Consider the following 72,089-nt stretch of genomic DNA (forward strand, 5'->3'; position numbering starts at 1 on the left):
CATCTGTATGAAGATAAATGAGAAAACAAAAACATTTCTGATCAAAATATTTCATTTTTCATATAAAGATAATTATATCAGATATATAAATGTTCATATTGATAATCCTAATTTCATAAAAACTGCAAAAAGTGAATGGAAATGGGTTGGATTAATCAAAAGTATAACAACAGCACTCATGTGACAAAGCCTTCTACGTGCTGTCAAGAATGAGTTTCTAACGCGCTCAAAATGCGATTCTGCAAGTCTCAGGCTTCTTGGACGGAGAGAAAGCGGTTTTTCGAACCAAGCGTATTTGCACAAACAGCATGCATTTCCCTTATGAGAATTTTACATGTTTATGGTGAGTTTTGATATAACAAAACATTTTCTGAGCAAAATATGACATTTTTCCTGTAAATATAATATTTATTTCAAATATATTACTTTTCATATTCATAATCATAATTTCATAAAAAACTGCAAAAAGTGAATGGAAATGGGTTAGAAAGTTAAAAATATTTAAAAGTATAACAACAGCACCTATGTGGCAAAGCTTCCTACGTGTTGTCAAGAATGAGTTTCTAACGCTCTCAAAACGCGATTCTGCAAGTCTCAGGCTTCTTGAACGAACAGAAAGGGGTTTATCGAACCAAGCGTATTTGCACAAATAGCATGCATTTCCCTATGAGACTTTTACATCTGTATGAAGAAAAATGATAAAACAAAAACATTTCTGATCAAAATATTTCATTTTTCATATAAAGATAATTATATCAGATATATAAATGTTCATATTGATAATCCTAATTTCATAAAAACTGCAAAAAGTGAATGGAAATGGGTTGGATTAATCAAAAGTATAACAACAGCACTCATGTGACAAAGCCTTCTACGTGCTGTCAAGAATGAGTTTCTAACGCGCTCAAAATGCGATTCTGCAAGTCTCAGGCTTCTTGAACGAACAGAAAGGGGTTTATCGAACCAAGCGTATTTGCACAAATAGCATGCATTTCCCTATGAGACTTTTACATCTGTATGAAGATAAATGATAAAACAAAACATTTTCTGATCAAAATATTTCATTTTTCCTGTAAATATAATAATTGTTTCAATTATATACATTTTCATATTCACAATCATAATTTAATAAAAACTGCAAAAAGTGAATGGAAATGGGTTGGAAAGTTATAAATATTCAAAAGAATAACAACAGCACATATTTGGCAAAGCTTCCTACGTGCTGTCAAGAATAAGTTTCAAACGCTCTCAAAATGCGATTCTGCAAGTCTCAGGCTTCTTGGACGAAGAGAAAGCGGTTTTTCGAACCAAGCGTATTTGCACAAACAGCATGCATTTCCCCCATGATCATTTTACATGTTTATGGTGAGTTATGATATAACAAAACATTTTCTACTTAAAATATGACATTTTTCCTCTTAATATAATAATTATTTCAAATATATTACTTTTTATATTCATAATTATAATTTCATAAAAACTGCAAAAAGTGAATGGAAATGGGTTGAAAAGTTATAAATATTCAAAAGAATAACAACAGCACATATTTGGCAAAGCTTCCTACGTGCTGTCAAGAATAAGTTTTAAACGCTCTCAAAATGCGATTCTGACAGTCTCAGGCTTCTTGGACGAAGAGAAAGCGGTTTTTCGAAGCAAGCGTATTTGCACAAATAGCATGCATTTCCCCATGAGAAGTTTACATGTTTATGTTGAGTTATGATATAACAAAACATTTTCTGATCAAAATATTATATTTTTCCAGTAAATATAATAATTATTTAAAATATAATAATTTTCCTATTCACAAAAATAATTTCATAAAAACTACAAAAGTGAATGGAAATGGGTTGGATTAATCAAAAGTATAACAACAGCACTCATGTGGCAAAGCCTTCTACGTGCTGTCAAGAATGAGTTTCCAACGCGCTCAAAATACGATTCTGCAAGTCTCAGGCTTCTAGTACGAAGAGAAAGCGGTTTTTCGATCCAAGCGTATTTGCACAAATAGCATGCATTTCCCAATGAGAATTTTACATGTTTATGAAGAAAAATGATATAACAAAACATGTTCGACTCAAAATATGACATTTTTCCTGTAAATATAATAATTGTTTCAATTATATACATTTTCATATTCACAATCAAAATTTCATAAAAAACTGCAAAAAGTGAATGGAAATGGGTTTGGAAAGTTATAAATAATCAAAAGCATAACAACAGCACTCAATGTGGCAAAGCTTCCTACTTGCTGTCAAGAATGAGTTTCTAACGCTCTCAAAACGCGATTCTGCAAGTCTCAGGCTTCTTGGACGAACAGAAAGCGGTTTTTCAAACCAAGCGTATTTGCACAAACAGCATGCATTTCCCCATGAGAAGTTTACATGTTTATGAAGAACAATAAAAAAACAAAATCTTTTTATGATCAAAATATAACATTTTTCCTGTAAATATAATTGTTTAAATTATTTACATTTTCATATTCACAATCATAATTTCATATAAACTGCAAAAAGTGAATGGAAATGGGTTGAAAAGTTATAAATATTTAAAAGAATAACAACAGCACATATTTGGCAAAGCCTTCTACGTGTTGTCAAGAATGAGCTTCTAACGCTCTCAAAATGCGATTCTGCAAGTCTCAGGGTTCTTGAACGAACAGAAAGTGGTTTATCGAACCAAGCGTATTTGCACAAATAGCATGCATTTCCCTATGAGACTTTTACATCTGTATGAAGATAAATGATAAAACAAAACATTTTCTGATCAAAATATTTCATTTTTCATATAAAGATAATTATTTCAGATATATAAATGTTCATATTGAAAATCCTAATTTCATAAAAACTGCAAAAAGTGAATGGAAATGGGTTGGATTAATCAAAAGTATAACAACAGCACTCATGTTAATCAAAAGTATAACAACAGCACTCTACGATGTGTAGGTGGTCTGTAGGAAGTCTATGGGTTGTAGGTGATCTGTAGGAGGTGTAGGTGGTCTGTAGGAGGTGTAGGGGTTGTAGGGGAGGTGTAGGTGATCTGTAGGTGGTGTAGGGGTTGTAGGTGATCTGTAGGATTCTGAGCAGCAGGACAAGCAGGAGCAGCAGGAGCAGCAGGACAAAGCCTTCTACGTTCTGTCAAGATTGAGTTTCTAACGCGCTCAAAATGCGATTCTGCAAGTCTCAGGCTTCTTGGACGAAAAGAAAGCGGTTTTTCGAACCAAGCGTATTTGCACAAATAGCATGCATTTCCCCATGAGAATTTTACATGTTTATGGTGAGTTATTATATAACAAAACATTTTCTACTCAAAATATGACATTTTTCCTCTAAATATAATAATTATTTCAAATATATTACTTTTCATATTCATAATTATAATTTCATAAAAAACTGCAAAAAGTAAATGGAAATGGGTTGGAAAGTTATAAATAATCAAAAGTATAACAACAGCACTCAATGTGGCAAAGCTTCCTACGTGCTGTCAAGAATGAGTTTCTAACGCTCTCAAAATGCGATTCTGCAAGTCTCAGGCTTCTTGGACGAACAGAAAGCGGTTTATCGAACCAAGCGTATTTGCACAAACAGCATGCATTTCCCCATGAGACTTTTACATCTGTATGAAGATAAATGAGAAAACAAAAACATTTCTGATCAAAAAATTTCATTTTTCATATAAAGATAATTATATCAGATATATAAATGTTCATATTGATAATCCTAATTTCATAAAAACTGCAAAAAGTGAATGGAAATGGGTTGGATTAATCAAAAGTATAACAACAGCACTCATGTGACAAAGCCTTCTACGTGCTGTCAAGAATGAGTTTCTAACGCGCTCAAAATGCGATTCTGCAAGTCTCAGGCTTCTTGGACGGAGAGAAAGCGGTTTTTCGAACCAAGCGTATTTGCACAAACAGCATGCATTTCCCTTATGAGAATTTTACATGTTTATGGTGAGTTTTGATATAACAAAACATTTTCTGAGCAAAATATGACATTTTTCCTGTAAATATAATATTTATTTCAAATATATTACTTTTCATATTCATAATCATAATTTCATAAAAAACTGCAAAAAGTGAATGGAAATGGGTTAGAAAGTTAAAAATATTTAAAAGTATAACAACAGCACCTATGTGGCAAAGCTTCCTACGTGTTGTCAAGAATGAGTTTCTAACGCTCTCAAAACGCGATTCTGCAAGTCTCAGGCTTCTTGAACGAACAGAAAGGGGTTTATCGAACCAAGCGTATTTGCACAAATAGCATGCATTTCCCTATGAGACTTTTACATCTGTATGAAGAAAAATTTATAAAACAAAAACATTTCTGATCAAAATATTTCATTTTTCATATAAAGATAATTATATCAGATATATAAATGTTCATATTGATAATCCTAATTTCATAAAAACTGCAAAAAGTGAATGGAAATGGGTTGGATTAATCAAAAGTATAACAACAGCACTCATGTGACAAAGCCTTCTACGTGCTGTCAAGAATGAGTTTCTAACGCGCTCAAAAAGCGATTCTGCAAGTCTCAGGCTTCTTGAACGAACAGAAAGGGGTTTATCGAACCAAGCGTATTTGCACAAATAGCATGCATTTCCCTATGAGACTTTTACATCTGTATGAAGATAAATGATAAAACAAAACATTTTCTGATCAAAATATTTCATTTTTCATATAAAGATAATTATTTCAGATATATAAATGTTCATATTGATAATCCTAATTTTATAAAAACTGCAAAAAGTGAATGGAAATGGGTTGGATTAATCAAAAGTATAACAACAGCACTCATGTTAATCAAAAGTATAACAACAGCACTCTACGTTGTGTAGGTGGTCTGTAGGAAGTCTAGGGGTTGTAGGTGATCTGTAGGAGGTGAAGGTGGTCTGTAGGAGGTGTAGGGGTTGTAGGGGAAGTGTAGGTGGTCTGTAGGTGGTGTAGTGGTTGTAGGTGATCTGTAGGATTCTGAGCAGCAGGACAAGCAGGAGCAGCAGGAGCAGCAGGACAAAGCCTTCTACCTTCTGTCAAGATTGAGTTTCTAACGCGCTCAAAATGCGATTCTGCAAGTCTCAGGCTTCTTGGACGAAGAGAAAGCGGTTTTTCGAACCAAGCGTAATTTGCACAAACAGCATGCATTTCCCCCTTGAGAATTTTACATGTTTATGGTGAGTTTTGATATAACAAAACATTTTCTGATCAAAATATGACATTTTTCCTGTAAATATAATATTTATTTCAAATATATTACTTTTCATTTTCATAATCATAATTTCATAAAAAACTGCAAAAAGTGAATGGAAATGGGTTAGAAAGTTAAAAATATTTAAAAGTATAACAACAGCACTTATTTGGCAAAGCTTCCTACGTGTTGTCAAGAATGAGCTTCTAACGCTCTCAAAACGCGATTCTGCAAGTCTCAGGCTTCTTGAACGAACAGAAAGGGGTTTATCGAACCAAGCGTATTTGCACAAATAGCATGCATTTCCCTATGAGACTTTTACATCTGTATGAAGATAAATGATAAAACAAAACATTTTCTGATCAAAATATTTCATTTTTCATATAAAGATAATTATTTCAGATATATAAATGTTCATATTAAAAATCCTAATTTCATAAAAACTGCAAAAAGTGAATGGAAATGGGTTGGATTAATCAAAAGTATAACAACAGCACTCATGTTAATCAAAAGTATAACAACAGCACTCATGTGACAAAGCCTTCTACGTGCTGTCAAGAATGAGTTTCTAACGCGCTCAAAATGCGATTCTGCAAGTCTCAGGCTTCTTGGACGGAGAAAAAGCGGTTTTTCGAACCAAGCATATTTGCACAAACAGCATGCATTTCCCCCATGAGAATTTTACATGTTTATGGTGAGTTATGATATAACAAAACATTTTCTGATCAAAATATGACATTTTTCCTGTAAATATAATAATTATTTCAAATCTATTACTTTTCATATTCATAATCATAATTTCATAAAAAACTGCAAAAAGTGAATGGAAATGGGTTAGAAAGTTAAAAATATTTAAAAGTATAACAACAGCACTTATTTGGCAAAGCTTCCTACGTGTTGTCAAGAATGAGCTTCTAACGCTCTCAAAAAGCGATTCTGCAATTCTCAGGCTTCTTAAACGAACAGAAAGGGGTTTATCGAACCAAGCGTATTTGCACAAATATCATGCATTTCCCAATGAGACTTTTACATCTGTATGAAGAAAAATGATAAAACAAAAACATTTCTGATCAAAATATTTCATTTTTCATATAAAGATAATTATATCAGATATATAAATGTTCATATTGATAAACCTAATTTCATAAAAACTTCAAAAAGTGAATGGAAATGGGTTGGATTAATCAAAAGTATAACAACAGCACTCATGTTAATCAAAAGTATAACAGCACTCATGTGACAAAGCCTTCTACGTGCTGTCAAGAATGAGTTTCTAACGCGCTCAGGCTCAGGCTTCTTGAACGAACAGAAAGGGGTTTATCGAACCAAGCGTATTTGCACAAATAGCATGCATTTCCCCATGAGACTTTTACATCTGTATGAAGATAAATGATAAAACAAAACATTTTCTGATCAAAATATTTCATTTTTCATATAAAGATAATTATTTCAGATATATAAATGATCATATTGAAAATCCTAATTTCATAAAAACTGCAAAAAGTGAATGGAAATGGGTTGGATTAATCAAAAGTATAACAACAGCACTCATGTTAATCAAAAGTATAACAACAGCACTCATGTGACAAAGCCTTCTACGTGCTGTCAAGAATGAGTTTCTAACGCGCTCAAAATGCGATTCTGCAAGTCTCAGGCTTCTTGGACGAACAGAAAGCGGTTTTTCGAACCAAGCATATTTGCACAAACAGCATGCATTTCCCCCATGAGAATTTTACATGTTTATGGTGAGTTATGATATAACAAAACATTTTCTGATCAAATTATGACATTTTTCCTGTAAATATAATAATTATTTCAAATCTATTACTTTTCATATTCATAATCATAATTTCATAAAAAACTGCAAAAAGTGAATGGAAATGGGTTGAAAAGTTATAAATATTCAAAAGCATAACAACAGCACTCAATGTGGCAAAGCTTCCTACGTGCTGTCAAGAATAAGTTTTAAACGCTCTCAAAATGCGATTCTGACAGTCTCAGGCTTCTTGGACGAACAGAAAGGGGTTTTTCAAACCAAGCGTATTTGCACAAACAGCATGCATTTCCCCATGAGAAGTTTACATGTTTATGAAGAACAATAAAAAAACAAAATCTTTTTATGATCAAAATATAACATTTTTCCTGTAAATATAATTGTTTAAATTATTTACATTTTCATATTCACAATCATAATTTCATATAAACTGCAAAAAGTGAATGGAAATGGGTTGAAAAGTTATAAATATTTAAAAGAATAACAACAGCACATATTTGGCAAAGCCTTCTACGTGTTGTCAAGAATGAGCTTCTAACGCTCTCAAAATGCGATTCTGCAAGTCTCAGGGTTCTTGAACGAACAGAAAGGGGTTTATCGAACCAAGCGTATTTGCACAAATAGCATGCATTTCCCTATGAGACTTTTACATCTGTATGAAGATAAATGATAAAACAAAACATTTTCTGATCAAAATATTTCATTTTTCATATAAAGATAATTATTTCAGATATATAAATGTTCATATTGAAAATCCTAATTACATAAAAACTGCAAAAAGTGAATGGAAATGGGTTGGATTAATCAAAAGTATAACAACAGCACACATGTTAATCAAAAGTATAACAACATCACTCTACGTTGTGTAGGTGGTCTGTAGGAAGTCTAGGGGTTGTAGGTGATCTGTAGGAGGTGTAGGTGGTCTGTAGGAGGTGTAGGGGTTGTAGGGGAGGTGTAGGTGATCTGTAGGTGGTGTAGGGGTTGTAGGTGATCTGTAGGATTCTGAGCAGCAGGACAAGCAGGAGCAGCAGGAGCAGCAGGACAAAGCCTTCTACGTTCTGTCAAGATTGAGTTTCTAACGCGCTCAAAATGCGATTCTGCAAGTCTCAGGCTTCTTAGACGAAAAGAAAGCGGTTTTTCGAACCAAGCGTATTTGCACAAATAGCATGCATTTCCCCATGAGAATTTTACATGTTTATGGTGAGTTATTATATAACAAAACATTTTCTACTCAAAATATGACATTTTTCCTCTAAATATAATAATTATTTCAAATATATTACTTTTCATAATTATAATTTCATAAAAAACTGCAAAAAGTAAATGGAAATGGGTTGGAAAGTTATAAATAATCAAAAGTATAACAACAGCACTCAATGTGGCAAAGCTTCCTACGTGCTGTCAAGAATGAGTTTCTAACGCTCTCAAAACGCGATTCTGCAAGTCTCAGGCTTCTTGGACGAACAGAAAGCGGTTTATCGAACCAAGCGTATTTGCACAAACAGCATGCATTTCCCCATGAGAAGTTTACATGTTTATGAAGAACAATAAAAAAACAAAATCTTTTTATGATCAAAATATAACATTTTTCCAGTAAATATAATTGTTTAAATTATTTACATTTTCATATTTACAATCATAATTTCATAAAAACTGCAAAAAGTGAATGGAAATGGGTTGAAAAGTTATAAATATTTAAAAGAATAACAAAAGCACATATTTGGCAAAGCTTCCTACGTGCTGTCAAGAATGAGTTTCTAACGCTCCCAAAACGCGATTCTGCAAGTCTCAGGGTTCTTGAACGAACAGAAAGGGGTTTATCGAACCAAGCGTATTTGCACAAATAGCATGCATTTCCCCATGAGACTTTTACATCTGTATGAAGATAAATGAGAAAACAAAAACATTTCTGATCAAAATATTTCATTTTTCATATAAAGATAATTATATCAGATATATAAATGTTCATATTGATAATCATAATTTCATAAAAACTGCAAAAAGTGAATGGAAATGGGTTGGATTAATCAAAAGTATAACAACAGCACTCATGTGACAAAGCCTTCTACGTGCTGTCAAGAATGAGTTTCTAACGCGCTCAAAATGCGATTCTGCAAGTCTCAGGCTTCTTTGACGAAGAGAAAGCGGTTTTTCGAACCAAGCGTATTTGCACAAACAGCATGCATTTCCCTTATGAGAATTTTACATGTTTATGGTGAGTTTTGATATAACAAAACATTTTCTGAGCAAAATATGACATTTTTCCTGTAAATATAATATTTATTTCAAATATATTACTTTTCATTTTCATAATCTGGTGGTCTGTAGGAAGTCTAGTGGTTGTAGGTGATCTGTAGGAGGTGAAGGTGGTCTGTAGGAGGTGTAGGGGTTGTAGGGGAGGTGTAGGTGGTCTGTAGGTGGTGTAGGGGTTGTAGGTGATCTGTAGGATTCTGAGCAGCAGGACAAGCAGGAGCAGCAGGAGCAGCAGGACAAAGCCTTCTACCTTCTGTCAAGAATGAGTTTCTAACGCTCTCAAAACGCGATTCTGCAAGTCTCAGGCTTCTTGAACGAACAGAAAGGGGTTTATCGAACCAAGCGTATTTGCACAAATAGCATGCATTTCCCTATGAGACTTTTACATCTGTATGAAGATAAATGATAAAACAAAACATTTTCTGATCAAAATATTTCATTTTTCATATAAAGATAATTATTTCAGATATATAAATGTTCATATTGAAAATCCTAATTTTATAAAAACTGCAAAAAGTGAATGGAAATGAGTTGGATTAATCAAAAGTATAACAACAGCACTCATGTTAATCAAAAGTATAACAACAGCACTCATGTGACAAAGCCTTCTACGTGCTGTCAAGAATGAGTTTCTAACGCGCTCAAAATGCGATTCTGCAAGTCTCAGGCTTCTTGGACGAACAGAAAGCGGTTTTTCGAACCAAGCATATTTGCACAAACAGCATGCATTTCCCCCATGAGAATTTTACATGTTTTTGGTGAGTTATGATATAACAAAACATTTTCTGATCAAAATATGACATTTTTCCTGTAAATATAATAATTATTTCAAATCTATTACTTTTCATATTCATAATCATAATTTCATAAAAAACTGCAAAAAGTGAATGGAAATGGGTTGAAAAGTTATAAATATTCAAAAGCATAACAACAGCACTCAATGTGGCAAAGCTTCCTACGTGCTGTCAAGAATAAGTTTTAAACGCTCTCAAAATGCGATTCTGACAGTCTCAGGCTTCTTGGACGAACAGAAAGGGGTTTTTCAAACCAAGCGTATTTGCACAAACAGCATGCATTTCCCCATGAGAAGTTTACATGTTTATGAAGAACAATAAAAAAACAAAATCTTTTTATGATCAAAATATAACATTTTTCCTGTAAATATAATTGTTTAAATTATTTACATTTTCATATTCACAATCATAATTTCATATAAACTGCAAAAAGTGAATGGAAATGGGTTGAAAAGTTATAAATATTTAAAAGAATAACAACAGCACATATTTGGCAAAGCCTTCTACGTGTTGTCAAGAATGAGCTTCTAACGCTCTCAAAATGCGATTCTGCAAGTCTCAGGGTTCTTGAACGAACAGAAAGGGGTTTATCGAACCAAGCGTATTTGCACAAATAGCATGCATTTCCCTATGAGACTTTTACATCTGTATGAAGATAAATGATAAAACAAAACATTTTCTGATCAAAATATTTCATTTTTCATATAAAGATAATTATTTCAGATATATAAATGTTCATATTGAAAATCCTAATTACATAAAAACTGCAAAAAGTGAATGGAAATGGGTTGGATTAATCAAAAGTATAACAACAGCACTCATGTTAATCAAAAGTATAACAACAGCACTCTACGTTGTGTAGGTGGTCTGTAGGAAGTCTAGGGGTTGTAGGTGATCTGTAGGAGGTGTAGGTGGTCTGTAGGAGGTGTAGGGGTTGTAGGGGAGGTGTAGGTGATCTGTAGGTGGTGTAGGGGTTGTAGGTGATCTGTAGGATTCTGAGCAGCAGGACAAGCAGGAGCAGCAGGAGCAGCAGGACAAAGCCTTCTACGTTCTGTCAAGATTGAGTTTCTAACGCGCTCAAAATGCGATTCTGCAAGTCTCAGGCTTCTTGGACGAAAAGAAAGCGGTTTTTCGAACCAAGCGTATTTGCACAAATAGCATGCATTTCCCCATGAGAATTTTACATGTTTATGGTGAGTTATTATATAACAAAACATTTTCTACTCAAAATATGACATTTTTCCTCTAAATATAATAATTATTTCAAATATATTACTTTTCATATTCATAATTATAATTTCATAAAAAACTGCAAAAAGTAAATGGAAATGGGTTGGAAAGTTATAAATAATCAAAAGTATAACAACAGCACTCAATGTGGCAAAGCTTCCTACGTGCTGTCAAGAATGAGTTTCTAACGCTCTCAAAATGCGATTCTGCAAGTCTCAGGCTTCTTGGACGAACAGAAAGCGGTTTATCGAACCAAGCATATTTGCACAAACAGCATGCATTTCCCCATGAGAAGTTTACATGTTTATGAAGAACAATAAAAAAACAAAATCTTTTTATGATCAAAATATAACATTTTTCCAGTAAATATAATTGTTTAAATTATTTACATTTTCATATTTACAATCATAATTTCATAAAAACTGCAAAAAGTGAATGGAAATGGGTTGAAAAGTTATAAATATTTAAAAGAATAACAAAAGCACATATTTGGCAAAGCTTCCTACGTGCTGTCAAGAATGAGTTTCTAACGCTCCCAAAACGCGATTCTGCAAGTCTCAGGGTTCTTGAACGAACAGAAAGGGGTTTATCGAACCAAGCGTATTTGCACAAATAGCATGCATTTCCCCATGAGACTTTTACATCTGTATGAAGATAAATGAGAAAACAAAAACATTTCTGATCAAAATATTTCATTTTTCATATAAAGATAATTATATCAGATATATAAATGTTCATATTGATAATCATAATTTCATAAAAACTGCAAAAAGTGAATGGAAATGGGTTGGATTAATCAAAAGTATAACAACAGCACTCATGTGACAAAGCCTTCTACGTGCTGTCAAGAATGAGTTTCTAACGCGCTCAAAATGCGATTCTGCAAGTCTCAGGCTTCTTGGACGTAGAGAAAGCGGTTTTTCGAACCAAGCGTATTTGCACAAACAGCATGCATTTCCCTTATGAGAATTTTACATGTTTATGGTGAGTTTTGATATAACAAAACATTTTCTGAGCAAAATATGACATTTTTCCTGTAAATATAATATTTATTTCAAATATATTACTTTTCATTTTCATAATCTGGTGGTCTGTAGGAAGTCTAGTGGTTGTAGGTGATCTGTAGGAGGTGAAGGTGGTCTGTAGGAGGTGTAGGGGTTGTAGGGGAGGTGTAGGTGGTCTGTAGGTGGTGTAGGGGTTGTAGGTGATCTGTAGGATTCTGAGCAGCAGGACAAGCAGGAGCAGCAGGAGCAGCAGGACAAAGCCTTCTACCTTCTGTCAAGAATGAGTTTCTAACGCTCTCAAAACGCGATTCTGCAAGTCTCAGGCTTCTTGAACGAACAGAAAGGGGTTTATCGAACCAAGCGTATTTGCACAAATAGCATGCATTTCCCTATGAGACTTTTACATCTGTATGAAGATAAATGATAAAACAAAACATTTTCTGATCAAAATATTTCATTTTTCATATAAAGATAATTATTTCAGATATATAAATGTTCATATTGAAAATCCTAATTTTATAAAAACTGCAAAAAGTGAATGGAAATGAGTTGGATTAATCAAAAGTATAACAACAGCACTCATGTTAATCAAAAGTATAACAACAGCACTCTACGTTGTGTAGGTGGTCTGTAGGAAGTCTAGGGGTTGTAGGTGATCTGTAGGAGGTGAAGGTGGTCTGTAGGAGGTGTAGGGGTTGTAGGGGAAGTGTAGGTGGTCTGTAGGTGGTGTAGTGGTTGTAGGTGATCTGTAGGATTCTGAGCAGCAGGACAAGCAGGAGCAGCAGGACAAAGCCTTCTACCTTCTGTCAAGATTGAGTTTCTAACGCGCTCAAAATGCGATTCTGCAAGTCTCAGGCTTCTTGGACGAAGAGAAAGCGGTTTTTCGAACCAAGCGTAATTTGCACAAACAGCATGCATTTCCCCCTTGAGAATTTTACATGTTTATGGTGAGTTTTGATATAACAAAACATTTTCTGATCAAAATATGACATTTTTCCTGTAAATATAATATTTATTTCAAATATATTACTTTTCATTTTCATAATCATAATTTCATAAAAAACTGCAAAAAGTGAATGGAAATGGGTTAGAAAGTTAAAAATATTTAAAAGTATAACAACAGCACTTATTTGGCAAAGCTTCCTACGTGTTGTCAAGAATGAGCTTCTAACGCTCTCAAAACGCGATTCTGCAAGTCTCAGGCTTCTTGAACGAACAGAAAGGGGTTTATCGAACCAAGCGTATTTGCACAAATAGCATGCATTTCCCTATGAGACTTTTACATCTGTATGAAGATAAATGATAAAACAAAACATTTTCTGATCAAAATATTTCATTTTTCATATAAAGATAATTATTTCAGATATATAAATGTTCATATTGAAAATCCTAATTTCATAAAAACTGCAAAAAGTGAATGGAAATGGGTTGGATTAATCAAAAGTATAACAACAGCACTCATGTTAATCAAAAGTATAACAACAGCACTCATGTGACAAAGCCTTCTACGTTCTGTCAAGATTGAGTTTCTAACGCGCTCAAAATGCGATTCTGCAAGTCTCAGGCTTCTTGGACGAAAAGAAAGCGGTTTTTCGAACCAAGCGTATTTGCACAAATAGCATGCATTTCCCCATGAGAATTTTACATGTTTATGGTGAGTTATTATATAACAAAACATTTTCTACTCAAAATATGACATTTTTCCTCTAAATATAATAATTATTTCAAATATATTACTTTTCATATTCATAATTATAATTTCATAAAAAACTGCAAAAAGTAAATGGAAATGGGTTGGAAAGTTATAAATAATCAAAAGTATAACAACAGCACTCAATGTGGCAAAGCTTCCTACGTGCTGTCAAGAATGAGTTTCTAACGCTCTCAAAATGCGATTCTGCAAGTCTCAGGCTTCTTGGACGAACAGAAAGCGGTTTATCGAACCAAGCGTATTTGCACAAACAGCATGCATTTCCCCATGAGAAGTTTACATGTTTATGAAGAACAATAAAAAAACAAAATCTTTTTATGATCAAAATATAACATTTTTCCAGTAAATATAATTGTTTAAATTATTTACATTTTCATATTTACAATCATAATTTCATAAAAACTGCAAAACGTGAATGGAAATGGGTTGAAAAGTTATAAATATTTAAAAGAATAACAAAAGCACATATTTGGCAAAGCTTCCTACGTGCTGTCAAGAATGAGTTTCTAACGCTCCCAAAACGCGATTCTGCAAGTCTCAGGGTTCTTGAACGAACAGAAAGGGGTTTATCGAACCAAGCGTATTTGCACAAATAGCATGCATTTCCCCATGAGACTTTTACATCTGTATGAAGATAAATGAGAAAACAAAAACATTTCTGATCAAAATATTTCATTTTTCATATAAAGATAATTATATCAGATATATAAATGTTCATATTGATAATCATAATTTCATAAAAACTGCAAAAAGTGAATGGAAATGGGTTGGATTAATCAAAAGTATAACAACAGCACTCATGTGACAAAGCCTTCTACGTGCTGTCAAGAATGAGTTTCTAACGCGCTCAAAATGCGATTCTGCAAGTCTCAGGCTTCTTGGACGTAGAGAAAGCGGTTTTTCGAACCAAGCGTATTTGCACAAACAGCATGCATTTCCCTTATGAGAATTTTACATGTTTATGGTGAGTTTTGATATAACAAAACATTTTCTGAGCAAAATATGACATTTTTCCTGTAAATATAATATTTATTTCAAATATATTACTTTTCATTTTCATAATCTGGTGGTCTGTAGGAAGTCTAGTGGTTGTAGGTGATCTGTAGGAGGTGAAGGTGGTCTGTAGGAGGTGTAGGGGTTGTAGGGGAGGTGTAGGTGGTCTGTAGGTGGTGTAGGGGTTGTAGGTGATCTGTAGGATTCTGAGCAGCAGGACAAGCAGGAGCAGCAGGAGCAGCAGGACAAAGCCTTCTACCTTCTGTCAAGAATGAGTTTCTAACGCTCTCAAAACGCGATTCTGCAAGTCTCAGGCTTCTTGAACGAACAGAAAGGGGTTTATCGAACCAAGCGTATTTGCACAAATAGCATGCATTTCCCTATGAGACTTTTACATCTGTATGAAGATAAATGATAAAACAAAACATTTTCTGATCAAAATATTTCATTTTTCATATAAAGATAATTATTTCAGATATATAAATGTTCATATTGAAAATCCTAATTTTATAAAAACTGCAAAAAGTGAATGGAAATGAGTTGGATTAATCAAAAGTATAACAACAGCACTCATGTTAATCAAAAGTATAACAACAGCACTCATGTGACAAAGCCTTCTACGTGCTGTCAAGAATGAGTTTCTAACGCGCTCAAAATGCGATTCTGCAAGTCTCAGGCTTCTTGGACGAACAGAAAGCGGTTTTTCGAACCAAGCATATTTGCACAAACAGCATGCATTTCCCCCATGAGAATTTTACATGTTTATGGTGAGTTATGATATAACAAAACATTTTCTGATCAAAATATGACATTTTTCCTGTAAATATAATAATTATTTCAAATCTATTACTTTTCATATTCATAATCATAATTTCATAAAAAACTGCAAAAAGTGAATGGAAATGGGTTGAAAAGTTATAAATATTCAAAAGCATAACAACAGCACTCAATGTGGCAAAGCTTCCTACGTGCTGTCAAGAATAAGTTTTAAACGCTCTCAAAATGCGATTCTGACAGTCTCAGGCTTCTTGGACGAACAGAAAGGGGTTTTTCAAACCAAGCGTATTTGCACAAACAGCATGCATTTCCCCATGAGAAGTTTACATGTTTATGAAGAACAATAAAAAAACAAAATCTTTTTATGATCAAAATATAACATTTTTCCTGTAAATATAATTGTTTAAATTATTTACATTTTCATATTCACAATCATAATTTCATATAAACTGCAAAAAGTGAATGGAAATGGGTTGAAAAGTTATAAATATTTAAAAGAATAACAACAGCACATATTTGGCAAAGCCTTCTACGTGTTGTCAAGAATGAGCTTCTAACGCTCTCAAAATGCGATTCTGCAAGTCTCAGGGTTCTTGAACGAACAGAAAGGGGTTTATCGAACCAAGCGTATTTGCACAAATAGCATGCATTTCCCTATGAGACTTTTACATCTGTATGAAGATAAATGATAAAACAAAACATTTTCTGATCAAAATATTTCATTTTTCATATAAAGATAATTATTTCAGATATATAAATGTTCATATTGAAAATCCTAATTACATAAAAACTGCAAAAAGTGAATGGAAATGGGTTGGATTAATCAAAAGTATAACAACAGCACTCATGTTAATCAAAAGTATAACAACAGCACTCTACGTTGTGTAGGTGGTCTGTAGGAAGTCTAGGGGTTGTAGGTGATCTGTAGGAGGTGTAGGTGGTCTGTAGGAGGTGTAGGGGTTGTAGGGGAGGTGTAGGTGATCTGTAGGTGGTGTAGGGGTTGTAGGTGATCTGTAGGATTCTGAGCAGCAGGACAAGCAGGAGCAGCAGGAGCAGCAGGACAAAGCCTTCTACGTTCTGTCAAGATTGAGTTTCTAACGCGCTCAAAATGCGATTCTGCAAGTCTCAGGCTTCTTGGACGAAAAGAAAGCGGTTTTTCGAACCAAGCGTATTTGCACAAATAGCATGCATTTCCCCATGAGAATTTTACATGTTTATGGTGAGTTATTATATAACAAAACATTTTCTACTCAAAATATGACATTTTTCCTCTAAATATAATAATTATTTCAAATATATTACTTTTCATATTCATAATTATAATTTCATAAAAAACTGCAAAAAGTAAATGGAAATGGGTTGGAAAGTTATAAATAATCAAAAGTATAACAACAGCACTCAATGTGGCAAAGCTTCCTACGTGCTGTCAAGAATGAGTTTCTAACGCTCTCAAAATGCGATTCTGCAAGTCTCAGGCTTCTTGGACGAACAGAAAGCGGTTTATCGAACCAAGCGTATTTGCACAAACAGCATGCATTTCCCCATGAGAAGTTTACATGTTTATGAAGAACAATAAAAAAACAAAATCTTTTTATGATCAAAATATAACATTTTTCCAGTAAATATAATTGTTTAAATTATTTACATTTTCATATTTACAATCATAATTTCATAAAAACTGCAAAACGTGAATGGAAATGGGTTGAAAAGTTATAAATATTTAAAAGAATAACAAAAGCACATATTTGGCAAAGCTTCCTACGTGCTGTCAAGAATGAGTTTCTAACGCTCCCAAAACGCGATTCTGCAAGTCTCAGGGTTCTTGAACGAACAGAAAGGGGTTTATCGAACCAAGCGTATTTGCACAAATAGCATGCATTTCCCCATGAGACTTTTACATCTGTATGAAGATAAATGAGAAAACAAAAACATTTCTGATCAAAATATTTCATTTTTCATATAAAGATAATTATATCAGATATATAAATGTTCATATTGATAATCATAATTTAATAAAAACTGCAAAAAGTGAATGGAAATGGGTTGGAAAGTTATAAATATTCAAAAGAATAACAACAGCACATATTTGGCAAAGCTTCCTACGTGCTGTCAAGAATAAGTTTCAAACGCTCTCAAAATGCGATTCTGACAGTCTCAGGCTTCTTGGACGAAGAGAAAGGGGTTTTTCGAAGCAAGCGTATTTGCACAAATAGCATGCATTTCCCCATGAGAAGTTTACATGTTTATGTTGAGTTATGATATAACAAAACATTTTCTGATCAAAATATTATATTTTTCCAGTAAATATAATAATTATTTAAAATATAATAATTTTCATATTCACAATAATAATTTCATAAAAACTACAAAAGTGAATGGAAATGGGTTGGATTAATCAAAAGTATAACAACAGCACTCATGTGACAAAGCCTTCTACGTGCTGTCAAGATTGAGTTTCTAACGCGCTCAAAATGCGATTCTGCAAGTCTCAGGCTTCTTGGACGGAGAGAAAGCGGTTTTTCGAACCAAGCGTATTTGCACAAACAGCATGCATTCCCCTTATGAGAATTTTACATGTTTATGGTGAGTTTTGATATAACAAAACATTTTCTGAGCAAAATATGACATTTTTCCTGTAAATATAATATTTATTTCAAATATATTACTTTTCATATTCATAATCATAATTTCATAAAAAAACTGCAAAAAGTAAATGGAAATGGGTTAGAAAGTTAAAAATATTTAAAAGTATAACAACAGCACTCATGTGGCAAAGCTTCCTACGTGTTGTCAAGAATGAGTTTCTAACGCTCTCAAAACGCGATTCTGCAAGTCTCAGGCTTCTTGAACGAACAGAAAGGGGTTTATCGAACCAAGCGTAATTGCACAAATAGCATGCATTTCCCTATGAAACTTTTACATCTGTATGAAGAAAAATGATAAAACAAAAACATTTCCGATCAAAATATTTCATTTTTCATATAAAGATAATTATATCAGATATATAAATGTTCATATTGATAATCCTAATTTCATAAAAACTGCAAAAAGTGAATGGAAATGGGTTGGATTAATCAAAAGTATAACAACAGCACTCATGTGACAAAGCCTTCTACGTGCTGTCAAGAATGAGTTTCTAACGCGCTCAAAATGCGATTCTGCAAGTCTCAGGCTTCTTGAACGAACAGAAAGGGGTTTATCGAACCAAGCATATTTGCACAAATAGCATGCATTTCCCTATGAGACTTTTACATCTGTATGAAGATAAATGATAAAACAAAACATTTTCTGATCAAAATATTTCATTTTTCATATAAAGATAATTATTTCAGATATATAAATGTTCATATTGAAAATCCTAATTTCATAAAAACTGCAAAAAGTGAATGGAAATGGGTTGGATTAATCAAAAGTATAACAACAGCACTCATGTTAATCAAAAGTATAACAACAGCACTCATGTGACAAAGCCTTCTACGTGCTGTCAAGAATGAGTTTCTAACGCGCTCAAAATGCGATTCTGCAAGTCTCAGGCTTCTTGGACGGAGAGAAAGCGGTTTTTCGAACCAAGCATATTTGCACAAATAGCATGCATTTCCCCATAAGAATTTTACATGTTTATGAAGAAAAATGATAAAACAAAACATGTTCTGATCAAAATATGACATTTTTCCTGTAAATATAATAATTGTTTCAATTATATACATTTTCATATTCACAATCATAATTTCATAAAAACTGCAATAAGTGAATGGAAATGGGTTGGAAAGTTATAAATATTCAAAAGAATAACAACAGCACATATTTGGCAAAGCTTCCTACCTGCTGTCAAGAATAAGTTTCTAACGCGCTCAAAATGCGATTCTGCAAGTCTCAGGCTTCTTGGACGAAGAGAAAGCGGTTTTTCGAACCAAGCGTATTTGCACAAACAGCATGCATTTCCCCATGAGAAGTTTACATGTTTATGAAGAACAATAAAAAAAACAAAATCTTTTTATGATCAAAATATAACATTTTTCCAGTAAATATAATTGTTTAAATTATTTACATTTTCATATTTACAATCATAATTTCATATAAACTGCAAAAAAGTGAATGGAAATGGGTTGGAAAGTTATAAATATTTAAAAGAATAACAACAGCACTTATGTGCCAAAGCTTCCTACGTGTTGTCAAGAATGAGTTTCTAACGCTCCCAAAACGCGATTCTGCAAGTCTCAGGCTTCTTGAACGAACAGAAAGCGGTTTTTCGAACCAAGCGTATTTGCACAAATAGCATGCATTTCCCCATGAGAATTTTACATGTTTATGGTGAGTTTTGATATAACAAAACATTTTCTGATCAAAATATAACATTTTTCATATAAAGATAATTATATCCGATATATAAATGTTCATATTGAAAATCCTAATTTCATAAAAACTTCAAAAAGTGAATGAAAATGGGTTGGAAAGTCATAATTAATAAAAAAAAATAACATTGACGATTACTTTATGCTGAGACAAAAATAAATTACATTTTATTAATTACATTAATAAATTACATGTTTTGTATTCATTAGCCAATACATTTTTCAGATTACATTATTATATAAATTATATTTTGATGAAAATATGACTTGTTCAGGTGATAAAAGGGGATAATATTGTGAAATATTAATGTTCATATTTATAAGCATGATTTAATAAAAAAAAACGTTAAATAGTGCAATATCGACATGAAATATGAAAAACTAACATGAAATGTTATGACAAATCAAGTTGTTATATGACACACAATAATTAAAAAATTACTTTTTTTTTGCAATATGTATTTTTTTATGACAATATAACATTTCCTATTCATAATAATAATTTCATAAAAAATACGTTAACCTATGTTAGAATTATTTTATATTTTTAAGTTAGATATCAATCACGAGAATAATACTTGTGATCCCGAACATTCAGTTCTTGTCTTTATTTTCTATTTTTGCATTCCTAGACTGTTGCCTTTTGGTATGTGCTGTTCTGCACATACACCCTAGACAGTTCTTCTTTTGCGCCGTTCCTCTATTCGCACCCACACTGACCTCGCTGTCACCTTTTATCTGTGATATATATTCGTGTGTTACAATAAAGCTTTGGAACTTCTCTCTGAAAGCTGACTCGTGTGTTTCACTGAGACTTACCCAAGAACTTGCAGGAGAGCAGAGATCGAGAGGAAAGGCTGAATTCAGGGAATCTGTCCAGGCGACAGAGGAAAGAGATAGCTCCTTACAACCTAATAATAATAATTCATAATCTCATAACATAAGTGAGAAAATATAAATCATGTGATCTTGGAAAACCTTTAAAAAAGTGCTATAAGTAAATGAAAAACAAAATAGTGACCATACAAATCAAGTTTTGACATTTTCATTAAAAATATGATTGTTATTGTAGAAATATGATTTTTCATATTCATAAGCATCTTTTAATGAAAAACCTTTAAAAGTGCAATATGTAAGCGAAAAACATGATAAAAAAAAAAAATAATTACCATTATTTATTAAAAATCTTTCTTTCGGCTTCTACCATTAGGGGTCGCCACAGCGGATCATCCGTGTTTGTGATCCGCATGTTCGATTTGGCACGTTTTTACGCTGGATGCTCTTCCTAACGCAAACGTAATGGCTGGGTACCTTTATTTATAAAAAAATATTAAATTAATTGGTAAATTATTAATTCTCCTATTTATAAGAATTATTTAATGAAAAACTGTTAAAAAGTGCAAAATTCAATAAAAAAACGTAAACAAATATAAATGGTCATATAAGAATTATTTAACTGAAAATCGTTAAAAAAAAATCGTTAAAACCAGTAAAATCGCAAAACTTCTATGTTTTCCAAGTTATTGTGAAATTATGGCATCATTTTTTCATAAGAAAAATAATTAATAAAAAGGGCAAATGTTCATCGCAAAACTGAAGACAAACAATGGTTTGAAACAAATCTGACATTGTTTTATAAAAAAATCTTTTTTTTTTTTTTATTGCATTTCATATTCATACCATAATTACATTAAAAACGTAAAATTTTTCATAAAAATGTTATTATAAAAATATACATTTTCATATTCACAAGCAAAAGTGAATTAAAAACCATTAAAAAGTGCAAATATTAATCACAAAAAGTGATTCGACAAACAATGGTTTAAAACAAATCTGTCTTTCTTTTATAAAACATTTGTTTTTATTAAAAAATGACATTTCATATTCATAACCACAATTTCATTAAAAAAAGTAAATTGTTTCATAAAAATATTACCTTGTAAAAATATAAATGTTCATATTCATTATCATAATTCGATTAAAAAACAATAAAAAGTGCAATACGTGAACAAAAAACTTTTACATGAAAAACCAGGGTTTGACAGAATGATGACGTTTTACATAAATATGCAATTAATTCGTAAAATATAAATGTTCATATACTGAAGCATATTTCATGGAAAACCGTTGAAAATTTGCACTAAGTGAACGAAAAAGGTTTCATGATAATCATGTTTGGCGAAAATATGACTTTTTTCATATGAATATGATATAAATATATATAAAAAGTGCCATAAGTGAATACAAAACAAAAAAGTGACCATACAAATCATGTTTTGACAAGAATATTACTTTTCATTACAAATGTGATAGATAGTGTAAAAATATGAATTTTCATATTTATAAGCATTATTTAGTTAAAAAACAAAAAAACCCAGTTAAACAGTGCAATATGTAGGCCAAAAACTTACATTAAAAAATTGAGACAAAGTCAAATAGTGCTATGAACATTTCAGTAGAGCTGATACACAATGAAATTGAGAATGAAAGGCTAGATGAAATTAGGCATCACACTACTTTTACAAAATTGGAAAGATGTGACAGATGTCACATTTAGTTTTCCTGTTAAGTCAAATAGAAAACACAAAGCTAACAGTGTCCAAAAAAAACTAAATCAATTAAGGGTTAAGAGAAACGTTTTATTATAGTGCATGTTTTTGAACATTTTGAACATTGTACATATTGTCAATCAGCCAATAATAAAACAAAAAACATTGTATTTTGTGTCTAAAATAAAATAAAAATCTAATTGTGATCAAGAACCTTTCTGTTTTTATTTGCAAATCTGATCCAAGTATATGTGCCACTTACTGAAGCAGATTATCTCATACAGTCCGCTTAAAAGGATAAAAACATATTAGCTGCTGTAGGCCCAAAGCGGTGAGTGACCAAATCCAGCTCAGGGCCAAGGTTTTGTAGATTAATCTTTATTTGTTCAATGCTCCTCCTGCCAAAAAACAAAGCACAATATTCATGTTACTTAAATTACATATAGAGCTGCTATCGGTTGTCTGTTATAAATCACAAACGACATTACACTTTCACTCTCTTGCTGATTAATTGACTTTTTGAAAAGGTTTATAAAACGGTAAGTAAAAGCACTAAGGAAATCACTGTTTGTACACTTTAAGTAAATCTGGCCCTTAAAAGCAACTTTTGGACATCCAAGATGCCCAGTCTTTAAAATGTATTTAAATGTTTAGCAGATGCAGATGGGTTTCTCATTATTTTTCAAAAGATACGGATGTCAGACTAAACAAGATATTAATGCTTATTTTTTCATCTTAACTAATTCCAAAATAGTTATTTTTCTCTTAGAAAATAAATAGAGGTACAGCCACCAATATATTAGAAGATATGATTCCAAATAAAGAGATAACCTACAGTGTTGCTGGGATGTCCTCTTCAGGAATCCCTGAGAGTAGTTTGTCTTTTGGCACATGTTTGGCCAGTGCCATTCCAAACCCCTTGGTAACATCTTCCGCCTCTCCCTCTGTTAAAGTGCTGAATATTGTCACCTTTGTCTTTGCCTTTCTAGGCTGCTGAAGCACTTTGGGTGGAACATCTTTTTTGCCAACCTACGCATAAACAATTACAGTGTCACAGATGCAAAGCACATGAACAAGGTTTTCTAAATAACTGTGAATAGCCATGTGGGGCATTGTGGCAAACTGTGTATGATTTGCTATAACTACTAATCCAAGATCATGCACCTTGCATAAAAAAATGACAGTGAAGATATTTATGCTTCTTAATTGGTGGCCCTTTTAATTTTTTCACTACCGATTATAAATTATTTTGCATTTTATATGTAAATGTATGTAATATCAACATTCGGAACATGTTTGTGGACATGTTTTCTTCTTTGACCCTCCTCCTCAACTCATCTTCATCTACCTGGTAGGTCTTTCCTTGTGCTGTTAGCCTCCCTAAAACTTTGTACACTTTCTTTTCTTTTTCCTGCACTCCCTCGTCTTCTCTATTCCGTTCTCCATTGTGCTTATGCTTCTCTTCCTCCTTGTCTTCCTCTGTCTCTCCCTCACAGCAACAGGCCATAGGTTTATGGCCTCCAACATGGATATAACAGTGTCCTTGGTTCCAAAATAAGTCAGAACCCATGTCAACATTACAGGTTAACAAAGTGGGAAGCTCAACAACACTTGTTTCTAAGCAAACAATACTTGTTTCTAACAAATAAACTAAACTTAGGCACTGCTTTGACATTATCTGAACATTATTGCAGCATGCTAAACTAGATAAATGTTCATATTGAATCAGAACGCATGTAAAAATTAGAAAAATGACCCTGTTGTAGTGCAGACCCTTCAGCAGATCCAGTGGGCTTGACTAACAGGTCTGGGTCAGCTGAGTTAAACACAAGACATAAATGTAAGAGATAACCTAAATGATAAAACGTCATCATGACTAGTGCATTAATACAACCAGTCAATAACTAAACAGTAACCTGAACGTGGTGCGGTGTCTGATGCAGGCAAAGACATTTGGGCCAATTGGTTGCTGTCATCTGATACAGAAAAATCATGTGATATAGAAAGTCATGAACAAAATTTTGAACCATGTATACCCTCATTGTATGTGGACTGATAACAAAACAAAGGAGAATGCTTATGGTGATGAGTCAATTCAAATAAAATGCATTACCTTGACATATGTTTTTTCCTGAAACATTTTTGCCACAAATTCCACATTTTTTTGTTCGATCTGTAAATACACATGTAAAAAAATTGTTTCTATATATTTTCTTTTGCATAATTAAGGGAAATGTTCAAATTTTGCAACACTTTCCCAGTTTCTGGTTTTATGGATTGATTCCATTTAATAAATGAAAAACACTGACAGGTTTTTAATATAATGTAATCCTTTTCAGCCAGAGAAAAAAGCTCTGGAAAACACTTCATAGTGCACCTTGCACTTAGGTTTATAGAATTTTATTTATTTTCAACAGTGGCCTGTTACTTTTCTGTATAACAGGGGATCTGATTATCCAGTCAGTATCCTTCAACAACACTTTTGATGAGCAAGGATATGCCAAGGGTCCAAATTTTGAAACTTTTATAAATAATGATATTCATTTAAAACATTTCAATCAATTAGGCACATACCTATGGTTTGAAACAAAAGTGAGACCAGGCGGATTCTCTCTTGTTGTATTACAGGACACTGGAACGAGGTAATGAAGCCATCAGCCTTCATGAATTCAGTGGCAAACTTAATGGAAGACAAAAGTATTAAAATAATACAAGCATGATACAGCAATAGATATGTCACTTAATACAAAATCTAACAAGTGTTGGCACTTTAACATAACCATGCACAAGTAAAGATTATGTATAATAAGTTAAAATTCAGTAGGTGAAACACATGCACACATGACACCGAATCGGTTTGCAAACCATGTTTTGTGGTTTTGAGGTCCCACTCTCCTTTAACTCCCCTTGAGGTTGCAAATGCACTGTAATCAACAAATTCACATTTTGTCATTGTTTACTCATATTTATGTCAGATTAAACCTCTATAAACATTGTTTGTGTCCTAATAACTAGGATGTAGCTTAAGCTACAGTGAGGAGTACTTGTGCTTGTTACAGGAACTAATTGTGCAGCAGTGAAACTGTATACTGTGTGATTTGTGAATGGGACGTATTGGTTAGAAATTGGGCAGATGGATAAAGACTACATTATGTAATAGAGTTCTACTAGCAGGTACTACCATTATACATAAATTGACACATAAAGTAGACCTTTAACCCGTTAGACCACTGATATCACAATTGTAAACAAATCAATTAATAATTACTACCGGTGTTCAGCGATTGCTTGGCATTGCCACTCCGTCTCTCCGAGTGAGTTAAAATAGGCGATGCACCTTCTGTCAACATTGCAATGCAATAAGAGAAATATCTGAAGTTATAATAACCATAAGACAATTATTGCAATACCATTCAATATCAAAAAATATTAAAAAATACGCACATCCATCTAAATTGGCTGCTCGACCGAAAATATATAATGAAAAAGTCCAAAGTAGGCAACACCAGAGCTCCAAAAATATGAAAAAATGCTCTGCTTCATATCAAATAGCTATGACGCTGAGTTTTTAATACCAATAAACTTTTGATATTTTTGGAGCTCTGGTGTTGCCGACGATGGACTTTATTTTTAATACCATTCAACAACCCTAACTAAACACATGGGATCCTGACAATTAAGGTCTCGCTAGGTAAACATTTTTAAGCAGGTGTGAGCTGCTTGGAGCAAAACTCTGCAGAACAGTAGCCCTCCAAGACCAAGTTTAAAGACCCTTGCCTTAAAGTTTGAAGTTGGGCTAAACTGCGTACCTTTTATTACTAGGAACATTCAATAAAAAAATAGGATTCATGTGTGATACAGCTTATAATAATGTCAAATATTTCATTTATAATTTGACCGTGTAATAATCTTTTTTCTTTTTTTGCATTTTACCTTGAAAGTTTAGAAATGTGTTGGGCTTAAATAAACAAATAATGTTGCACATTACATATTGATTCAAAATGAGAGATCCTTAAGATGGTAATATGTAAAGGTTTTAGTCAAGAATAAAATAGATCCTGCATACGAACATGTTTTATCCTTAAAAAGGTTTGACTCACAAAAAAGGTCCATTGATTACCATTCTCCAGATACACACCAAACACCTCTTTTGCCCTTTCCAAAACATTATTCTGTAGATTCAAAGAAACAACAGAAAAAAACACTAGCATATGACAATCAAAATGCTTTAATTAAGATCGCTGATGTTGAAAAGCTATTTAATAATTCATTCATTCATTTTCTCACGCTTATCCGTAATTCGGGTCGCGGGGGCAGCAGTCTAAGCAGGCCCCCGCCTTTGACTGCCGCCCAATCCTCACAGCACCGTCCCTTACGGTCCCTCGGGCAGGTGGTGAGCCCACGGGAAGGCGGCCCCACGTCACGGACCTTGATATTTCCCTCGTAAGGGACTATTTAATAATATAGTACCTAAAAAAATCACTGACATACCTTAAGAAAGTAGATGCTCTTTGCCATTTTAAAGCCATCCAGTATTTTTGTGAGCACCTGACAATTGATGTGCACAAACACATGGGCGTACCTGGTTTAGAGTAGATCAACAAAATATTGTTTTCCATTTTAATAGAGTTGAAGAAATACTGAAAGTATGCGTGACTGCACTAAATATTACATTATTGTCTGTATCATTAACTAATATTTTATTTTAAATTGTTATTATTATCATCATCATCATCATCATCCTCATCATCATCATTTTTTATGTGTACACTTCAAGATATTGCTGATAAAATTACACATACCTTACAAAGGATATCACATATGGAATTCATGACCTGAATGTTTCCAAGGACAAATGTGACATTAAAAAATAGAAAAATCAATTAAATGTTATGAAATGTTGTTGTGAAAAGTTTATTAACAGACATTTTTAATTTTCTTTAATGTTGTTGAAACCTGGTCAGCAAATAAATGTTGTAAAAATATTTGGGAAAACATCCAGAACATGTTTGAAGGCTAAATTGTAGAACAGGGGTCTCAAACTCAAATTGTCTGGGGGCCATTGTTGTGACTGACATTTCAAGGGAGGGCCAAAAGAACAAAACAAAACAAAAAAAAAACTTAATTGCTGAGATGTTGACTTTCATTTGTTTTGATAGATCTCCTCTTATCCATATGGAATTCTGGATTCCAAGATGTTACAATGTACTGCACAAGAGTTGGAAAACATTTAAGTCTATCATTTAACCCTAGATTACTGATGTCATTATATGAAATTAGTTTGATAGATGATCAAATATAACATTATAAAAATGACAGCTGTAAGCACATAATATATATGACTGAATGTATTTAGAAAGCAGAGCTTTTTCTCATTCATTAATCACATTAACATTTAGTTAAAATCAACACATTTAAAAGAACAGATCCCTTAGTAATTACATTTGAACAGCATTCAAAAATCAGATTTTGATATAGGTGATGAATTGAGGTCAACATATTCATATGTAAAAGAATAAATCAGTGATGACTTGAGGTCATCATATTCATGTGAAAGCATAAATCAGTGATGACTTGAGGTCATCATATTCATTTTTCTTGGTTTACCACATGGACAGAACAGTCGGGGAAGTCAAGAGGAGGTGGAGTGTGTCTGATGGTGAACAACCGCTGACAATGCAAGCATCGTTCCTCTTTCACGCTCCTGCACACCAAACCTGGAACTACTGACCATTAAATGTTGGCCCTTCTATCTACCTCGGGAATTCAGCTCGGTCATAGTCAGTGCCGTTTATATTCCACCTCAAGCGGACACGGACACTGCAGTATAAGATTTACATAAGACATTAACTCTTCACCAAACACAGCACACAGCTGCGCTCATTGTGGTCGGAGATTTCAACAATGCCAACCTCAAGCGCGCACTACCAAACTTTCATCAGCACATCACCTGCCCCACCAGGGGCGAAAGGAAACTGGACCACTGTTAAACACCATTCAAGAACAGCTACAAGGCACAATCACGTCCATCGTTTGGGAAATCGGACAATGTATACCTGTTTACAAACAAAAGCTGAAACAGGAAGCTCCGTTTCAGAGGGAGGTCGCCCGCTGGACTGACCAATCGATGGCCGCTCTGCAGGATACTATGGATGACGCAGACTGGGACATGTTCCAGCGCAGCTCTGATGACGTGATTACGGAAGCGGTTGTGGGATTCATCGGGAAACTAGCAGATGATACGGTGCAAAAAAACACTATCGGAATGTTTCCCAACCAGAAGCCGTGGGTGGATAAAACCATCCGCGACGCTCTGAGATCCCGCTCCGGTGCCTACAACACGGGGCTCGACACCGGGGACATGGACGAGTACAAGGCTGCATCTTACAGTGTTCGCAGAGCGGTGAAGGATGCAAAGTGGTGCTACGGGAGGAAACTAGAGTCACAGTTCCAACATGGTGGCTCTAGGAGCCTGTGTCAGGGACTAAGAACAATCACGAACTATAGAACACTATCTTCTAAAATGGTGAATGCGGTCGCTTTTCCGGCAGACGTGCTAAGCACCTTTACGCTCATTTCGAGGCTGCAGCTAACCACGCTAGCAGCACTAGCGGCACAACCAGCGCGCAGGCCGAGAGAGCCGGAATGGTAAACGCGTTCACCATCTCGGAGCATGACGTGAGGAGGGCATTCAGGAGAGTGAATACCAGGAAGGCAGCAGGACCAGATGGCATCACAGGTCGGGTTCTGAAAGCCTGCGCTGACCAGCTAGCAACGGTGTTCACTGAGATATTCAACATCTTACTGGAACAGTCTGTTGTCCCCTCATGTTTCAAACAGTCCACCATTGTTCCTGTCCCGAAGAAACCCCAGCCCACCTGCCTTAACGAACTATTGCGCTGTAGCCTTGACCTCAGTAGTGATGAAGTGCTTTGAGAGACTGGTCAGAGACTTTACCACTGCATCACTACCAGACACAATGGACCCATTACGGTTTGCGTACCGTCAGAACCGTTCTACTGAGGACGCCATTGCTCATCTCCTCCACACCACGATGAGCCACCTGGACCAAAGAAATGGGAATTATACAAAGATGCTGTTTGTTGACTACAGTTCAGCATTTAACACTATAATTCCCTCCACACTCACCTGTAAGTTAGAGGTCCTGGGACTCAGCCTGCTGCTGTGTCAATGGATCTCTAACTTCCTGACTGACAGACCACAAGGGTGGGAAAACACACCTCATCCACCCTCACCCTCAGCACTGGAGCTCCCCAGAGTTGTGTTCTGAGCCCCCTGCTGTACTCGCTGTACACATACGACTGTGTGGCCACTTCCAACTCCACCACCATCTTTAAGTTTGCTAATGACACTGTTGTGGTGGGTCTGATCTCCAACAACAATGAGACGGCCTACCTACAGGAGGTTAAAAACCTGGAGAGATGGTGCCAGGAGAACAACCTTCTTCTGAACGTCAGCAAGACTAAGAAGTTGATCGTGGAGTTCAGCACAAAGCAGGAGCGGTCATACCAACCGCTAAACATCAGCGGGACTCCAGTGGAGAGAGTGGACAGTTTCCGGTACCTAGGTGTTCACATCACACAGGACCTTTCTTGGTCCTGTCATACCAACACCCTGGTGAAGAAGGACCAGCAGCGTCTGTACCATCTGAGACGCTTAAGGGACTTTAAACTACCCTCTCAGGTGCTAAAGACTTTCTACACCTGCACCATTGAGAGCGTCCTGACGGGTAGCATCACTTCCTGGTTCGGGAACAGCACCATGCAGGTAAGGCGAGCTCTTCAGAGGGTGGTGCGGTCAGCTGAAAGTACCAGCCACACCGAGCTCCCTAACCTGCAGGACATCTACAGCACGCGGTGCCAGACCAGAGCTGGGAAGATTGTGAAGGACCTTAGCCAACCCAACAATGGACTCTTTTCTTTGTTGCATTCAGGGAAACGCTTTCGCTTCCTGAAAGCGAACACAGTGAGAACGAGGAGGAGCTTCTTTCCGCAGGCTATTCAGAGTTTAAACCAGGAAACACCAGGGATCTAAAAACTGGATCTAAAAGCTGGTCACTCTCTCCATCATCACACTTCTGCAAATATTTTTATTTTTCTGTCTTTCCGCACAACAACACTTTAAACCCTGGACAGTCACTTTAACTGTGGACTTGCACGGCACAGTGCACTTTATACCACACCAGTTCACTTATACCACACCATACTGCACACGTTCACTTTAAGGACAATCACATCAAACACCTTATGTGATTTTTGTTTACTGGACATAAGCCTGATACTGTACATAAGCATACCCTGTATCCATAAACATTCCCTGTATATACAATTTTTCCTATTTTTCCTATATATATTGTTACGACTTCTTTTTGTTAGTCTAGGGTTTGAAGCTGTAACATTCATACTGTGATCATTCTGTGGATAGGCAGGGGAAAAGGACACGTAAACCAAATATAATACAAAGAATTTATTCGACCAATTAGGAACAAAAGGAAATGACAACATATACACAATATTTACACAACTGATCAAAACCAAAAAACATAATAAATAATCCCACAGGAGAGAGGGGCTGGAAGTGGGGCTAAAGAAAAGAACACAATAAAACAAACCCAACTAACTTAGTATAAACAACTAACCTAACACTAAACAAAGCAAGTTTCCGGTGCCTCTACATGCCCTAGCTTACCTACTCTAAACTACCCAAAATACACTCCTAGCTAGTGTCTCTATACATAACACTATCTACGTGTTGCAAGATGTAAGTCACGTGACATACTACCTGCCCAACACTCCTGGGGAAAACGCAAAGGTTGTTATCAGAGTATAAACACTACACACAAAAACAAACAAGATAACAACATTAAACTTTAACTCAACAAATGTTGTACAAACCCAAGTCGAAAGGAAAGGAAAAAAAACAAGAAACAGAATAAATGCTTTAACCGCAACAAGGAGCAAAATAAAAGGTGCTCTCCTTAACGTTCCCGCAGTCCTCTTTTTGAACCCAGCAGCAAACCGGATTGGCCACAAGCGCAGTCACGTCACAAATAATGATTACTTCCCTAACCAATAGCAGTCCAAAACGGGGAGGAACCTTAAGAAAATTACAGGAAGGAGAAACAATAGAGAGAGATAAACACACCCACACAAACGAACATCTACTGGGACGTAACAATATCTTTATTTTTATATATTTTTATATTTTACATAGTTTATTGTTTTTATTTATTTGCCTTCTTTTTTTCTCTTGTTTTATTTTTTTCCCACCCATCCTATTCCCTCATGCCGGACAATCGTACAAAGCATTTCACTGCATGTCGTACTCTTTTTATCGATTTTTATTTGCAGAGCGTTGTTTATTTTGTATTTTGGCGGACTCTGCAAAATGGTGATAGTAATTGGGTCGCACATAGTGATGACGTCGTAAACGCTGATTGGCTGAGGAAGTTGTTGTCCCAGGGTCATCATAAAAAAATATTGGTCTCAGGGCGACACAGACTTGGCAAAATCAGGACGTGCGTTCCTCAAGGAGCTGTCTTAGGCCCACTGCTTTTCTCTTTATATATGCTGCCTCTGGTTGAAATTATACATAAACATGGTATTCGCTTCCATTGCTATGCTGATGATACACAGTTGTATATTTCAGCAAAGCCAGATGAGAGAGATCAGCTTAACAATGTTGAGGAGTGTTTAATTTCTAATGTGTTTAAAGGACATTAGAAAGTGGATGCTTGATAACTTTCTTCTGCTCAACTCAGATAAGACAGAAGAACTTTTACTAGGACCACATGCAGCTAGAAGAAAACTTTCTGATTATGTAGCATCTCTGGATGGTGTTTCTGTTTCAGCGTGTACGGCTGTCAAAGACCTTGGTGTTATTATTGACCCTAGTCTTTCCTTTAAGGCTCATGTGAATAATATTACCAGGATCGCCTTATTTCACCTTAGAAACATTGCTAAAATTAGAAATATGATGTCGTTACAGGATGCAAAAAAATGTGTTCATGCTTTTGTTACATCTAGATTAGACTACTGTAATGCTTTACTGTCTGTGTGTTTGAGTAAGTGCATAAATAAGCTTCAGTCAGTTCAGAATGCAGCAGGAAGAGTCCTCACGAGGTCTAGGAAATATGACCACATCACTCTTGTTTTAATCAGTCTACACTGCTCCCAATCAAATCTCGCATTGATTATAAAATACTACTACTGACGTATAAAGCACTAAACGGTCTCGCACCGCAGTATCTGACTGAACTTCTGTACCAGTATGATCCTTCATGCCTACTTAGATCAAAAGGTGCAGGCTATCTGTTGGTTCCTCAAATAATGAAAACTACAGCAGGGGGCAGATCTTTCTCTTATAAAGCCCCACAGTTGGAGTCACGCGGGACCGCCGAGGAAGATGGCAGCATAGTTGTGTAGCTCCCTGGGCCCAGCCATATTTTCAATTTATTCGAGTATATTTACTCCACGTGTATTTCTCAGAGTTAGTGTCCCTTGTGACTAAACACTTGTGAATAAAGAAAAAGTGGTCTGGACCGCGAATGTCAACGTCCACATCTAAATATTTCAAGGGAGCGACGACGAGCCGCATGACAACCAGGCAGACTTCGCTGGCACACGAGTCGTCATCACCCCAGCCGATTGAACAAGGTTTAAAGATGGAAAACTTATTATCCGAAATAAGCAAAATAAGCTCTACTTTGCAAGGAGTAGCGACGGATGTGTACTCAATCAAAGAGGCTGTTACTGACCTTAAAAACTCGGTGCATGCGATCCGAAAAAGGCTGGACGAAGCGGAGGGCCGCATCTGTAATATGGAAGACGTCACCTCGAAGCTCGTCGGAGACGGCGAGCGGCATGATAAAGGTGTGGAAGTTATGTGGAACCAAATTGAGGATCTAGAAAACAGAAGCCGCCGCAACAACGTGAGGATGATCGGTCTGAAAGAAGGGCTGGAGGCAGGTGGAATGGTCAAGTGCGTGTATAAAATCTTATTGGAAGGACTGGGTATCGATCCGGATGGAGAGTTCGAAATTGAGAGGGCACATCGCGCTCCCGCTTCCAGGCCCAGCGCAGATCAGCCGCCGAGAATTGTCTTGATCAAGTTTCTATGCTCGTCAGCCAGGGAGAAATTACAAGCGGCCAGAGAAAAGGGAATGACCGAATGGGAGGGATGTCCAGAGAGTTAGCCAGAGAATGGAGGGAATTCACCGCTTCGCGGAGGATGCTGAGAAAAGTCAACGTGAAATATACACTGGCATATCCAGCCGCTCTTTGTTTTACATGGCAGGGGAGGAGTAAGGTGTGTGGATGCAGAGCGGTTTATTAAAGAACATTGCGGTGCGACAGAATGATGGGACCAAATACTCTTTACAAGATCCTCAAAGTGGAGCATATTAGATAGATAGATAGATAGATAGATAGATAGATAGATAGATAGATAGATAGATAGATAGATAGATAGATAGATAGATAGATAGATAGATAGATAGATAGATAGATAGATAGATAGATAGAACTTTATTGTCATTGCATAGTACAGGTACACAGCAACGAAATGCAGTTTGGCATCTTCCAGAAGTGCAAAATGTAGCAGTCGTGCAAAAGTGCAGATAAAAATCTAGCATATTTACAGTGCAGATAACTATCTAGCATATTTACAGCAAGTGGTATATATGAAAGTATATACAGTGAATAAATATGAAGGCTATTTCAGTGCAGAGATGTGTGGACATTCAGAAGTAGAGTGAATAAATATAGAGGCGTACAGTAATTAAGAAAATGTGCAGAAATTAAAGGTTACAGATCACAAGATTATGGCATTAAGGAGTAGCAAGCTGAATAAACAGTCTACTATATATAATATATATATATATATATATATATATATATATATATATATATATATATATATATATATATATATATATATATATATATAAATATATACACATACATTATATACACAAATGAATGTGAAATGTTGGGCAGAATGTACAGTAATGATAAAGATACATACAGATATAAAAAGTGCAGATGTACTGAGGAGTGAAAAAGATATAATATGTAGTATGTACATGTATTGTACAGAGGTTATATACAGTCTTTTGTTTGTGTTTGTTTTGTAGTGATTTAGCGGTGTAGTGTTGAGTTCAGTAATGTGATGGTGGATGGAAAAAAGCTGTCCCTGAACCTGCTGGTTCTGGTGCGCAAGTTTCTGTATCTCCTTCGTGATGGAAGGAGGTTAAACAGTTTATGACTGGGATGTGAAGAGTCCTTGATGATGTTGCGAGCTCTGTGCAGACATCTGCTGTGGTGAAGGTGTTCAATGGCAGGTAGTTGGGTGCCAGTGATGCGTTGGGCGGTTTTGACCACCCTTTGCAGTGCTTTACGTTCACACACAGTGGAGCCTCCGTACCATACAGTGATGGAGTTGGTCAGGATGCTTTCAATGATGCAGCGGTAGAAACTCGTTAAAATCCCCGGGGACAGGTGAGATTTCTTGAGACTTCTCAAGAAGTACAGGCGTTGTTGTGCTTTTTTTTTACCAGAGCTGATGTGTTCTGCTGCCAGGACAGATCCTCAGAGATGTGAACTCCCAGGAACTTAAAGCTGGAGACTCGCTCTACCTCGGTTCCATTGATGTTGACTGGTAGATGGCTCCCGCTGTTGGATTTCTGGAAGTCCACAATGAGCCCTTTGGTCTTTGTGGCGTTGAGAGTCAGGTTGTTGGTGGCACACCATGCTGCCAGATTACGGATCTCTTCCCTGTAGGCCGATTCGTCGTTGTTTTTGATCTGGCCGACCACGGTGGTGTCATCTGCATACTTGATGAAGATGTTGGATTTATACAGAGGAGCACAATCGTGGGTGAACAGGGAGTAGAGCAGTGGGCTCAGAACACAGCCCTGCGGTATGCCAGTGTTCAGAATGAGGGTTAAGGATACCTGGTTTCCCAACCTGACAGATTGAGGTCTGTTGGTGAGAAAGTCCAGAATCCATCTGCAAGTGGAGGTGCAGATACCCAGTTCACTGAGCTTAGTGATCAGTACAGTGTGGAGGACTGTATTGAATGCAGAGCTAAAGTCAATGAACAGCATTCTGATGTATGTGTTGCTCTTATCCAGGTGGGTGAGAGCAGAATGAAGAGCTGTGGAAACTGCATCCTCAGTTGACCTGTTTGGGCGATAGGCATACTTGTGTGGGTCCAGTGTAGGTGGTAGGCCCGCAGTGAGGTGATTTAGGACCAGTTTCTCAAAGCACTTCATAGCAATGGGGGTGAGTGCAACTGTGCGAAAGTCATTCAGGCATTCAGCAGCTGAGTGCTTAGGCACTGGTATGATAGTAGTGGTCTTCAGGCATGTTGGTACCGTGGCTTGGGCCAGTGACAGGTTGAAAATGTCAGTAAAAACCTGTGCCAGTTGTCCAGCGCATGCTCTGAGAACATGTCCCGGTATGCCATCCGGGCCAGCTGCCTTGCGTGCATCCACTCTGCTAAACACTGAATAGACGTCCGTTGTTGAGAGTGAAAGTGGGCTGTAAGCAGTAGCAGAGTCCGTGGTTGGTGTAAAATGTCCTGTGCTTTGGTCAAAACGAGCAAAAAAGTGATTAAGTTCGTTCGGTTGGAAGGCACTGCTGGTTGGTTGAGCTGTAGGTTTGTAGTCTGTGATTGACTGGATATATATATATATATATATATATATATATATATATATATATATATATATATATATATATATATATATATATATATATATTCATTATGCGCACACACACACACTTTATACTTCCATAACTTTCTGTTTCAGGGTTTCCAAATGTAATTGGGTGCATTGATGGCACTCACATTCCTATTAAAGCTCCACCAATAAATGAGGGAGACTATGTTAATAGGAAATCAATTCATAGTATCAATGTGCAGGTAACAACTTAATTTTTTTCCATTCTTAAAATTATTAAAGTCATTACTTTTTCCACTAACTAGGTAATATGTGAGGCAACCCAAATCATTACCAATGTCGAGGCAAAATGGCCAGGATCTGTGCATGATGCCAGAATGTTCCGCGAGTCATCATTATGCCAGACATTTCAGCAGGGTATGTTTTACTTTATACAATTGGTTTTTTTTTCTTCCTTTTTACTATATTTGTGTTTTACACTTCAATCATTACAGGACAGTACAATGGTTACTTGCTGGGGGACAGAGGATACCCTTGTCTGCCCTATTTAATGACCCTACCCTGAACCCGAGCCTGGACCACAGACACGGTTTAACCTGGCTCACAGCCGAACACGGGCCAAGGTGGAGATGACTATAGGGATCCTCAAATCTCGGTTTTAGTGTCTGCGTGGGCGTTAGTCCAGAGAGGGCATGCAACATTATAGTGGCTTGTGTTGTGCTTCACAATATTGCCACTATAAGAGGAGAGAGCCACCCTTCTTGTATTGAGGAAGATGGCCCAGAGGAACACCTACAGATTTTAGAGGCCAATATATATATAGGCTCCAGAAGGATTACACCTTATTAAATAAGGAATATACATTATTATTTTAAACTAAAGAAATAAATGGCAGGAAAAGTAAACGCTTTCACGATAGTGATATAATATTCAAAAGGATGTATAAGTCATACTTCATTATTTTGCATTATAATAAAACGGGAGCCAATACCAAATTTGTAATTTAATACACTCACGCATTTACTCTGTCCGTTATTTTTTGCCAAGCCAACTGTCTTGCTTTAGCCGATGCAGCTGTATTGCTTCTTTTTAATATTATTGGCTTAAACTCCTCATAAGAGTGCATTAAAACCTCCAACTCTGCCTCTGTGAACTACGCTACTCTCTTTTTTCCGCTTTGAGTTTCCATGGTGACTCGTGAAATCGGCGATCCATTGAAAATGTCTTTATATATGCACCGTGCACGCGAATTACCTCTGGGTAACCAGTTGGAGGTTGATTAAACTAACTCTTCTCAGGTGTTTTGGAACCGACATACTCATGGTATGCCTGTTTGGGGTAAATCAACCCAGAGGTTATGATTTATCAAATCGTAAGTTAACCAAGCTTTCTGGAATACCCCCCAGGAGACATTGCAGTTAAATTTTGGTAGAACAGATTTCAGGTTGGAGTGATTGAAATCTCCAGCAACAATGATGGCTCCTTCCGGATGTGTAGACTGCTGTTTGCTGATAGCTGCATGCAGTTCCTCCATAGCTAGCTTAGCATTGGCATCCGGTGGAATGTACACTGCAGTCACAACAATGGCTGAGAATTCTCTCGGTAAATAAAAGGGTCTACACTTAATCATCAAATACTCTAAATGAACAGAGCAATGACTTTCAGTAACAGTAGAGTCCGTGCACCATGAGTTGTTAACATAAATGCACAGACCTCCACCTCTGCGCTTACCAGAGTCCTCTGCCGTCCTGTCCGCCCGATAAACGCTGCGACCCCCGAGCTTAATGGCGCTGCTGGGAATGTTGTTGTTGAGCCATGTTTCCGTAAAAATCATGACATTACATTCCTTAATCCGTTTGTGTGATGATATCCGGGGCAGCAACTCATCCATTTTATTAGCAAGAGACCGTACATTGGCAGGGAAGACGCTTGGAATCGATGGTTGATGCGGGTTTAGCCTTAGCATAGCCCTGATGCCTTTGTTTACGGTCTCGCTGCCGGCACTGTGGTCTCGCTGCCGGCCGAGCTGGATCAGCAGTCCGCGGTGTTCGGGCGATTTCCCGAGGGAGTTCAAAGTCCGTTGAAAGTCCATATCTGTGAGTGTTGCCGATGTCTAGTAATGCTTCTCGGCTGTATGAGATGTGTGCAAGCCTGTTCTGCGTGAATAAACTTCCTGTTGATGGAGAAATTGCTACTAAATCGCAAAATCTGGAGAGACGCTGGGCCTCTCGTTGTGCACGCGCCGCCATTTTGGTCGAGACAGGTCAGGTGCGGTGGGTGGGCGGGTGAGCCGGATAGTGGTGCTGTCTCGGAACAGTTTTGACAGCCAAGGCAGGGCTGGATAGCTGATTCGGCACCTCACGGACCGCAATCTCGTGTTGTTTGGATAGGACGGTCCTCGTTGTTTGGTATGGCCGTTCGTTTTTTGTTTTCTCTTCTTTTTATTTTGTTTGTTGTTAAGCTTTGGGTAGGGGGTTTGCTAATTTGTTACTTTCTGGGGAGAAATAGCGTTTTGCTGCTGGAAGTTTTGGTGTTTGATATGTTCAACTGTCGTTTGCTAAGTTTGAGTAAATGTACATCACGGATTAGTATACCATTCCCCGATAGGGGGCAGTCATCCAACATATCTGGTTACACGCACCGAAACGTGCGATTAATTTATATCGCGTATAGGTAGTCACATCAGGTTTATAACATGGAATATTAACGGTTGTGGAAGTCCAATTAAAAGAAAAAGGTTCTGTCGTATCTCAAACATAAACATGTAGATGTTGCTTTTGTGCAAGAGAGTCATTTAACGGATAACGAAGCGCTCAAATTGAAACGAGACTGGCTGGGGCATGTATTTCATTCATCATTTTCGAGCAAACAAAATGGGGTAATGATCCTAATACATAAGAGGCTGAATTTCGTAATGTTAACAGAAACTAAAGACGATATGGGTAGGATTATTTGTATAGAAACCCTCATTAATGGAGTAAAAGTGATTTTATGCAATGTATATGCCCCCAATAAGGCAGATCCGGGTTTTGTTCATAAAGTAAACTAAATTCTTGGTAAAAAAGGGGGGCAAATAATTTTGGCTGGGGACTTTAATCAGGTTATGAATGGGGTTTTGGATAAGAGTAAATATCAGGGATCTTCTATGCCAAGGGATAGGGCTGCCCTTCATATGCTAACAGAGGATATTGGGTTGATTGATATTTGGCGTCTGGTCAATCCAAAGGAAAGAGAATATACTTTCTATTCTCATTGCCATAAATCCCACTCTAGGATAGATTTCTTCTTACTTTCAAATTCTATCACTGATCAGGTTGTAAATTGTAAGATTGGAGCAATAGTATTGTCAGACCATGTGGCTGTGGAATTGGATATAGCTCTAAATATTGAAGCTGGTAGAAGGGGAAGATGGCGATTGAATACTGCATTATTGCAAGACGAGGAGTTTAGCAAATTGTTGGCTGAAGATCTGACCTCCTTTTTTAATTGAACGTGGAAAGCACTGATAGGTTGGCATCTGTATGGGAGGCCTCAAAGGCATACATTAGGGGAAACTGATTGCACGGGCAGCTAGAAAGAAGAATAAGGAAAGAGACTTGGTTAAGAACTTGGAAGCAACAATTTGTACCTTGGAGAAGGAGCTGGCTAGACACTACTCTAATAATTTATATCAGGATATTTGTAAATATAAATTTCAGTTACACGATGTATATAATAGAAAAGCCGAATATGCACTATTTAGGCTGTGGACCAGGTTTTATGAAGGCGGGGAAAAAGCAGGCAAGCTCCTGTCCAGACAATTGATGAAAGAAATTAATGAGGTCTTTCGTAATTTTTATGAACATTTATATACATCTTCAGGTGGTCTAGATGGAGAAGAACTGGAACAGTTCTTTTCTAATATAAAGTTACCTAAGTTAGATACATTGCAATCTGAGTCTCTAGACCTTCCTATTACTGAAGAGGAGGTCAAAGCTGCAATACCTCTATGAACTCTGGTAAGTCACCAGGGGCGGACGGGTTTCCAGCTGAATATTATAGGAAATATGTTGATATAGTGGCTCCAATCCTAAAAGAAGTCTATATAAAGGCGTTTGAGACTGGAGAATTGCCTGGTACTTTCATGGAGGCATTTATAACACTGATACCTAAGAAAGATAGGGCTGATCCGGCTAATCCGGCTGATCCGGCTAATTTTAGACCAGTAAGTCTTATCAATGTGGACTGTAAGGTGTTGGCGAGAATTTTGGCGTCACAGTTAGAGAAGGTTCTTCCGAGTATAATCTATAAGGACCAGGTGGGCTTCATTAAGGGAAGGTCATCAGCCGATAATGTGAGAAGGCTAATTCATCTAATGTGGCTAAATTCTTTAGAAAACACCCCGATCGTGGCTATATCCTTGGATGCAGAAAAGGCTTTCGACAGGGTTGAATGGGGCTTTTTGGCCGCAGCCTTGTCGAATTTTGGGCTTGGTCATATATATATAGGTCCTGGATTGGTTTATTATATAAGAATCCTAGAGCAGCAGTGATGACAAATGGCGTGACTTCCTCATTTTTTACAATTTCAAGAGGTACTCGTCAGGGATGTCCACTGTCTCTGTTATTAATCACGATGGTTTTGGACCCTTATGATCAGGGCAGACCCAAACATTATGGGAGTATGGGAGTAAGGGGGGGGGGGGGGGAAGCACAAGTTGATGTTATATGCGGATGATATTATGTTGTTATCTCGTGATCCTCTCAAATCTCTACCTCCATTAATGAGTGTTATACAATTATATTCAAGAGTGTCGGGATACAAAATAAATTGGGTGAAGTCTGAGGCTATGTCAATATCTAGAACCTGTCACTCCCATACAGTGACCCAATTTGGTTTTAAATGGGTTCCTAAAGGTATGACATACCTTGGGGTTAAACTAACACAGAACTTGGAGGATATAATGATGTTGAATTATTAGCCGCTGCTGTCAAAGATAAAGCACAATGTGGACAAGTGGGAACATCTGAAACTCTCTTTGTGGGGTAAAGTCAATGTTGTCAAAATGGTTATTGCTCCGCAGTTCAATTATATATCCATGATGATACCTGTTAACATTCCAGACCGTATCTTCAAAAGATATGACAAAATTATCAAGGACTTTTTATGGGATGGAAAAAGACTGAGGATTAGAATGAGTAAATTGACTTCCCCAAGGGATAAGGGGGGTCTTGCATTACCTGATGTGAGACTGTATAACCTTTCTTTTGAAATGGCCAAGCTGGCTAAGCATTGGGACAAGACAGATTCTGAGTTGGACTGGATCAAGATAGAACAGAAACTGGCCTCACCATTTCATCCCATTAACGTTCTTTCACAATGCTATGGAGCTAAATGGGACTCAAATCCAGTGACAATGCACTCAAGACATGTTTGGATGTTTGGACAAAATTCATAAACTGTGCAGGACATCACATTATAGTCAGTCGTATGCATCACTATGGAGGAATCCTAAAATTTGCATAGGTAAAGCAAGTGTGTTTTGGAAACAATGGCATCTTAAAGGGGTAACTGTGATTGGTGATCTGTATGAAAATGGTGTTTTTATGTCATACTCTGAATTGGTGGGAAAATATAATATTGGGGGTCAAGGAAATTTTTGGAAGTATCTGCAGATTAGACACTGTGTCAAGAGCAGATCTAATACAAGTAATAACCCTGTTTATACCTATCTTCAGTTGCCGCATGTAGTTCAGACTGCTTCTATGTGTTACAAATGCTTAATGTAAATGCAGATACCTGTGAGAACCTGAGGACTATTTGGCAAAAGGACTTGGCGATAGATATCCATGAAAACGATTGGCTGAACATTATATCTAATGTGGGTAAGAACATAAGGGAAGCTAGAGGGAGGTTCATTCATTACAAAGTAGTACATAGATATTATTATACACCATCCAGGCTTTACAGAATGGGTATAGCGGAAAATAATCTGTGCTGGAAATGTAAGGAAAAAGAGGGTACTTATTTGCATATGATTTGGGAATGGTCCTTAGTTCACCCATTTTGGTGTAAAATTCTGGGCGTATGGCAAGAGTGGATTGGATGTAACATACCTGTGGAACCACGACTATGCCTTCTGGGAGATAAATCGGTGGTACCCAACAAAGCAAAGAATGTGTTTACTCTAGTTAAGATTGGGGAGTTGGGGAGATTGCATAGTGAGGGAGGCATGAAGAAAACATGGGATCATTTCTGGCAACATATAAAAATAAGTGGGACTGATCAACAGCTGGTTAATTTTCATGTGCTTATAACTGTAATTGTAATTAACTACAATTGTATTCCACTGATAGTGACTAGTGGCTGAATGTGTAATAGCAAGGAGGATTATTAAATGCCGTGTTGATGTGAAGTTTGGACTGTTGAACAATAAAAAAGTTGAATTATAAAAAAAAAAAAAAAAAGCCCCACAGTTATGGAACAACCTTCCAATCAGTGTTCGGGAATCAGACACAGTCTCAGTGTTCAAGTCGCGGTTGAAAACCGCTATTTATTTAACTATTATTATATAACTATTTATTAACTATTTATTTAGTCAAGCATTTTATCAGTAGATTTTTTTCTTAGGTAAAGGGGCAGATCTGGAGGGAGCATGGATATAGAGTGTTTGGTGAACTGGGATATTTGTATGCTGTTGTCCCCTCACTCTCACACGTTCACTCAGGTTTGTTGACGGTGGTGTGGTGGGTCGTCTCTTATCCCAGAGATCCCTCATGTTGGTGTTACCTTCTGGTTCTCCCTTCCAGTTATGCTGCCATAGCGAGTCTTGCAGGAGTCCAAACTGCACAGTAATATTAACTTTCATACAACAATAAAGACACTTAATAATCCATATCCTTCTCTTCCTGTCACCCCTCCTCTCTCTCTCTCTCTCTCTCTCTCTCTCACACTCTCTCAAACTCTCTCACACTCTCCATTGTCTAGTTAAACATGCTCCTGAGGCTATATAAAGAAAATATAAAATATAAAGAAATAATTTTTTACATGTGTATTTACAGATTGAACCAAAAAATGTGGAATTTGTGGCAAAAATGTTTCAGGAAAAAAGAAAGTAAGTGCGGTTATATGCATATGAATACATGCACAAAAAGCATATACAGATCATACACCAACAGGCATGACCAAGATATTATATATATATATATATATATATATATATATATATATATATATATATATATATATATATATATATATATATATAAATATATAGATAAATATAAATATAAGTAAGTGCGGTTATATGCATATGAATACATGCACAAAAAGCATATACAAGATCATACACCAACAGGCATGACCAATATATATATATATATATATATATATATAGACAAGGACCTGGCTTGTGTATTAACAGACGGCATGTTCCTGTGGGGCAGTGCTGCATGTAGAGTGTGCAGCAACACCCATGTGCTACAAATGTCAAGATAGTACATTTTATTTGAATTGACTCATCACCATAAGCATTCTCCTTTGTTTTGTTATCAGTCCACATACAATGAGGGTATACATGGTTCAAAATTTTGTTCATGACTTTCTATATCACATGATTTTTCTGTATCAGATGACAGCAACCAATTGGCCAAAATGTCTTTGCCTGCATCAGACACCGCACCACGTTCAGGTTACTGTTTAGTTATTGACTGGTTGTATCAATGCACTAGTCATGATGACGTTTTATCATTTAGGTTATCTCTTACATTTATGTCTTGTGTTTAACTCAGCTGACCCAGACCTGTTAGTCAAGCCCACTGGATCTGCTGAAGGGTCTGCACTACAACAGGGTCATTTTTCTAATTCTTACATGCGTTCTGATTCAATATGAACATTTATCTAGTTTAGCATGCTGCAATAATGTTCAGATAATGTCAAAGCAGTGCCTAAGTTTAGTTTATTTGTTAGAAACAAGTATTGTTTGCTTAGAAACAAGTGTTGTTTAGCTTTCCACTTTGTTAACCTGTAATGTTGACATGGTTTCTGACTTATTTTGGAACCGAGGACACTGTTATATCCATGTTGGAGGCCATAGGAAAAACTTTGGCCTGTTGCTGTGAGGGAGAGACAGAGAAAGACAAGGAGGAAGAGAAGCATAAGCACAATGGAGAACGAAATAGGGAAGATGAGTAAAAAGTGGGAGTGCAGGAAAAAGAAAAGAAAGTGTACAAAGTTTTAGGGAGGCTAACAGCACAAGGAAAGACCTACCAGGTAGATGAAGATGAGTTGAGGAGGAGGGTCAAAGGAGAAAACATGTCTACAAACATGTTCCGAATGTTGATAAGGGTTTGTATTACATACATTTACATATAAAATGCAAAATAATTTATAATCGGTAGTGAAAAATTAAAAGGGCCACCAATTAAGAAGCATAAATATCTTCACTGTCATTTTTTTATGCAAGGTGCATGATCTTGGATTAGTAGTTATAGCAAATCATACACAGTTTGCCACAATGCCCCACATGGCTATTCACAGAATACTGTTATTTAGAAAACCCTGTTAATGTGCTTTGCATCTGTGACACTGTAATTGTTTATGCGTAGGTTGGCAAAAAAAAAGTTCCACCCAAAGTGCTTCAGCAGCCTAGAAAGGCAAAGACAAAGGTGACAATATTCAGCACTTTAACAGAGGGAGAGGCGGAAGATGTTACCAAGGGGTTTGGAATGGCACTGGCCAAACATGTGCCAAAAGACAAACTACTCTCAGGGATTCCTGAAGAGGACATCCCAGCAACACTGTAGGTTATCTCTTTATTTGGAATCATATCTTCTAATATATTGGTGGCTGTACCTCTATTTATTTTCTAAGAAAAAAATTACTATTTTGGAGTTAATTAAGATGAAACAATAAGCAATAAATATCTTGTTTAGTCTGACATCCGTATCTTTTGAAAAATAATGAGAAACCCATCTGCATCTGCTAAACATTTAAATACATTTTAAAGACTGGGCATCTTGGATGTCCAAAAGTTGCTTTTAAGGGCCAGATTTACTTAAAGTGTACAAACAGTGATTTACTTAGAGCTTTTACTTACCGTTTTATAAACCTTTTCAAAAAGTCAATTAATCAGCAAGAGAGTGAAAGTGTAATGTCGTTTGTGATTTAAAACAGACAACCGATAGCATATCGGTTAGCAGCTCTATATGTCGTTTAAGTAACATGAATATTGTGCTTTGTTTTTTGGCAGGAGGAGCATTGAACAAATGAAGATTAATCTACAAAACCTTGGCCCTAAATCAGAGCTGGATTTGGTCACTCACCGCTTTGGGCCTACAGCAGCAATGTTTTTATCCTTTTAAGCGGACTGTATGAGATAATCTGCTTCAGTAAGTGGCACATATACTTGGATCAGATTTGCAAATAAAAACAGAAAGGTTCTTGATCACAATTAGATTTTTATTTTATTTTAGACACAAAATACAATGTTTTTTGTTTTATTATTGGCTGATTGACAATATGTACAATGTTCAAAATGTTCAAAAACATGCACTTTAATAAAACGTTTCTCTTAACCCTTAATTGATTTTGTTTTTTTGGACACTGTTAGCTTTGTGTTTTCTATTTGACTTAACAGGAAAACTAAATGTGACATCTGTCATTGTTTCTGGGGTTTTTCTGTCTGTCTATCTTTTTCTGTTTGCAAACAGTGGACGTATTTTAAGTGACTTGTCTGCATCACAAAGTCTCCCAAATCCTTTAATGTTCATACTTTCTTTTTTAGTTTGCACTTCTAGTTCATTCACTTTTTGGGCAATATCCTCAGGAATGTTCTCCCACGTCTGTAGAACCTTTAATACCCTTTCCAATTTTGTGATAGTGGTGTGATGCCTAATTTAATCTAGCCTTTCATTCTCAATTTCATTGTGTATCAGCTCTCCTGAAATGTTCATAGCACTATTTGACTTTGTCTCAGTCACCTCATTGAAAACTCCCTTAGCTTGCAGAAGACAAGCACATTTGTTATAAAATGAGAAGGTGCAGCAGTCACATATGCTTGTCATGATACATGGTTTTGATGCTGCTCTTCCAAATAAGCTTTCTACAGTTTTTTGAGGCTTTGCAGAAATGCTATACTTATGCCTCAGAATCAACATACTGGCATGGGCCTGCAGTTGTGTGTCCAAATCAGGAAAAGTCTCTTGACTAGCACAAGTGAAAAGGCTTACTAAAAAGAGATGCTTGCATGTTTGTTTCCTTGTACCAGCTACACAACTAAAGAACTAGAGCTGGATCAGACTGAATAGCCTTCCTGTATTTCTTAGTGAAATTATGGTTATGAGTATAAAATGTAATATTTAAATAAAAACAATCAATTTTCTTTTTTTATAAAAGAAAATCAGATTTCTTTCAAACCATTGTTTGTCATCACTTTTTGCGATGAATATTTTCACTTTCAATGGTTTAGTTAATAATGCTTATAAATATGAAAAGTCTTCACAATTTCACAATAACTTGTAAAAGGTTTACATTTAGTCTACCTATTCATTTCATATTTATAAGGGAAAATTCATTGTTATGTCAAAACATGGTATATCATGAAACCTTTTTCGTTCATTGATTGCACTTTTAACAATTCTTCGTGAAATGATGCTTTTGAATATGAAAATTCATATTTTCACAATAACCTGTAAAAACTTGGTTTTGCAGGATCGGTGATATAAACTGCAAATGAAAAGATAATAACAAAACAAAAACAACAGATTTCATTTCATTTGCCACCGGCTTGCTCATCAGGGACAAACTTACTTATAAAGAACATATTCACTTTTAATCACCACATTATCTGTGTAAAGCTGCTTTGAGACAGTGTTCATTGTTAAAAGCTCTATACAAATAAAAATGAATTGAATTGAATATAATCCTTCATCATTACCACTCCAATCGAGGCCTTTATGGCCTTTCTTACCATCGTCATCAAACATGGCAACATACAAAGTACAATTACAACAATCAATACAAAAATCAATCCTAAAACAAAGTAGTGTTCAACACTCGTAAACAAATTCTTAATCTTCTCCAAAAACTTTGTCAGCAGTTATTTCACGTTCTTCAAGACATCATGAGAAAATTGTTTCTCAGTGCTTGTTCAATACGTCTATAAGCAGTACAATCAGGTATACGTAGCAGTTTCTTCTCTCTAAATGATGTGTTCAAAGACAATAAGGAAAATTCGTAGTGTAATTACAACTATGCACATATAGTTATAGAATTAAGACCTAGAGCAGGTATCAGGGTAAGCTAAACAAAACAGTCGAGTGAGTCAGACCCCGGAAGTGGCCTCCTTTCTACTATAAAAAAAAGGATCTTTACATGGGCTCTCAACTATTTCAGCCCTGAATACTCACTTAGGTAGGCTTCTTAGGCCAACAGACCAATTAGTGCAAAGATTAAGGGGGTGCTGTTTTAATCCTGCTTGTATGTATCCACTATGGCTGATAATCAGTCATAACTTCAGTTCTGGTTACAGCTGAAGTTATGACTGATTATCAGCCACAGTGGATACATGCAAGCAGGATCAAAACAGCACCCCCTTAATATGTGCACTAATTGGTCGCTGGATCCAGACACTTCGACTCACCGACCTTGGTAGGCTTCAGACTTCGTATCAGGACCTGCTGATTAGGCAAAAAAAAAGGTGTGTTGGTGTTTCTGTGGGCAGAGGAAGAGTTAGTGAGACATCAGCACTAATAGAATTACATTTTTGAACCAGGGCAGAAACGTAGTTGTCCACCATCATTTCCAGGTTACCTAAGGAAGAAATGCCAGTGCGTTCCCTGACCCATGGGGTCGGGAAAGGTCGGCCCATTAGAATTTTGAAAGAATGTGTGAAATCTATCTGTAGGTGTTGGAATGGTTGCTCAGGAAAAGTAAGCACATCATGTCGTACAGGTCAATTTATGATAGTTTTGGCACAAGTCAATCATGAATCCAACACTAGCTTGGTTGTTTTAGCTACGTCAGCAAGACAGTATATCAAGTTTATAGCCTGTATGACTTTAGCTATGCTAATGTGTAACATCCCATGGTAATGCTGCACCAACACTATTAAAGCTAGTTTAGGCAGAGCAATTTTTCCATCTACATGTCTAATGATACCAGCAGAATCTGATTTACATAGTTTTGAAGCCCAATACTTTATGTCCTCATCAGTAGGTTGACTCTGAAGTATTTTTTAGGCCAATATCTGGTATATTGGAGATATGTGTAATCATTGGGAACTCAGGATTTGTATGTACTGTGTCCAAATCTACTGGTTGTTTTGCTGCTTCCGTAGCTACTTTATCCGTGTTTCCCCGAATTTCCTCTGAATCACCTGCGGCATGTCCTTTAACCTTAACTATGGCCACTTTCAGGGAGTTGAACAGCATTTAGGGATTAAATTGCCTATGAGATTAAAATGTGGTATGGGCTTTCCATCAGCTGTTTTAAAGTGTCTTTGCTTCCATGTTTCGGCAAAATCATGCACAACACCATAAGCATACTTAGAATCAGTGTATATATTAGCTACTTTACCTTCAGACAACTGACATGCTCTTGTAAGTGCAACCAACTCTGCAGCTTGTGCAGATGTGTATGGTAATGGTTTATCTTAAACTATTTTATCAGGTAATCTTACAACCGCATATCCACATAAATACACATCAGAGGGTTTGAACACGATCCATCTACATATAGGCAATCCCCCTCTTCCAGGCCGTATCTAAAAGATCGGGCTTACAAGAGGTCTCTTGTTCAATGTGTTTAAGGCAATAGTGTGTTTCGTCAAAACCATCTAAGTCAATAAAGTCTAGCAGATCATGCAGCACTACTACAGCTGAATGCGGCTGAGAAGAAGGCTTAATGGTTACGTTTTCTGTCGCCAAACTTGATCATTTCACGTTTATCATTGAATTTTTGCACTTTTTAACAGTTTTTAATTAAATGGTGCTTATGAATATGAAAGTTTGTATTTTCACAATAACTATCAAATTTTTTATGAAAAGTCATATTTTTGTCAAAACGTGATTTGTACTTTTTTGTTTTTCCTTCACTTATGGCACTTTTTGAAGGTTTTCCATGATCATATGATTTATATTTTTACAATTACTCAATTTTCATGGTAAAGGTTAACATATTATTTTTTATGAAATTATGATTCATGAAAATTCATATTTTTCTAAAAACTCTAATATTTATCTGAAAATGTCACATTCTGGTCATAAAATAATTTGCTATACCATATTTCATTATAAACATGTAAATTTGTCATGGGCATGTGCCTGCTTTATGTGGAAATACGCTTGAGTTGAAAAATCGCTTTCTCCTCGTCCTAGAAGGCTAAAACTTGCAAACTCGCATTTTCAGCAGCTAAGAAGCTCATTCTTGACAGCATGTAGAATAATTTGCCAAATATGTGTTGTTGGTTCGGGTTTTTTTTATTAATTATGACTTTCTAACCCTTTTTTTTTGCATTAACTAATATATTAATATCAAAAATTTTAGATTTTGGTCGTTTTTCTTTTCCTTCTGTTTTTTTTTATATACATTTTCATGAAATTACATTTATTAATATGTAAATTTATATTTTCATAATTTTCATATTTTTTCTATAAACGCATATTTTTGTCAAATCGTGATTTGTCATGTCACCTTTGTTGTTCACTTATTGCAATTTTTAAAGTTTGTTTTATATAAAAATAAACTATGATTTTGAATATAATAAATCAATAACTCTTTTATACATGAAAGGGTTATTTATGTCCAAAAATAAATTGTCAGTTTATTGTTTTTTGTTCTTATTGCAATATTTAATGATTTTCTATTAAATTATAATTATCAAAATTCATGTTTTAAAAATATTTTTTCTTTTATGTAATATCAATTCTTTTTTTACCTTTATTTATGATATTATGCTTATGAATACATTTTTAATTTTTGAAATAAATATCTATTTTTTTAAAGAAAAAAGGCATATTTTTGTCTAACAATAATTTCTCATGACACATTTTTCATTTACTTATTACACATTTGAACAGTTTTTAATGAAATTTTGCTTATGAATATAAAAATTCATATTTTGCCAATAACAGTCATATTCTTATAAAAAAAAAGTCATATTGTTTTCAAACCACTGTTTGTCATGTAAAATTCTTCATTTACATCTTGCACTTAAGTTTTTTGACATTAACTTGACATAAATCTGACTTAAAAAGCTGAAAATTCACATTATCACAACAACAATTTTTTTATGGTAAAGGATATTATTTTATAATATTATGATTGTGAATATGAAATGTAATATTTTATTTACATTTTTTTTATAAAAATTCAAACCATTGTTTGTCATCACGTTTTGCGTAGAATTTTTGCACTTTGAATGTTTTTTAGTTAAATGATGCTTATGAATATGAAGTGAAATTTTTCACAACAACTTGTAAAAAACTTGATTTTTCATATCACATTATACAATACATATTTGCACTTTTTAACAGTTTTTCGTGAAATTATTTGTATGAATATGAAAATGTATATTTTACCAATTCCATCCATCCATCCATCTTCTCCCGCTTATCCGATGCCGGGTCGCGGGGGCAGCAGTCTAAGCAAGGATGCCCAGACTTCCCTCTCCCTAGACACTTCTTCCAGCTCTTCCGGGGGGACACCAGGGCGTTCCCAGGCCAGCCGGGAGACATAGTCTCCCCAGCGTGTCCTAGGTCTTCCCCGGGGTCTCCTCCCAGTGGGACGCGCCCGGAACACCTTCCCAGGAAGGCGTCCAGGAGGCATCCGGAACAGATGCCCGAGCCACCTCAGCTGACCCCTCTCGATGTGGAGGAGCAGCGGATCTACTCTGAGCTCCTCCCGAGTGACTGAGCTTCTCACCCTATCTCTAAGGGATCGCCCAGCCACCCTGCGGAGAAAGCACATTTCGGCCGCCTGTATCTGGGATCTTGTCCTTTCGGTCATGACCCAGAGCTCATGACCATAGGTGAGAGTAGGAACGTAGATTGACCGGTAAATCGAGAGTTTCGCCTTGCGGCTCAGCTCCTTCTTCACCACGACAGACCGGTACATCGACCGCATTACTGCAGAAGCTGCACCGATCCGTCTGTCAATCTCCCGTTCCACCCTTCCCTCACTCGTGAACAAAACCCCAATATACTTAAACTCCTCCACTTGCGGCAGGAACTCCCCACCAACCTGAAGTGGGCAAGCCACCCTTTTCCGACTGAGGACCATGGCCTCGGATTTGGAGGTGCTGATTCTCATCCCAGCCGCTTCACACTCAGCTGCAAACCGTCCCAGTGCATGCTGAAGGCCCTGGTCTGATGAAGCCAACACGACAACATCATCTGCAAAGAGCAAAGACGAAATCGTGTCGTCACCAAACCGGACACCCTCCGACCCCTGGCTGCGCCTAGAAATTCTGTCCATAAAAATTATAAATAGAACCGGTGACAAAGGGCAGCCCTGCCGGAGTCCAACATGCACCGGGAACAAGTCTGACTTACTGCCGGCAATGCGAACCAAGCTCCCGCTTCGGTCATACAGGGACCGGACAGCCCTTAGTAAAGGGCCCCCTATCCCATACTCCCGGAGCACAATCCACAGGCCGCCGCGAGGGACACAGTCAAATGCCTTTTCCAAATCCACAAAGCACATGTGGACTGGTTGGGCAAACTCCAATGAACCCTCCTGCACCCTGTAGAGGGTATAGAGCTGGTCCAGTGTTCCACGGCCTGGACGAAAACCACATTGTTCCTCCTGAATCCGAGGTTCTACTATCGGCCGTATTCTCCTCTCCAGTACCCTGGCATAGACTTTCCCAGGTAGGCTGAGAAGTGTGATCCCCCTATAGTTGGAACACACCCTCCGGTCCCCCTTCTTAAAAAGAGGGACCACCACCCCGGTCTGCCATTCCAGAGGCACTGTCCCCGATCGCCACGCGATGCCGCAGAGGCGTGTCAGCCAAGACAGCCCCACAACATCCAGAGACTTGAGGTACTCAGGGCGGATCTCATCCACCCCCCGGTGCCTTGCCACCGAGGAGTTTCTTTACTACCTCGGTGACTTCAGCTTGGGTGATGGACGAGTCCGCCTCTGAGCCCTCAGCCTCCGCTTCCTCAATGGAAGACGTGACGGCGGGATTGAGGAGATCCTCGAAGTATTCCTTCCACCGTCCAACGACATCCCCAGTTGAGGTCAACAGCTCCCCACCTCTACTGTAAACAGCATTGGTGGGGCACTGCTTTCCCCTCCTGAGGCGCCGGACGGTTTGCCAGAATCTCTTCGAGGCCAGCCGATAGTCCTTCTCCATGGCCTCACCGAACTCCTCCCAGGCCCGAGTTTTTGCCTCGATAACCACCCGGGCTGCAGTTCGCTTGGCCTGCCGGTACCCGTCAGCTGCCTCAGGAGTCCCACAAGCCAACCAGGCCCGGTAGGACTCCTTCTTCAGCTTGACGGCATTCCTTACTTTCGGTTTCCACCACCGGGTTCGGGGATTGCCGCCTCGACAGGCACCGGAGACCTTACTGCCACAGCTCCGAGCGGCCGCTTCGACAATGGAGGTGGAGAACATGGTCCACTCGGACTCAATATCTCCGGCCTCCCTCGGGATCTGGTCAAAGCGCCGCCGGAGGTGGGAGTTGAAGATCTCTCTGACAGGAGGCTCGGCCAAACGTTCCCAGCAGACCCTCACAGTACGCTTGGGTCTGCCGAGTCTGTCCAGCTTCCTCCCCCGCCATCGGATCCAACTCACCACCAGGTGGTGATTAGTTGACAGCTCCGCCCCTCTCTTTACCCGAGTGTCCAAGACATACGGCCGCAGGTCAGATGAAACGACCACAAAGTCGATCATCGACCTACGGCCTAGGGTGTCCTGGTGCCACGTGTACTGATGGACACCCTTATGCTTGAACATGGTGTTCGTTATGGACAAACTGTAACTAGCACAGAAGTCCAATAACTGAACACCGCTCGGGTTCAGATCAGGGGGGCCGTTCCTCCCAATCACGCCCCTCCAGGTGTCACTGTCGCTGCCCACGTGTGCATTAAAGTCTCCCAGTAGAATGACGGAGTCCCCAGTCGGAGCACTGTCCAGCACCCCTCCCAGAGACCCCAAGAAGGCCGGGTACTCTATACTGCCGTTTGGCCCGTAGGCACACACGACAGTGAGAGACCTATCCTACCCGTAGTCGCAGGGAAACGACCCTCTCGTTCACCGGGGTAAACTCCAACACATGGCGGCTGAGCTGGGGGGCTATAAGCAAACCCACACCAGCCCGACGCCTTTCACCATGTGCAGCTCCAGAGTTGTAAAGAGTCCATCCTCTCTCGAGGAGTGTGGTTCCAGAGCCCAGGCCGTGCGTAGAGGTGATCCCGACTATCTCTAGTCGGAACCTCTCAACCTCACGCACAATCTCAGGCTCCTTCCCCGCCAGCGAGGTGACATTCCACGTCCCTAGAGCTAGCTTCCGTGTCCAGGGATCGGGTTGTCGAGGCCTCCGCCTTCGACTGCTGCCCGATCCTCTTAGCACCGGCCCCTTACGGTCCCTCCTGCAGGTGGTGAGCCCACTGGAAGGCGGCCCCACGTCGCTCCTTATGGCTGAGCCCGGCCGGATATTTTACCAATTCATTTATTATTTTTATTTAAAAAAGTTATATTTTTTTCTTAGATGATGTTTTTTAATATACGGTTTTTGCTTGCATATCGCACTTTTTAAAGTTTTTTAATTAAATGATGCTCATAAATATGAAAATTCATATTTCCACAATATCACATTTTCAATAAAAATTTCATATTTTGTCAAAACATGATTTGCATGGGCACCTTTTTGTTTCTTAATGGCAATTTTTTTTAAAGGTTTTCCATAAACATATGCTTCTGAATATGAAAATTCATATTTTAATAATGATGATCATATTTTATGTAAAAAGCCATATTGTTGGCAAACCATGGTTTGTCAAGTAAAAATGTTTATGTTCACGGATTGCACTTTTTGACAGGTTTTCATTTAATTATGCTTATGAATAAGAAAATTAATATTTTTACAATCAAAGTTTTTATGAAAAACTTAATATTTCTGTCTCAGTATATTTTGTCATGTCACTTATTCGTGTACTTATTGAATTTCCTTTAAAAGTTTTGAATGAAATTATCCTAATGAATATGAAAATTCATACTTTCACAATAACTCATTTTTTTATGATAAAGGTTATTTTTTTTATGAAATTACATTTATGAACATGAAATTTAATATTTTAATTAAAACCATTTTGTATAAAAAAGAAATTTAAACCATTGCGTTTCATTTGAGTTAAATGATACTTATGAATATGAAAATTCATATTTTCACAATATCTCATATTTTTATAAAAAAGTTAGCGATTTTTTTAATGAAATTATGGTTATGAATATGAAATGTAATATTTTTATTAAAGCAATCATTTTTTATAAAAGAACGTCAGATTTTTTTAAAACCATTGCTTGTCATATCACTTTTTGCAATGATTATTTGCACTTTCAACAGTTTTTAGTGAAATAATGCTTTTGAATATGAAAAGTCATAATTTCACAATATCTTGTAAAAGCCCGATTTGACCATGGTTTTTATTGTAAGATTTTTGCCTACATATTGCACTGTTAAACTGTTTTATTTTTTTTATACTAAATAATGCTTATAAAAAATAAAATTCTTATTTTTACAATATCTATCACATATCACACGCAATGAAAAAGTAATATTCGTGTCAAAACATGATTTGTATGGTCACTTTTTTGATTTGTATTCACTTATGGCACTTTTTTAAAGGTTTTCCATGATCATATGATTTATATTTTCACAATTACTCATATTTTAATGGTAATTAATAACATACATTTTAGAAAATGTTATATTTTAATAAAAAACATAACCTCTTTTATTTAAAAAGTCGTTTTTTTCCAACCCATTGTTTGACCACGTTTCGCACTGAATCTTTGCACTTTTAATGGTTTTTAGCTAAATGATGCTAATGAATATGAAAAGTCACATTTTTCACAATACATTTTAAAAACTTCATCTGTCATATCACGTTTCTTTATTAAATTATTTCCCTTTTTTTTAAACAGTTTTTTATTCATTTATACCTTTGTATAAAAAATCATATTTTACTAATTTATATCATATTCATATGAAAAAAGTCATATTTTTGCCAAACATGGTTATCATGAAACCTTACAAATTAATTGCATATTTATGTAAAATGTCATCATTCTGTCAAACCATGGTTTTTCATGTAAAAGTTTTCATTTACGTATTGCACTTTTAACAATTTTTTTGTGAAATGATGCTTATGATTATAAGTTGTAAAAACGATATCATTTCACGTTTTTCATTGAATTTTGCACTTTTTACAGGTTTTCATTAAATTATTCTTATAAATAGGAGAATTAATAATTTTTACCGGTTTTTCATTAAAAGATGCTTATGAATATGAAAATTCATATTTTTACAATAACAATCATATTTTTAATGAAAAAAAGTCATTTTTGTCAAAACTTGATTTGTATGGTCACTATTTTGTTTTTTTATTTACTTATTGCACTTTTTTAAAGGTTTTCCAAGATCATATGATTTATATTTTCTCACTTATGTTATGAGATTATGAATTATTATTATTAGGTTGTAAGGAGCTATCTCTTTCCTCTGTCGCCTGGACAGATTCCCTGAATTCAGCCTTTCCTCTCGATCTCTGCTCTCCTGCAAGTACTTGGGTAAGTTTAAGTGAAACACACGAGTCAGCTTTCAGAGAGAAGTTCCAAAGCTTTATTGTGTCACACACGAATATATATCACAGATAAAAGGTGAGAGGGAGGTCAGTGTGGGTGCGAATAGAGGAACGGCGCAAAAGAAGAACTGTCTAGGGTGTATGTGCAGAACAGCACATACCAAAAGGCAACAGTCTAGGAATGCAAAAATATATAAAAGATATAAAATAATTCTCACATAGGTTAACGTATTTTTTATGAAATTATGATTATGAAAATGAAAATGAATGTTTGAAATAACTATAATATTTATATGAAAAATGTCATATTTTAATCAGAAAATGTTTTGTTTTATCATTTTTCTTCATAAACATGTAAAATTCTCATGGGGAAATGAATGCTATTTGTGCAAATACGCTTGGTTCGAAAAACCGTGTTGTATATTTGTCGTCTTGGTGAGGTGTAGTTGTCGGCTGGAAGGACTCTCCTTAGACACCGTATTTCGTGTAAATAATGATTTTTATTTAGCACAGAAATATAGCATCTTTACAGGCCTTCCGGTCAAGCCTGGAGTCACCACGCTCTGATTCAAAGTCTGACTCCAGATCCATGCTTACACACACATTAAATGCTTGCCCGTTTCCTGGGTCCACCTCTTAATGTAAATGAGATGCATATGAGCTTACTGTGCAATAATGTTGAACGTAAAGAGAAGCCTGCCTTTGCCCTGACTGAAGTGTCCAGATGTTTCCAGGGCTCACATTCCCAGATCATAAAACATAAAGCGCATCCCGTTTTCCTGTACCTCGAAGTATATGGCGAACGGGTAAGAGGTCGCCTCCCAAGAAGATATACATCCTGGACCACATTCCATATTTGTTTTAAGAACATTATCTCAACACTGGTGAGAGCGCGTATCTCTCACCAGTCTTAAGATAACATTTAAAGTCCACTCCTACACTTTTGTTTACAGAGAACCATCTGTCCAGGCGGTTCAGTAATTAACTTTGGCCTCTCCAGGAATGTCACCATTGCAGAATAATATGAATTTAGGCCTTTTGATATTACACATTTAAGATACTATACATTTAAGATACTACAACCGCTTTCACTTCATCCTAGAAGCCTGAGACTTGCAGAATCGCATTTTGAGCGCGTTAGAAAATTCTAGACAGCACGTAGAAGGCTTTGCCAAATATGTTAATTATGACTTTCCAACCCATTTTCATTCACTTTTTGCAGTTTTCAATAGTTTTTTATTAAATTAAGATTATGAAAATGAAAATTATGTTTGAAATAACTAAAATATTTATAGAAAAAAATGTCATTTTGATCAGAAAATTTTATTTTTCTCAAACCATGTTTTTTTATGTAAGTTTCTCGCTTACATTTTGCACTTTTTAATGGTTTAATTCATATTTTCACAATAACTATCACATTGTTTATGAAAAAGTCACATTTTTGTCAAAATGTAAAATTTTTGTTTTTCATTCACTTATGGCACTTTTTTAAAGGTTTTCCATGATCATATGATTTATATTTTCACAATTACTCATATTTTTATGGTAAAGGTTAACGTGTTTTTTATGAAATTATGATTATGATTTGGAAATTATGTATTTTAATAAAAATAATATCTTTTATTAAAAAAATCATTTTTAAACCATTGTTTCTCCTCTGTGTTGAAGCTTTGAACTTTTAATGGTTTTTAGTTAAATGATGCTAATGAAAAGTCATATTTTTCACAATTAATTTTACAAACTTGATTTGTCATATCATGTTATTTTATTGAATTATTTTACTTTTTAAACAGTTTTTCATAAAATTTTATCCTTTGTAAATAAAAAATATATTTTACCAATTTTTTTCATATTCATATGAAAATACTTATATTTTTGCCAAACATGGTTTCTATGAAAATATGCTTCTGTATGAAAATATATATTTTACTAATTAATTTCATATTTATTTAAAACGTCATAATTTTGTTAACCCATGGTTTGTCATGTGAACGTTTTTCGTTTATGTATTGCACTTTTTAATGGTTTTTAATGAAATTATGCTTATGAATAAAAAAATTCATATTTTTTACAATAACATTTTTTTATGAAAAAGTTAACGTTTTTTATGAAATTATGGTAATATTTCAATAAAAACAATATATTTTTTTATAAAACAAAGTCAGATTTGTTTCAAACCATTGTCATAAAAGTTTTTGCGATGAACATTTGCACTTTTTAATGCTTTTTAGTTAAATGATGCTTATGAATATGAAGTCATAATTTCACAGTTTTTCATTAAATTGATCCATTCAAAATGAAAATGTATATTTTACCAATTCATTTCATATTTATATGAGAACAGAGATAATGTCAAAACGGTTTATCATTAAATCTTTTTTGTTCACTTATTGCACTTTTAACGATTTGTTTGTGAAATTGTGCTTATGAATATGAACTTTAAAATTTTCACAATAACTTGTAAAAACTTTTCATTTCACGTTTTCATTGAATTTTTGCACTTTTTAATAGTTTGTCATGAAATTATTCTGATGAATATGACAATTTATAATTGTACAAATTAATTTCAGTTTTTTTTTAAGTTATATTTTCTCAGACCATGGTTGTTAATGTAAGTTTTTTTGCATGTATATTGCACTTTTTACCGTTTTTAATTAAATTATGCTTATAAATATGAAAATTCATATTTTGACAATAACTATCACATTTTTAATGAAAATGTCATTTTTTTGTCAAAATATAATTTGTATGGTCACTTTTTAGTTTCTTAGTTTAGTTTCTTAATGAAAAATTTTTAACGGTTTTCCGTGAACATATGCTTCTGAATATGAAAATTAACATGTTCATAATGACAATTATATGTTGTCATATCACTTTTTGCGTAGAATATTTGCATTTTAATGTTTTTTAGTAAATGATGCTATGAAATATAAAAGTCATATTTTTCTATCAATAAATTTTAAAAACTTGATTTGTCTTTAAATTATTCCATTATGTATAAAAAAAAAATCATATTTGACCAATTTATTTCATATTGATATGAAAAAAGTCATATTTTTGCCAAACATGTTTATCATGAAAATTTTTCGTTCACCTATTGCTTTAATAATGGTTTTCCATGAAAATATGCTTCTGTATATGAAAATTTATATTTTAATATTTAATTGCATATTGATGTAAAATGTCATAATTTTGTCAAACCATGGTTTGTCGTGAAAGTTTTTTGTTTACGTATTGCACTTTTTAATGGCCTTTAATGAAATGATGCTATACAAATTCATATTTTCACAATAACTCATTTTTATGAAAATGTAAACTTTTTTTTTTAAAAGAAATTATGGTTATTTTTTCATTTCATTCTTCTCCCTCTTATCCGTAATTCGGGTCGCGGGGGCAGCAGTCTAATCAGATTCCTCAGACACTTCTCTGTGTCCAGGGATCGGGCTGTCAAGGCCCCCGCCTTCGACTGCTGCCCAATCCTCTCAGCACCGGTCCCTTACGGTCCCTCCTGCAGGTGGTGAGCCCACGGGAAGGAAATTATGGTTATGAATATGAAATTTAATATTTTAATAAAAACTATTTTTTTTAATATAGGAAAGTCAGATGTTTTAAACTATTGTTATAATTATGAATATGAAATGTAATATTTTAATAATTTTAATAAATTTCTCTTTCATTAATATTTTTACAACTGTTTTAGCGTTTTCTGTCACGCATGCAAATGCTTCTGGCCACTTACTGAATCTGTCAACTATAACCAACAGGAATCTCAAATTTCCTACAGGTGGCAAATGTGTAAAATCTATCTGTAGGTGTTGGAATGGGGCTTCAGGAAAAGTAATGCATGTGTCAGGCTGCAGACGCGGAAGCCGATATAGTCCGATCATTGTCCTTTTATTTCAACAACCGTACAACACAGAAACACTCATAAGCCGTTGAAAACAACAATCAAAGACATCCGCTCGAGACGCGTTGTCCGCTATGAGTTCGAATGTCCCAAGCATAATCCATAAAGCCTTCGGCAATGAGTAATCCAAGTCGGAAGTGGAATTCGCATATACAGCCGGCGGTCGAGCAGCCACGCGATTGTCCAGCTTGACAATATAACGACCGACAGCCTGTGACTCAAGAACGTGAGTTTATGTAGTCTGATCTTTCATGAGCCACAGCTGTCGGTAATCTTGGGAAGCAGCGTGACTGCTATCGAGGGGGGCGTGGCAGGGTGGATCTCTGACAGCTACAGACGGGGGCGTGGCAGGGTGAATCCCTGACAGCTACAGAGGGGGGCGTGGCAGGGTGAATCCCTGACAGCATGTATGTTGTACAGGTCAATGTACGTTAGTTTTGGTCACACATGAATCTAACACTAGCTTGGTTGTTTTAGCTACGTCAGCAAGACAGTTTAATGAGTTTATTATAATAATAATAATAATAATAATAATAATAATAATAATAATAATAATAATAATACGTTTAATTTATATAGCGCCTTTCCCAAGCTCAAGGACGCTTTACAAGGTACAATATTTCAATATTTCAAGACAGATGAAATATAATGAACATACACATATAAACATATTCGGCGGACATTTGCCCAGGACGAAGGAACACATGCAGCTGCATGAGTTAATAGCAGAGACAACACAGACACATACATACAGGACAAGAGATAGAACACTACATAGTACATGAAACATACACCACATTTTAGAAAAATTAAGGACTCCTAACACATATGCATTGACTGATAGTGGAGGTTGAAAAGGTGGGTCTTAAGTCTTGATTTAAATTCAGTCAAAGTGGTGATGGTTCTGAGTGCAGTTGGTAGGGAGTTCCATAGTATTGGAGAAATGACAGAAAAGTATCTGCCACCCGCAGAGAATAGACGGTATCTAGGAACCCATAGAAGTTCAGAATTTAAAGACCGGAGTGATCGTGAAGGAACATAGGATGAGAGAAGATCGGAAAGAGGGGGGGGGGGGGGGGGTAAGCATTTAGTGCCTTATAAGTGAGCAGTATGATTTTATATTTTATGCTAGATAAGACTGGAAGCCAGTGAAGATCAAATAATATAGGGGTAATGTGGGCAGATTTTTTATTGGAGGTTAACATTCTGGCAGCCGAGTTTTGTATGTACTGTAAACGTGAGATTGAGTGAGCTGATAGACCAGAGAAGAGTGAATTGCAGTAGTCGAGACGGGACGTAATCAGAGCATGCACTAATGTTTCTGCATCATTTCTGCAGATAAAAGGTCGCAGTTTGACAATGCGTTGCAGATGAAAAAATAAGTTTTATAAAGGCTGCGAATATGGGCATCAAAGGATAGTGAGGGGTCAAATATAATACCTAAATTTCTAACAGTAGCTGAGGGGAAAAGATCAAGACTAAAGTCCACAGAGTTGTTTTTTTATTAGAGATGGGGGACCTGTTATCAGAATGTCGGTTTTACCCAGATTCAGGCTAAGAAAATTTGAGTGTAGCCATTGTTTTAACTCGCTAACACAAGAGGAGAGTGAGGATTTTACATGAACAGAATCTGGTTGACAAGCAGTATATAACTGAATATCATCAGCATAACAATGATAACTAAAACCATGTCTACGAATGATGTTGCCAAGTGGCTGAATGTACAGAATGAATAGTAGTGGGCCAAGAACAGAGCCCTGTGGGACACCCTGTTTAAGTAGGACAGTAGGAGATTTGGAATTGTGTATGGAGATGTTGATATTGCCTGCCCGTGAGATAAGAGGAAAACCAGGATAGTGTAGAGCCTGATATGCCAAATTCCGCTAAGCGGGAAAGTAAGATCTTATGACAGACAGTATCAAAGGCAGAGCTGAGGTCTAATAACAGAAGTATAGTGAGACTACCTGAGTCTCCAATGAGTAAAAGATCATTAACAACCTCTCCGTGCTATGCTGTTGGTCGGAATCCAGATTGAAAAATATCTAAGAGGTTGTTACCAGCTAGGAATGACTGCAGCTGAGAGGCCACAGCATTTTTCATGATTTTCGATACAAATGGCAGGTTGGAAATAGGGCGGTAGTTGGATAAGTCTGCTGGGTCCAGATTAGTCTTTTTGAGTATGGGAGTAACAGCAGCAGTCTTAAGTGACACAGGTACAGTAGAGGAGATAAATTACATATTAATGAGGTGGGAGATGGGGGCAGAAATTGCCAATGTACAGTCTTTTAGCAGGAAAGTAGGTGCAGGATCAAGAGTGCATGATGGAGAGTTAGATTTTTTAATTAACTCAGTGATTAAAGAGGAATTGGTTAGGGCTAGCGTTGTCATAGAATTATTAGATTGAGGTTTCATATGCTCATCGGTAGTTGGTTCCTCACCAAATGTCGCATACAGAGTATCTAGCTTACCCTGGAAATGGTTCAAGAAAGAGCAGCACATAACCATGGATTCAGAGTCACTAAGGCTGTGCTTTGGTGCTTGAGTCAGTTTATTAATTGTGCTAAATAATATTTTGGGCCTATTGCTTGCTTTGTTAATGATGCTGGAGATATGGGAAGAGCGGGCTGTATTTAAGGCCAGTTTGTATTGCTGAAGGCATTCAGCGTGTATAAGAAAATGGCCAGTTGAACCAGTTTTCCTGAACAGATGTTCATGTTGTCTACATTTTACATTCAAACCTCGAAGTTCTGCATTGAACCACGCGGAGGAATGGGACATAGGAACAGACCTAATCTTAGTTGGGGCAAACTCATCCAACAATATTTCAACAGTACAGCAATACTTGTCATAAATCATAGATGGGCAGTTTAAATTTAGCACATCAGAAAGAGCAGAGGAGGCAACAGAATCACAAAAGGAGCTATTGTCAACAGTATTTAAATGACGATAACGTATGGTTAGATTTTTGATGTGGTTGACTGGACAGATGGATGTAAAATCAAAGGAGATGAGTCTATGGTCAGAAAGAGGGGTAGCTAAACTGTCAACAGAGATATTATTCAGACCAGATGTACAAACAAGATCAAGCGTGTGACCATGATATGAGTTGGAAAATTAACATGCTGAATGAGGTCAAAACAGTCAAAGACAACATTTAGCTGAGTAGCAGTGGAGCAAGCAGTATCAATATAAATGTTGAAATCACCAAGAAGAATAACTTGGGACGACACAGCACATGCGTGGGTTAGTAATTCACTGAGTTCTGAGAAAAAGTCACTTTGTTGTTTAGGTGGTCTGAAAATTAATATAAGTACAACGGGATGATACCAAGCTTCATAACCATGTACTCAAATGTCGTGGTATTGTGAAAAACCAGTTTAGAGACAGTTAAAGACGCACGAAAAATGACAGCAAGACCACCCCCTTTAACAGTTGTAAGTGGTTCTGACATATGTCGATATCCAATAGGGGTAAGCAGATTCAGCTGGAAAAAATCATCTGGTACCTGCCAAGTCTCTGTGAGGAATAACATGTCAAATTTATTGTCAACTATTAGCTCATTCATATAGGTGCCTTTATCTGAGATAGATCGACAATTTAGAAGGGCACAGTGTTTATTTGTTCCATTGACAGTAGGGGTATTCTTAATCACAGAGTCAGTCATATTAATGTTGACAAGGGAGCGATGTCGATTATGAGAACACGCCGACTGTTTCATAGCCCTGCTACTAGACCAGCTAGAGGGGATCGCAGATGATGATGACTGATGAAGGACATATCTCCTTCTGGAAGAGCGATGTATATATCTTGGGCGATGAAGGATACCAGATGAGCGGCAATGGTTATACGTCGCGGGGTTGAGGCGCCAGTGCCCGTTTAGAGCCACTAGCTCGCAGGGCCTGTATACGATTTCCATTTGAGTGTTGAAGCCAAAAATAGCCAGAGATAGAGTAGTAAATGCCAGGAACTTTAAACTTTTAAATGTTTAAACTTTTCTTGCCACAAAAAAAAAAAAACAACAACTCTCCAACACGAGTTCTCCAGCACGCCGAAAGGCAAAAGATAACTCCCAAAAACTCTCCAACACACTGAAAGGCTGCTAACATCCATACGTATGGAAATTCCTCAGATCGGGAAGTAATCCAAACACTAATTCCGAAACGTGAATTAACGCAGCAGACAAACAAAACAAAACAAAAACCCAGCATGGAGCGGCAGCTAGATGCGCACAGCGTTCCCAAACCGGAAGTCTAATGATGAATCTAATGATAAATTATTGCCTGTATGACTTTAGCTATGCTAATGTGTAACATCCCATGGTAATGCTGCACCAACACTATTAAAGCTAGTTTAGGCAGAGCAATTTTTCCATCTACATGTCTAATGATACCAGCAGCATCTAATTTACATAGTTTGAAGCCCAATACTTTATGTCCTCCTCAGTAGGCTGACTCTGAAGTATTTTTTAGGTCAATATCTGGTATATTGGAGATATGTGACATCATTGGGATCTCAGGATTTGTATGTCCAAATCTACAGTTTTTTTCCCTAATTTCCTCTTATTCACCTGCGGTATGTCCTTTAACCTTAACTATCGCCACTTTGGCAGGGAGTTGAACAGCATTTAGAAGGTCGCCTATGAGATTAAAATGTGCTATTTGCTTTCCATCAGCTGTTTTAAAGTGTCTTTGCTTCCATGTTTCGGCAAAATCATGCACAACACCATAAGCATACTTAGAATCAGTGTATATATTAGCTACTTTACCTTCAGACAACTGACATGCTCTTGTAAGTGCCACCAACTTTGCAGCTTGTGCAAAAGTGTATGCTAATTATTTAGCTTAAACTATTTTATCAGGTAATCTTACAACCGCATATCCACATAAATACACATCAGAGGGTTTGAACACGATCCATCTTCATATAGGCAATCCCCCTCGTCCAGGCCGTATTTAAAAGATCGGGCCTACAAGAGGCCTCTTGTTCAATGTGTTTAAGGCAATTGCGTGCGTCGTCAAAACCATCTAAGTTAATAAAGTCTAGCAGATCACACAGCACTACTACAGCTAAATGCGGCTGAGAAGAAGCTTAATAGTTACGTTTTCCGTTGCCAAGAGCATGGTTTCATAACCAGATCTACGTGGTGCTGTCATATCTTGTGTGTTGAGGTTGTGTAAAATAGCTGTTACCTGATGTGAGGTGTACAGTATCAAAGGTTGTGACAGCACTGTTTTCTCAGCATCCCAGACCATCAGAGCCGCAGCAGACACTGCACGCAAGCACGAGGGCAACCCTTGTGCTATGTTGTCTAAAGATTTGGAAAGATAGACAACAGGGAGATATTTGTCACCGTGTTCACGGGCTAGAATCCCCGCAGCCGTACCACCACGTTCATGCACATAGAGGTGAAAAGGCTTAGCACAGCACACAGCAAATGTTCTTCTTCGGTTTATTGCAGGCAGCAGACACTTATATATACACACATTGGAGAGAAAGCTGACCTAAAGTTGTTTCCTCTTTAGACAAGAGGATATACTAGGCGGAGATGTGTGAGACCAGATAAAGACTCCCTGTATACCTTACATACTAACATCGTAAATATTCTATAGACACTGAACAGACAAAGGAATGTGTGCAAAGCAGTGTGAGAACCGTCTTAACACTAACAGATATGAAAAGTCATATTTTTCACGATTTCACGACTAACCCTTGATTTGTCATGTTTTTTTATTGAATTATTTCACTTTTATTTTCGATAAATAATATCAGTTGTTGTGATGAATTTTTGCACTTTTTAATGTTTTTTAAAGAAATTATGTTAATGAATTTATAGTCATCATTTTAAATTTAACTTGTAAATACTTGATTTGTCATTTCACTTTTTCTATTGAATTGTTGCACTTTTTAAAATTTTATCATGAAATTATTTTGAATATGAAAATTTCATTTTTTTTTTCATGTCACCATTGCACTTTTTAAATAGTTTTTAATGAAATTATGCTAATGTATATAAAAAGTCATATTTTTACAATAAATCATATTTTTTATGATAAAGGTTAACATATTTTTTTATGAAATTATGAGTATGAACATGAAATTTAATATTTTAATAAAAACAATCAATTTTGTATTAAAAATATATTTTTTAAACCATTATTTATCACATTTTGCGTTTAATTTTTGCACTTTTAACGGTTTTTAGTTAAATAATGCTTATGAATATGAAAATTCATATTTTCACAATAACGTATTTTTATGAAAATGTTAAAGATTTTTTTGGGATGAAATTATGGTTATGAAATTGATTTGTGATATTTTAATAAAAAATTTTTTTTTAAAAGAATACTTTTTTCAAACCATTGTTTGTCATCAAGTTTTGAGTTGAATTTTTGCACTTTCAACGGTTTTTAGTTAAATGATGCTTATGAATATAAAAATTCATAATTTCACATTATCTTGAAAAAACTGAAAATTTGATTTGTCATATCACGTTTTTTAATTGAATTTTGACACTTTTTTTTTACAGTTTTCCATGAAATTATTCCTTTCAATATGAAAATTTATATTTTACCAATTACTTTCATAATTATATAAGAAAAATCATACTTATGTAAAATCATGAAATCTTTTTCGTTCACATTGCACTTTTAACGATTTTCTTTTTTGTGAAATTATAAATATGAATATGAACATTCATATTTTCACAATAACTTGTAAAAACTTGATTTGTCATGTCAGGATTTTCTTTGAATTTTTGCACATTTATTAGTTTTTAGTTAAATGATGCTAATGAATATGAAAAGTCATTTGTTTTAACAATCGAATTTTTTTGGTATGTATTTATTTATTGATTTATTTGGTTTCAACTGGCTTGATTCTTTTTTTCTTTTTTTTTAATTATATTTTTATTCATTTCTCACTAAAACAAAACAACAACAGAGCTGATCAGTCAACACACACAGCATACACTCAAACATATTAATAACAACAATATATTGCTAATACGAGAAAGTGACCATGAAAGGCAAAGAGAAAATCAAACATGAGGGAAACAATTACAAATGAATAAACAAAACAAAAAACACAAAAAAAGAAAAACATAAATCAGGGCTAGGGCCTTGCCTGTAGAGTAAGTAAATCCCACAAAGGGGCCCATATCCGCCAGAATACATCGGATTTAAGTCATACGTAAGTTTTTCCAAAGGGAGAAGATTAGCCATTTGTGCTAAACACATCTTTAAAGTTGGCAACTGTGGTGATGACCATAGAATAAGTATGCATTTCTTTGCCAAATAAGTAATGATATTTAATATAGACTATGTCAGTAGAGAAATCCAATAATGTTTTGCAGTTTAGTAAATAAATAGTTGGAGACAAAGTAAATTTTCTAGCCAGCATTTTCTGAACCATATCATGTACCACATGCCAAAAAGGTTGAATGTTCTTACAGTCCCAAAATAAATGCATCAACGTTCCTATTTCAGATTTACATTTAAAACACATCTGAGATACATTTGGGTACATTTTGTGGAGGCGTACTGGAGTAAGATATATTCTGTATATAAATTTTAAGTTTTGCTCATGCACAGAGCTAAGGTCCCCTGGTGGTCTAGTGGTTAAGATGCAGCGCTCCCACCGCTGCGACCCGGGTTCGATTCCCGGTCAGGGAACCATCCCCAGCCACTCTTAGTGCCGGTCCCAAGCCCGGATAAATTGGGGAGGGTTGCGTTAGGAAGGGCATCCAGCGTAAAACATGTGCCAAATCAAACGTGCGGAGGATTCGCTGTGGCGACCCCTAACGGGAGAAGCCGAAAAGAAAAAGTTTAACCCAGCCATTAGGGGGGCACAAGCCAGTGTACTCTTAGTGCCGGTCCCAAGCCCGGGTAAATGGGGAGGGTTGCGTTAGGAAGGGCATCCAGCGTAAAACATGTGCCAAATCAAATATGCGGATCACAAATGAGAATTTCATACCGGATCGGTCGAGGCCCGGGTTAACAACGACCGCCACAGGTATCGTTAGCCGACAGGGTACCAGTGGAAATTGGGCTACTGTTGGCCGAAGGAGGAGAAGGAGAGGAGGAAGGCGTCTACAGAGACGGCAGGAAAAGGAGCAGTGTAGGAGAGTAGAGGTTCGGGTTGGTACTTTAAATGTTGGTACTATGACGGGTAAAGGGAGAGAGATAGCTGATATGATGGAGAGGAGAAAGGTAGATATGCTGTGTGTTCAGGAGACCAAGTGGAAAGGGAGTAAGGCCAGGAACATTGGAGGTGAGTTTAAACTGTTTTATCATGGTGTGGATGGGAAGAGAAATGGTGTAGGGGTGATTCTGAAGGAAGAATACAGTAAGAGTGTAGTGGAGGTGAAGAGAGTTTCTGATAGGGTGATGATCGTGAAGGTAGAAGTTGAAGGGATGATGATAAATGTCATCAGTGCCTATGCTCCAGAAGTTGGCTGTGAGATGGAGGAGAAGGAAAGATTCTGGAGTGAATTAGACGAAGTGGTAGATGGTGTACCTAGGAAAGAACGATTGGTGATTGGGGCAGACTTTAATGGGCATGTAGGTGAAGGGAACAAAGGTGATGAGGAGGTGATGGGTAGGTATGGTTTCAAGGAGAGGAATGTGGAAGGGCAGATGGTGGTGGATTTTGCTAAAAAGATGGAAATGGCAGTGGTGAACACTTATTTTAAGAAGAAGGAGGATCATAGGGTGACGTATAAGAGTGGAGGAAGGTGCACACAGGTGGACTATGTGCTATGCAGGAGATGCAACCTAAAGGAGATTGGAGACTGTAAGGTGTTGGCAGGGGACAGTGTAGCTAGACAGCATCGGATGGTGGTCTGTAGGATGGTTTTGGAGGCGAAGAAGAAGAGGAGGAGAGTGAGGACTGAAAGAAGAATAAGATGGTGGAAACTGAAGGAGGAAGAGTGTAGTGTGAGGTTCAGGGAAGAGGTCAGACAGAGGCTCAGTGGTGTTAAGGAGGTGTTGGATGATTGGGCAACTACTGCAGGAGTGATGAGGGAGGCAGCTAGAAAAGTACTTGGTGTGACATCTGGAAATAGAAAGCAAGACAAGGAGACGTGGTGGTGGAATGAGGAAGTGCAGGAGAGCATAAGGAGAAAGAGGTTGGCAAAAGAGAAGTGGGACAGACAGAGTGATGAGAAAAGTAGGCAGGAGTACAAGGAGATGCGGCAGCAGGTTAAGAGGGATGTGGTGAGAGCCAAGGAAAAGGCATATGAGGAGCTGTATAAGAGGTTGGACACTAAGGAAGGAGAAAAGGATTTGTACCAATTGGCAAGGCAGAGGGACCGAGCTGGAAAGGATGTACTGCAAGTTAGAGCAGTAAAGGATGGAGAGGGAAATGTGTTGACTAGTGAGGATAGTGTGTTGAGAAGATGGAGGGAGTATTTTGAGCAACTGACGAATGAGGAAAATCAGAGAGAGAGAAGGTTGGATGATGTGGAGTTGGTGAAGCAGGATGTGGATAGGATTAGTAAGGAGGAAGTGAGAGCAGCGATTAAGAGGATGAAGAGTGGAAAGTCGGTTGGACCAGATGACATACCGGTAGAAGCGTGGAGATGTTTAGGAGAGATGGCAGTGGAGTTTTTGACCAGATTGTTTAACAGGATTTTGGAAGGTAAGAAGATGCCTGAGGAATGGAGAAGAAGTGTGCTGGTACCGATCTTTAAGCATAAAGGAGATGTGCAGTCTTGCAGTAACTACAGGGGAATTAAGTTGATCAGTCACACCATGAAGTTATGGGAAAGAGTAGTGGAAGCCAGGCTGAGAGAAGAGGTGACCATCTGTGAGCAACAGTATGGTTTCATGCCGAGGAAGAGCACCACAGATGCCTTATTTGTATTAAGAATGTTGATGGAGAAGTATAGAGAAGGACAGAAGGAATTACATTGTGTATTTGTGGATTTAGAGAAGGCGTACGACAGGGTGCCAAGAGAAGAGTTGTGGTATTGTATGAGGAAGTCAGGTGTGTCAGAGAAGCATGTGAGGGTGGTGCAGGACATGTATGAGGACAGTGTGACGGCAGTGAAGTGTGCAGTAGGAACGACAGACTGGTTCAGGGTGAAGGTTGGACTGCATCAAGGATCGGCCCTGAGCCCCTTCCTGTTTGCAGTGGTGATGGACAGGTTGACGGGCGAGGTCAGACAGGAGTCTCCCTGGACTATGATGTTTGCGGATGATATTGTGATTTGTGGTGAGAGTAGGGAGCAGGTTGAGAAGAGCCTGTAGAGGTGGAGATATGCGCTGGAGAGAAGGGGAATGAAACTCAGTAGGAGTAAGACAGAGTACATGTGTGTGAATGAGAGGGAGGGCAGTGGAGTTGTGCGGTTGCAGGGAGAGGAGCTGGAGAAGGTGGAGGAATTCAGGTACCTGGGTGCAACAGTGCAAAGTAATGGAGAGTGTGTTAGAGAAGTAAAGAAAAGAGTGCAGGCAGGGTGGAGTGGGTGGAGAAGAGTGACAGAAGTGATTTGTGATAGTAGGGTATCTGCAAAAATGAAAGGGAAAGTTTATAGGTCTTTGGTGAGACCTGCGATCTTATATGGATTAGAGACAGTGGCATTGAGTAAAAGACAGGAAGTGGAGCTGGAGGTAGCAGAGCTGAAGATGTTGAGGTTTTCGTTGGGAGTGACGAGGATGGATAAGATTAGAAATGAGTTTATTAGAGGGACAGCGCATGTAGGATGTTTTGGTGACAAGGTGAGGGAGGCGAGATTAAGATGTTTTGGACATGTGCAGAGGAGGGACATGAATTATATTGGTAGAAGAATGCTGAGGATGGAGCCACCAGGTAGGAGGAAAAGAGGAAGGCCAAGGAGGAGGTTCATGGATGTGGTGAGGGAAGACATGCAGGTAGTTGGAGTAAAAGAGGCAGATGTAGAGGACAGGGTGGTATGGAGACAGATGATCCGCTGTGGCGACCCCTAATGGGAGCAGCCGAAAGAAGAAGAAGAAGAAGAATTCTTCCGAAGAAAGAAATTGGTAAAGGGGCCCATCTATTCATATCTTGTTTAAGTCTTGCCATTAAGGGTGAGTAGTTCTTAGAGAATACATCCTTTAAGTCAGAGGTTATGTGTATGCCCAAAATAGAAAAATCCTGAGACAGTGATGTGAAAGGGACTTTTTAAAATAACAGGAAGTGGGGTATTCAAAAATATGGCCTTGGATTTTCCAAAATTTATTTTATATCCAATTTATTTTATATCCAACTGACCAAATTGCTTAGTTTTCTCCAACAGACTGGGAATGAATAATTGTGGCTGCTTTAAGTAAAAAAGAACATCATCCGCATATAATGATAGACGGTGTTCCATACCACCTGCCATCACCCCCCCCCCCCCCCCGGATGCCCCTATGCATGCGAATACTTTCTGCCAAAGGTTTGATATATATAAGGCAAACAAGAGTGGCGACAGGGGACAGCCCTGATTGCAACCTCTTTGGGTAGAAAGTCTACTTGATAGTAAACTGTTAGTATTAACCACAGCTGATGGGCTAGAGTAAAGAAGTATCACTAGTTTGATAAAGTTGGAGCCCAAATTGAATTTGTCCAACAATTGAAATAAAAACCTCCACTCAACCCTGTCGAATGCTTTCTTTGAATCCAGAGATATTATCCGGTTCACCATCTACAGTCAGATGTTGTATTTTGTTCAACAGACGACGAACGTTGTCTGAACCATAACGGGGTTCAATAAATCCAGTTTGGTCTGGTTTCATAATCTTAGGTAGAATCTTCTCCAGGCGACAAGCTAAGGCTTTAGCCACAATTTTGAAGTCCACATTAAGTAAACTGATTGGGCAGTATGATGCACAGTCTAATGGGTTCTTTCCCTTTTTGAGGATCAAGCTAATAGAAGCAGTCCTCCAGAAAACTGGAGTAAGACTGTCTTCTAAAAGGTTATCAACTACTGGCATGAAAATAGGGGACAGCACATGCCAAATTTTTTTTTTCAAATTCCGGAGGGAAGCCATCCAACCCTGATGCCCTCCCACTAGGCATAGACTGAATAGCGACAAAGATTTCACCTTTTGTCAGAGGGGTATTGA

The 72,089-nt window shown here is 36.8% G+C and overlaps 2 long non-coding RNA genes across 2 annotated transcripts; both read left to right on the plus strand.

Annotated features, from left to right (window-relative positions):
- Positions 1-36,431: 36,431 nt before the first annotated feature.
- Positions 36,432-37,138, plus strand: LOC310734844. The gene is made up of 4 exons (XR_014536159.1): positions 36,432-36,571; positions 36,635-36,746; positions 36,824-37,008; positions 37,114-37,138. It is a non-coding gene; the product is annotated as an uncharacterized lncRNA (long non-coding RNA).
- Positions 37,139-44,859: 7,721 nt separating this feature from the next.
- Positions 44,860-45,890, plus strand: LOC310734802. The gene is made up of 2 exons (XR_014536144.1): positions 44,860-45,108; positions 45,559-45,890. It is a non-coding gene; the product is annotated as an uncharacterized lncRNA (long non-coding RNA).
- Positions 45,891-72,089: the final 26,199 nt, after the last annotated feature.

The sequence above is a fragment of the Silurus aristotelis genome (genome assembly GCF_946808225.1).
Source record: "Silurus aristotelis genome assembly, chromosome: 12".
NCBI lineage: Eukaryota > Metazoa > Chordata > Actinopteri > Siluriformes > Siluridae > Silurus > Silurus aristotelis.